Genomic DNA, 72,089 nt, shown 5'->3' on the forward strand with positions numbered 1-72,089 from the left:
TTCTCTAGCTGTTTACTCTGCATGATTCTTAGCCCCTGTGGACCTTGGTAACCCAGTTACCCATTGTGGATCCCTGTCCACTTTTACCATTAATCTAGGGGCTCAGTATAGGCGGAACCGCACCTTCGGTTCATATATAGCACTCCTCTTGCGCTGGGCATTTTTGAGGGTCTCTTACCCTTCATTCCCTTACTTAATTTAATGCCCATAATGACTGGCCAGTCTTCTCTCTTCTCTACGTGTGCCTATACCCTCTTGCCTCTAAACTACTTTATCTAGCAGATGTACTACATATACCTGTGAACAGCACTATTCTTCCCTTTCTTATCTATAACACTCCGATGGACAGTAGACAGTGACAACATAACATATAACCACCAATCAATACAGTTCGATTGAGGGGAGTAAAATAGGTACCATTTGTCCCGAAAATGCCTTACCGATCAAGGAAGTCTGATAACTCAAATGTAAGTAAAAGGCTTACCTCAGCCGGCTGATTATCAGAAATTCCCGGATCGTCTCAAGCTCCTCGTTTCGGATACTCAGGGTCACCTGGAATCCCCTCCTAAGGCAAAGCTCGCCATGCTGACTTGGTTAAATTGATGATAGGCAACTCCTATCCTCATATTGATTAGTGGTTCCAAATGAATAATAACTACTGCAGTAGGGAACAGACACAAAAGATATGCTCAGCATCTTTCCAAATAACTGTTCTGCTTTATTATGACGCAATTGAAGGTTTTTATGCACATGATTACGTAGGTATCACATTAATATTACAATTGTACGTTTATGGTAACAAGGGGCGTTACATAGGCAGGCTAATTCTAATCAGGACTCGAAAGAATGTAAACATTTACCGAAAACATTATTAGTGCTGTGTGCACAGTGAGGGCAGTGTGCAATACATACAAAATACAATACAATTATATACAGAACTTACAAATTTCCATTACAATATCATGCTGCCACAAACACAATATATACCTTAGATGGACAAAAAAATACTATGTGCAAAAATATGCAAATCAAATGTCTCAATACAATCCAAAATATACAGAAAAATTTAAACACACACAAAAAATATATATATATATATTTGTCTTGCAAAGTGTCTTGTGCTTAAAGTGCTCCAAAATATGACTTCATAAGGTGCTCCAATAGAAAGTGCTTCTGTGCTGCTATTCCTGCTTCACAGTGCTGCATGCATTGCTCTGTGCCCAGTGCCACTCACCAGATCCTTTTGACTTTGTGCTTCTCAGCAACAAAGTCTCTCAGGCTTGGGTCTTTACAAGCTGATACACAGCACCTCTCCTTCACCACTCCACAGCAATCTCCTCCAGTCCCTTGGCCTCAACTCCTCATGCCACATCCACAATGTATAGGAACAGAAGGGGGGGCTTGCTTAATGTAATAACTTTTTTTAATAAAATTAAAGCATCTAATACTTCGCACTCACTTGTTTAAATATAAAAGGTCTAGGGGTTCCGTTGAGTTTACTGGACGACACACGCACCAACACTGGAGTACGCTTTCAATGCTTTATTGAACAGTCAAACTTTAGGAAGTAGCAGGAAAGAGACGGAAAAGGAAATTCTCAGGAGAAACTCAAATATCTTCTTGCAAAAATCTTAGTGACAAATGTCCCGGTAGGATTCAGATAATTATGTGGAATGCATTCCCCTCATGGGACACACTCTTTGCTCGTCTGGATAGGCCTCTCTCACTGGTCTAGCAGCCAGTACTCAGCACGAATCTAAAGTCTCTGCCACAGACTTATTTGGGGGGGTAAGTCTGCACAATCCTCTGCCACAGGATGTATCAGATCTTCTGCAGTGAACAGTCAGTCACAGTGCCTGAACCTTTAAGCCAAACCGGCGACGCTATGCTGTATGGTCACTTCTTTTGGATACGTCCTCCAGCTGAGTCACCAGGCCCCTCTATAGACCAGCATGCTGCGTGATCTCTCCAAGACGGGTCCTCCCCTGGGATCTCCTCGGCTGTCCAGCTTCGTCACACAGGACCGACAGCTCAGGACCATTCCTTGGCCGCGGTGGTAGGCCCCAGACAAGCCTCTGGACCCACCCCTGCACCGTAGCATCATGGGCCTCCCAATCAGAGGACCACGAGGTAGCTCCTTAACGCATACCTGTCGGCCAGGAGGGCCAGCAGGTGGCTGCAAAAAAACCTTAGAACATGGCGTCTGTCCCATAAATACCCTCGCCCAGAATGCAACTCGGAGGACCACCTCCACCGAGCTTGCCTCCGAGACAGAGGAGCATCTATACACTTCGACACGTTGCCCTTCCAACACTGACTAATGGTAACAGCGATACCCACCGGTCAGCATGGAAGCACACACAACGTCAGCCAAGCTGGAACAGAGGCAAACTTTTAACCTTCCTAACACACAATTTACTAAATTTACCTAATCTGCGGTAGATTGTAAATCTACCAGCGCTACACTTATAATTATAATATTCCGCCAATGTAGACATTATTGTTTAACTTTAACTATTTTTATGTTTAATAATTAGGATTGTATTATTTATTATAATCGTCATATATCATATAATTTAAATGTAATTACATTCTTGGGGGTACAGAATATGTACACATAATCTGTATGTCTATATGCATTCAACATATACAAAGTACCTGTCAATCTACATATTTACCAACATTGTACATTTGCTCTGTTTTAGGCAATGGACATGAAGATGAGAGCTTCCATGAGAGCAACATGTAAGTAGCCATTTCTGATCTCTTTCTGAAACAGGCCTGGACCTAGGGAGTGCTGAGGTAAGCTTTGCCCCCCAGGTCTCTAAAAGTATGTCCACTGATCCATAAGGCACTCTGACGGGGACACCTGATGTAAAGAGGGTCTTTGATAGGGACACTTGATATACTGTAAGGAGGCACAGATTCTGATTAATCATCCTAATCTAATGACAGCCTAATACATAATAGCATTCCCTGTTCACTCCTATACCATCTCTGCACTACCTTTCAGGCATTATTTTCGAGTTGTGACTCGTGGTACCGAAGCCCACTAAGTGAATGAGGAATACTGGTTACCTGTATCTCTGTTACACTGCTGACATTATGACCCCTAACTTTTTATACTGCACCCCCAGACTGTTAAAGTGAGTAGTCAGAACAGGACAAGAGGGGACATTTCCTAAAAAGACACTAAAAGTGTTACTGAGGGCAATTTTATTTTAAACTATAATAATAATAAAACATGTTATACTCAGCTGCTCTGTGCGATGGTATTACACAGAGTGGCCCCTAACCTCCTCTTCTAGGGTCCCCGTCAGTGATCTTGGATTGCCTTCTTCTCTGTGTGCCCCCACATCAAGCTGCTTGCTATGGGGGCACACAAATGTGTTCCCCCCGACCTGTTTGTGTTTATGGACCTGTGCTTTATAGACGCACACAGTATTGTTTGGCCCCATCCCCTGCTTCCTCTTTACAGCATTTTATTAACGGCAGCAGGAGCCAGTGGCTCATGCTGCTGCCAAAGTTCCTGTGTGAAGAGGAAGAGATGAGAGAAGAGATACAGCCATGCACAGCGCTGGATCGATTGAGGACTCAGGTAAGTATTTAGGGAGGTGGAGCAGGACAGCAGGCTGTAAAGCATTTTTTACCTTAAAGCGGAGTTCCAATAAAAAAAAAAAAAAATTAAAAGTCAGCAGCTACAAATACTACAGCTGCTGACTTTTAATAATCGGACACTTACCTGTCCCAGGGTCCAGCGATGTGGGGGAAATAAGACCGCTCGTCTCCCCCTCCTCTCTGTGGCGCCGTCATTGCCACTGTGGGCGCCCGGCTGCGGATTCACAGCCAGGCACGCGCTGGGCACTGTGACTGGCCAGGCAATCATCTGGGACCTGTGACGTGTCCCAGATGATTGCCGAGAGGGAGGAGGAAGAGGTGATCTTCCTTCCGGTGCTGCGGTGCCCTGGGAGGAGGTGGGAGCTGGGACCCTCTACAAAGATGGTTCCCCCCCTCAAAAAATAATATGTCAAATGTGGCATGTCAGGGGGTCACCTTCCCTTAAAGCGGAAGTTCCATTTTTGGTTGGAACTCTGCTTTAACGCAGGGAATGCATCAAGGTAAAAAAAAAAAAAAACAGTTTGGCTTTAGAACCACTTAAAGACTGATATACACAGACCAAAAATTGGTCAGCAGGAATAGGCTGAATTTTTCTGTGTATAGTACTGTTTGTTCAACAGAAGCATGTCTAAAAAGGTTGACTTCTGTTGAACAGTCAAGCTGGAAAACCATCATTCGATCAGCACTAGCAGCTGCAGCACTGATCAGTGTATTGTGAAGGAGGGCAGAAGTGATTGCTGTTGGTATACAATAGCGCAGCGGGGGGAGATCTTTGCATCCACATAGCTTGTGTGGATGCAGGCATTGTGAAGTTTTTTTTATCGTTCAACCCATGGGTTGATAGAGGAAAAAAAAAACTGTGTATACCCTGCTTAATTGTGGTGATTAACAGGGATTTCCTGCACTTTGGAGTGATTTCCTCTGACTTCCTGTTTTGGCTATTAAAAAAAGGTAGTGAGAAGAAACCTCCCCAAAGGGAAACAGATAAAAAAATACCTGACAGGGGTTAAAACCCTAACTCACCAAAATCAACAAAGTTTTGATTTCAGTTTTACAATAAGTCACTAAGTGTATTTTTAAAATCAAAAAGTGCAAGTACTTGAGTAGATATTGGCCTCTTCCAATCCCTGTAAATCAAAGCTCAGGCTAGTAGATATGAAGCAGCACAAGGAGCAGCTAGGTTGCAGTTCTCATGGGCTTACACAGAACACGTTCACAGAAAGAAGAGTGATAAAAGGATGAGTTTTTCAGTTTCCTGCTTCTTTTTTACTGTCCAATTACAAGCTGGGGGCAGAGACAAGAACTTAACTACAGTAGAGGAAAGCCAGGCTTCAATGCTGGCTGTGCTGTCCGGTAGGGCTGCTTAAATCTCGAGGTGAGTATACAATAGTATAAATCCTTTGGCAGATGTAACAGCATCCTTATACCTATTTCATAGAATTCCATTTTAATAAATTGATTGTATCTTAGATACACCCTACTTTTAAATAATACAAATGGCACACACTGTACTGTAAAAGCTTAGCAGTAAATGTTCTCTTTTTGTTTATTATATTTTCCTGCTAAAATTTGCACGGTTTGTTCCTTGAAGTGGTGAAATTCAGCCCAGCTTCTTTTATGAATGAGATGGTGACGGAAGGGCTAATCACACAGAGAGCTCATTCTCTAGGGGATTATGTTTAATTGGTAACCAAGCATCGGAAAGGATTTTTGTTCCAAGACAATGGCAGATTAGTACTGCTGCATCCTCCTGGGCCTGTTAACCATTCTCTCTCAAATACTAGTGGGTTGTATGGGGATACAATCAATGAGCTTAGATCAGCTGTACTTAGGGGAATTTGCCTGGAGAGTAGATGGCGGCTGCCTGCCAGCTGGGCCGAGTACCAAACCTGATGACTCCAGCAGCCTTTGCAGATCAAGCTATGTAACCATGTAACCTGTTTCCTTGCTGCAAAGCATCTATGAATTGGATCCTTTGTTTCTGTTATGCAAAAGTAATGTAAAGTGAAATTTTCCTGGGAAACCTCAAATTTAAATAAAAGTGATACCCTTAATAGCTAAATAAATAGCTTATCCTTGCGAACCAGTTAGAAAACAAGATTATAAAGCTTTATAGTTATATTGCAGAATTGTCCTCTAGCCTATAGTACTTCACTTCACTTGAATATAATTTCCATCACTCAGACATCGGCTCTAGAGACAATGCTCAGAAGGCAGCGAATGAATAAATGAATTGCATAGACAAACAGGGACGGTATCACATTCTAGGCAGATGCTAAAGATGAGAAGAGAAACACAGGCGCCTCTAGGTTAGAACAGTGAACATTTTAATGAGATACAGGTGTATTATCCACTTACATGGAGGAAGTAAGCCTAGAGTCCATCCACACTGGCATGGCGTTCACTGCAGAGCGGCGTTCTGAACAGCTGATTTTTCTGCCTGTGGTGGAGAAATCCTAGCCAGCAGGATCTCTGGGACTATGGCGATGAAACCGAGGCTTGGATCAGGCCGATGGTGAGGGCTGGAGCGCGGTGTCGGGCATGATGAGGTCACTGGTGGGTTGCAACAGCGTTTCGGAGCATGCGCACTGGCAGATGGGACTCAGGGTGCACTCCTTTGTCAGGCTACTAGTAACTTGACAAAGCCCTATAATTTATAGGCAGAGGGCAGGTGAGTCTGGAGGGAGCCCAGCCCTCCTAAAAGGTGCCCTAAAACACTAGCTTGGGCAGAGTGCCCCCCTTTGGCGAAAGGCTGCCCGATCCCACAGATAGCAAGGAAAAGGCTCCCAGCACTTACCCAAGGCAAGCTAAGCCCAGGCAATGCAGAGGGAGGTGAGGTTGCACTTCATCTCCCTCTGCAGTCTTCTTGCCAGTATTTTCTTTAGAAGCCATAGACAAGTGCTACGGTATCAAGTGGCCAAGGGGGTGCTTTGTCTGACATCATAGCTAGTGTTTTACAGCACCTAGGAAAATGGAACAAAATACTAAATGTATTATATACCATTAGGAACTAAATCATATAAAAAGAAATGAGTGATAATTTATCTTTTTTAAAAAGACCATGTCACCAGACCATTTATTTCAACAATAATCTTCCCATAAGTTCATACAGTATGTGCATTAAACATATTTTAGGTATGTTATTTACCTGTAAATAAACTCCCTTGTGTAGACATTCAAAAGCCCTGAGATTCCTGCTGGGTTCCGCTATCTTGGATAGTCATCAGCCCCAGCAGACTCAGAGCCATCAGCCCCAGCAGGCTCAGAGCAGTCACTCAAGTCACACTCCACAACAGCCTTTCCCAACCTTTTTACCTTGGAGAAACCCTCTGGCAAAAAGTTTGAGGTCTCAGGGAACCCCTGAAATAGTTTTTACATTTGAAGCTTAAGGAACGTTAGTGTTGTGATGCATTAATAGTCAATGGCAGTGCTAATTTCAATATCTCTCCCCATTGGTGGTCAGTGGAAGTGTTAATTAACCCCTTTGTACTGCATTAGTAGCCAGTGGCAGTGTTTATTAATGCCTTCATAATGCATCATGAGGAGGTTAAATAACATTGTCACTGGTCAATAATGAATTACGACAAGGTCAATTAACACTGCCACTGGTCACTATTGCATAATTGTGGGTTTAACTAATACTGCCACTGGTACACTTGCTCCACAGTGTAGAATTCTCCCCTGCAGGGGTGACAGGTTCTCTATATACAGTACAAAATATTTTACAGCGCACACATACAAGAATGACATTTCCTGCAGGGCTAGTTAAAAACACCTGAACATATTCAAAAAATACGGGGGTTTGGTCACACTATATGGTCATATAGTGCTAAGCCCACTTACTGCGACAAAGTACCCCGAATTAGTGGGTCCTACACTAGTAATAGAATGGAAGATCCTCTGTCTCAACCATGGGAGCTGAACTCCTCTATGTGGGAGAACTGAAAGGGATACATCCTAATCACTGGTGGCCACTAAATAGGAGGTAATGAGGAGGGGGAGGGGTGCTCCAGCCCAAAAACCTGGTCAGGGCCTATTACAACATACAAGAACATATTTGGGGGGCACACCATACAATGCATTTAAATTCAAGATGGTGCTGCTGTAAGACCTATAAACAGTACAAAATATTTTACAGCGCACACATACAAGAATGACATTTCCTGCAGGGCTAGTTAAAAACATATTCAAAAAATACGGGGGTTTGGTCACACTATATGGTCATATAGTGCTAAGCCCACTTACTGCGACAAAGTACCCCGAATTAGTAATATTTTGTACTGTTTATAGGTCTTACAGCAGCACCATCTTGAATTTAAATGCATTGTATGGTGTGCCCCCCAAATATGTTCTTGTAGGTTCTCTATATAGCACTGAACGTCCATTGCTGTTAGGTTTAACTTCCCCAGCTCTAACATTTCAGTACATTAAAGCCCCAATGGCCAGCAGCCCCTTTTTGTCCTCACCTTTATTCACAAAAATCCTTGCATTGCTTTCACAGGATGCAACAGGTTCTGTGAATGGAGGAAAGGATCCTGTCATTCATCCACCCTCCACACAGAATGTGTAGCTGCCTGATGCCTGAATAAAACCCAGCCAAATGGAGTAAAAAAACAGATTTCCAGGTATAATGTATGTACACATCATGTGCATTTAAATACCTCTGTTTTAAAAGAAATAAGGAAATTGTTAGCATTTCAGATATAGCTTGTTTTATAAGAAGAAGCATTCGTGTTGCTGACATTTTTTTGCAAACAGGGAAATTGGTTGGAAGGTATAACCATAGGCGTGCGCAAGGGGTGTGTCAGGTGTGCCTGGGCACAGCCTAATCCTGGAGTTGGCAACCCATCAATTGTGGGCAGGTGACATGTAAGCCGCAATCCTTACTTGCCGACCCCCAGAACCTGGACAGGATAGGCGGCTGGAGTGGAAATGAAGGGACCGATCTGTATTTTCTTCTGCAGCAGCTGAAAGTAGGCTTCTCCTCCTCTTCCTCTCAGATGCCATGGGAGGAAAATACAGGGGATTGGTACCAATGTATGCCACCCCTCTTGTCCCAGTTCCTTTTCTTTCTGCTGCCCAGGTCCCCCTGTGTGCTCACCTGCTCCCCCACCCCATTGTTTTAGGATGACGAGTGGGAAAGAGGCCGGTTAATATGTCACAAAGGCATATGTGTTGGAGCTTTGAGGTGCACACCCTAATACAATAGGCTGCGCACACCTATGGGTGTAACTTGCAGGCACCTAGAGTTGTCTGCAAATACCTGCATCAGCTTTGATTGCTTCCTGCATGCTCTATGGCTGGGATGTTCTGAAGCAGCAAAGCTCTAGCACTCCCATCTTTATCCAAGGCTGATCACTCACTGGTGATTGCTACATAAGCGATTATTAGTGAGCAGGCACAATGAGCTGTGGATGCTGGCAGCCTTCCATTGCTTTCACAGCTAATCGCCAGGAACTCTCACTAAAGCAGTGGTTCTCAACTCCTATACTCAGGACCCACTAACAGGCAAGATTTTAAGTATTATGTGATGTGAAAAAACAAGTTGCGCTGACCCTAAAAAAGTGAATGAAAAATAAATAGCTGCTAGCACACAAACAAACCAAGTTTCATAGAGTGTAAACAAAATAAGTGCAGCGCTAGAAAGTAGATAGATCAAATAAATGATCTTATCATTTATTTGATCTATCTACTTTCTAGCGCTGCACTTATTTTGTTTACAAGATTTTAAGTATTACCTTGGGGAGATGCAGACTAGAATACTGCAATCACTGAGCAGCAAATGATATCACCTGTGATGCATTTCAGTTCTCTTGCAAACCTGGCCTGTTAGTGAGTCCTGAGGACAGGAGTTGAGAACCACTGCACTAAAGGTTCCCACATGTAATTGGTGTCAGGCCTATTTGCAAGTGTGAATGTGGCCTAGGGACGAGCATGGGTTTAGGCCAAACCCAGCAGGAAGCTATCACTCTTACCCACTGCTGCCCAATAAACTATGGCCAGGACATTCCCCACCTCACACCTGCACTTACACAAAGGGGCAGGATGCTTGTGACATTATTGGCATAAAATGGCCATATCCCAGCCCTTTTGTGTCCTTGCAGATCAATGTGAGGAATTCCCTGGCTGCAGTTGATTGGGCGGCAGGGGGTGGGAGTGATAGCTTCTTTCCTTGATTGGTTCGAGCCCAAATTCTGACCATCCCTAGTTCAGAATGGCCTGGTATTTGGACTGCTGCAGGTGCACTTTATACCTGCTGAAAACACTATTTATTAATTTATCTACTGATAGCTCCACTTTCAGATCATCATTTTATAACCTGATTGTAGAATATAACATATATTATTATTATTATTATTACTATTATTATACAGGATTTATATAGCGCCAACAGTTTACGCAGCGCTTTATAAACATCATGAACAGCTGTATAGTTACAACCAATGCCAATATTCATGAATTGATTAAATCTTCTCATTCCAATACACTGAGAAGTCTGTACCCAAACATTGATAGATTGAACCATCCAGCTGTAATATGTATGGCAGATATAATACGTCATGCTTACGGTTGTGGATCATTAAGTGGCCTGTGCTTATTTTCACTTCTGTCCATAATTCATGAATCCAAGTCCTCCATTCTCTACTGTCCATTCAATATTAAAACATCTACCCTTTCATTGAAAACAGGCTTGTCATACTGCTGGTAATTACTCACTATCCAAAGAAGAACCTATCACAAATATATCACCGCCTGAGCCATTACCCGCACACTGCACAAATGATCGCTTTAATGGAAAAATTATAAATGTTGAAAAATGCCTTGTCTACAAAAAAAAAAAAAAAAAATACTAAAAGACCTCTTGAGCTGCTCATTAAAAATATCAGAGATTATAATAACATATGGCACAGACTATAATTAAAGAGTTTAATTTAGAGGTCCTACTTCTTTCGTGAAATTACTTGTATCTAAAGTCATTGGATTACAGTGAACTAGCATCGCAGGCATCCTTTGTATAAATGTCTTTATCTGGATCCAAGTCAGCACACCTTAAAAAGGCAGGTGTAGATACGCGTGTTTATCAAACACACTGCACGATCAGATTACTCACTTCATTGATTGCCTTTCCAATAGCTTCTGCACCTGAGCACACACACATACCTTCTTATTGCTAGGCTACCCCTCCTGGCTGCAGACTCAAGCTTTCTAGTATAAAGGGAAACTAATCTGCCAGGTGCAGCACTTATTTATCTGCCATCAGCAAATCCACATTGCTGGTGATTTGAATAGGTAACCAAAGAATGCTAAACATGACCCAGACAATGATTATGTTTCACAGCCTAAGCAAAAGTGGAGATATTCTTTTTTTCTTTCTCTTATAGTAATCTTAATTATGGTGCATGGTAGTAATACAATTTATCTACTACTTTGATAATATTACATTTAATGAATAAATGCAATAACAGTTGTGAAATTAAATTAGAGAGGAAAGAAGTTCCTATTTTATATGTAAAATACAATTACCTAAAGTTAAAGTGGGAGTGAATTCCCTTGGTTGATTTTTACCTATAGGCACAGTAAATATATACTTGAGAAGCCGCCGGCTACCTCTCAACATTTTGAGATGGGAATGAGGGACACCTACTAGCAAATGTATGTAGGCATGGGACACGCCCCCTTAAAAGGGAAATAACTAAATAAAAGGTTAATTAAATCCACAATTGCTTTTTTTTTTTACCACTATTATTCCTTTATTTTGGCTTTTATAATTGAAAAATGCAGCAATTTAGAATTTGGATGAAAGGTTTAGCACTGGGAAACACTTTTTTTAAGATAAAAAGTGCATCTAATGTATATACAACTATATAGATCAGACCAAAATAAGGGACAAATGAGGAGGAAAGAGGGACATTGCTCCAAATCAGGGACAGTCCCTCGAAATTAGGGACAGTTGGGAGCTTTGCACCGGTGACATCACCGACGCATGAGCTCTGAAGGAACGGCATACCCGTGCTGTTCCTTCTGAGTCATGTGCCATGAACAGGGGAGTGACGTTATCGCGGCTCGTTCAATCAAAGGACCGGAGTCTGCCAACCCGGAAGGAATACCGGATGAAAATGGAAACCCTGTCAGCGATGACAGCGCACCACTTGAGGGCTTTGTTTTAAGGTAAGTGTCACATAATGTGCTAGTTCGCGATGCATACTAGCACATTACACATTTGACTTGCAGGTTTTATAAAAAAAAAAAAAGCCGGCTGTTTACTGCCGCATTAAACTCTAGGCAAACAGCTAAATACACAGTAGAAATTCATCTGAACTGTCTTACCTGCAAAAAAATTTATAATTCTTTTGTGAATCATGCATCCTTGGATAGACAGTAGGGATGAGCTCAGGTATGCTCGGATCCTAGTCTGAAGCCACGTGACTGAGCCCGCTAGGAAGCAGTCACCAGTACAGAGACAATCATAAACGGCCAAAGCATGCCCTGCCTCACAGTGACACTATCCAGATCAGGAAATACACAGGCCTGGCACTTCCGAAAGTATCCTTCATGGAAGAACATTGAAATGCATACAGGCTCATTGCCTACACATGGACACATGCATTCAATTCCGGAACTGGTGCCAAATACCTTATTTAACTTTATCCCATCTGGCCACTGTAGATAAATGGCCCGGGTGGGACAAGCATCATTCTGGGAGAACGTACGGGTACAGGCTCCCACGTGTGCCCCCTGGGGACACATACTGGTGCGATCTATAATTTCTGCATCCGCCAGACCCAGCAGATCACTGATCAAGATACAGGGTCGCTGTGATTGACACTGTACTATATGATCGCTGTGACCAATCACAGTAGTAAACAAAGACTATATGAATGACTGCCTTTGAACAAACTGTGTTATGGAATTGTTTGCTTACAGCTTTCATCCTAACAGTTGTAAGCAATTACAGTGTAAAAAAAAAAAAAAATCTTGTTAACCTCTCAAGTTCTTTTTTTTTTTAAAGTGTCACTATGGTGGCATTGTACTACTGTGGTGGTGATTCATGTACAATGACTGGCTGCTCTGATATCACTGTATGCCAGTGCTGCCTAATCACCGCTGCACCGGTCATAGTTTCCCTACTTACCATAGCACCAGTAACAGTGTCCCTGATCACTGCTGCATTAGTCAAAGTGTCCCTGATCCCCACCACACTAGTTCCAGTGCCCCCAATCACCATCACATCAGTCATAATATCACCAAAATGACTTGTTCACATGATGCTCTCTGGAGAGCGATCTATGTTCAGCTCACATTTCAGAGAGTATTTAACAGGCGATGAGGAGGAGTGTATCATCCCCTCATCGCCTGCTTTAACCCATTTGAACCCGCACATGCACCCCCATTTACTTGGGTTAAAATGGGAGGGGGTACAGGAGGTATAATTCCAGCCACAGCTGTGGAGCTGTGAATTAACACACAACTGCATTAAATGTTTTTTCTTCTATCTGCTGGGCCTTTCTAAAGCCTGGTACACACAATGAGATTATTGGACAAATAATCGTCCGTTTCTTTTTGCATGCTAGTCTCATATTGTAAATGAAGAGGTTTCTCAACTTATAAAAATTCTTGCAAGACAGAATACAACTTTGGAAGTGATATAATGTGTTGAATTGTTTTGTAATGTATTATTTTGTTTCCGTGCATGCATTTTCTAGCCTGCACCTTCAGGTTTTGTCATCCAAAAAGTAAGAATCAGATGTCAAAAGCACTATACTAACAATCAGATAATCAGACGACTGTTCGCCGTACGAAATTTTTCTTACGATCTTCTGATTGGGTGTACGAGCCTTTAGGTTGGGTTCACACTAGCTCGCAGCAGGGGGTCTGGTGCGTCCCTGTTCTTTGTTTCAGGTGCAAATCAGGTCCAAATTTTTGTCTGAATTCAGACCTGAAACAGAGCCAAAGACACACAGGAGCCTTTTCCAGTGCAGACCGCGGCCCCTCCGGAGCTGTGTGAACTGGCTCCATTGAGAGTTGGTCACAGTCTCCTGTCATGTGAATTGGATGGGGGAAACCCCCATCCAATTTGCATAAGTGTGAACCAAGCCTTAGGGTGCCCAAAGATTTTGGATTTCTAATTTCAGCCTAATCGAGAAAAGATTCACAGGACTAATGAGGCCAGAACGATTACTTCTGACACCCTGTTCAAGGAAAACAGTGATAAGCCAAACAATGTTTTGCCTTTGCTGTTAGGCCAATGCCAAAGTACTTTTTTTAATGCTCCCTCTTCCTGTTATGCACCCTCCATCTCCACCAGACCCGGACTGGCCATAAGGCACACCGGGCTGCATGTCTGGGTGTGACATGCAGGGCCAGCCGCTGATGTTTTGCATATGCTGGGTGGTGGTGGGAGGAGTCTCCTCATTCCCCGCTTACCAAGCCTATCCATGGCAACCCAGGCCGCCGCTGAACAGGAAGTCCCGCCACCGATGGTCACCTCCAGTGTGGCTGACTTTTCCTAGATCTCTTACTGATCCCCTCATGAGTCACACCGGGATATGTGACTCTGGCTCCGTGTATTCAAGGAACATTCCGAGCAGAGGAGGCCGGGATTACAGGGATCAGGATGATTCTGTTCTGAGTCACCTCAGAGGTGAAGGTATGTGACTTCTCTAATAATAGATCCTTCTACTACACAGGTAACTTCCACTTTCCAGGATAGATAGAAAGATAGATAGATAGATAGATAGATAGATAGATAGATAGATAGATAGATAGATAGATAGATAGATAGATAGATAGATAGATAGATAAAGCTATTCCATATCCGTCATCAACCGCCATCTTCCCCGAACACTGCCCCCCCCACCCCCCCACCCCCCAGGCTGCTCAGTCTAAAATGCCCGTGCTTATTTTTTGTCCCAGTCCAGGCCTGATCTCCACCATCCACCAAGCACACATTTGAGTGATCTAAGACATGCATATTTAAATAAGAATTTATTATAATAAATAGGCTTCCTGTGGTTGAATCCTGCCAGCATTTCCATCTATCCACTTGCGGTTCTTCATCTTCTGGGCATAGTTCAATTTTCACTAGCAATGCAAGCAATGAACACAGAATGTAAGGTGTTCATAAATAATTTGTAAATCTCTGTCAACCAACAGTCATTTTTCCACACGTACACAGAAACAATTATTTCACCACACATGAGCTGAATGCAAAGTTGTGGACGTTATGATAGACTGTCAGGGCAGAATGTAGATGAGTGTAATCATTTCAGTTATGGGCAGATTTGATAATCACTCATAAAATAAATTGGTCAGTGACCAACCTAAAGTTATGCATATACATTAAATGAAAGCTGAAAGACACTAATGATCTTTTGACTGTTGCCTAAAGTATGCCATGAGCACAATCATAAATAGAGAAATTCACAAATATTTGTCTGCGGGAAAGTCAATTGCCATGGTATTTGCTTGCTTTTCTTTTTCATACAAGTCAATGTCATTGCAAAAGCAACACAAATCATTTTCAAAATTGCTCAGACACAATGTAGAAACATAAAAGCAATGCAGAAGAAGCTTAAAAGCATCTGAATTGTACATAAAACATTTCCAAAGGGGGGCGTGGCCTGACCGGGAAGCAAGATGGCTGCATGAAACAGGAGCTCCTGCACACCAAGGACATAAAACGCCTTCTCTGGGGATCCTGAAGCCTCTATCGACCATAGGTAAACCTAATAGGAGTGCCTCAGCACCCTACACCTCAAAAGAGATTGGAATACAGCTCAGAAAAAACATTCTGGAGCTGTTCCGGACTCAGCGCTCTGGAAAGCATGCTGCTTCACAGGCCTCAACCTCTGGCTCGCCTAGTAGCGGATCACATGTGGACGGAGACGCCCCTCCATACCACCACCCGGATCAACCTCCGAGCCTTCTGGACCTGCAAAAAGTGGCGTTGGATATCAAAAACACCCTTACAGCGGCAGTATCGGATCTTAAATCAGATATACAGGCTGTGGCTTACCGACTTACAGACGTGGAGCAGACTTCCCAAACTCATGCGGAAGCAATTAGACAAGTCCAAAGAACATATTACACCCAGTTACCACATATCTTTGATGTACACCGACAGGTAGAAGATCTAGATAACAGGGGATGTAGGCATAACATTAGAGCACGGGGAGTACCCGAGGGAATGGAAGCTGTTGTGCTGTCACAGGCAATCTGCTCCATCTTTAACAATCTGATTAATTGCCCGGCAGATTCCCCTAATGAGATGGAATGAATACACCGTACTCTAAGATCCCCTCCCCGGAACTCTGAACCACCAAGCAATGTTGTGTGCTGTATTGTTAATCTCCCTTTCAAGGAGGAAATACTTTGTAAAGCCAGAGAAAAAGGCTGCATACTGTTTAATGGTACAGAAATTAAACTGTTCCAAGACCTCTCACAAATAACACTGCAGAATAGACGCACATTACGCCCCCTGCTGGATACTCTACGCTCTCGCAACATCCAATACAGATGGAAGTTTCATTTTGTCTATCTGCATCACCAGAGGTCGCACTCCTCCACACACCAGAAGACCTTCATTAATTCTGCGACCAACTCGACTTGCCACAAATTGAACTTCCTGAATGGTACTCCTTCTATTTCCCGACTGAACCCTGGAAACCAGTCTTTCTCACCCCTTCGCCGAAGGCTCAAAGCCAGCACTCCAGATGGCGCAGACTGGATCCTACTTCGCCCAATGACCGGCTTTCATGTCAAGAGCCATCCCAATGCAGTCCCGGGCCATCCGCGACTCCACGTTGGGACCGCCAAGAGGTTTAAACTTACCCACATCATTCTGCCTGTAAGTGCTACTTTAGATTGTTCCTGGTTTTGACTTGCTCTTTTGTTTTTTGTTTTTGTATTTTTTTTCTTCTTTTTCTTTTTGCTCTTACGTTAACTTTATTGAGGCCCTCATACATACCGGAATTCCTACTTAACGTGGAGAACTGTACCACACGTGACGCCAAATGAGCCCCTGGAACTGCAGGTAATACTTGCCCACATCTCCATATTAAGCTCCGGACTGTTAGCATCTACAATGATGCCATGAGATGTTTCTGATATCACTTCGCCTTTCAGAGACAATTTTCCCTCAAACCTACCAATACCACTTTTGCACATAAAACCCAGCTGAATATGGCTGCTATGTAAATGGAGATAGTGATCCTACCACATATGACTCAAGGCTCATGTGAGCTGTGGCAACTTTACGACCCATATGGAACTCTTTTTTTTCGCTACAACAAGATATGCTGATTTCACTGCACTTATGCTTTCTATAGCAGATGAGTGGGTGGGAGGAAAGAGATTTGGGCCCTAACTGGAAGGAGTTTCATTCTGAGCACCAAGATACTTTCCATAACCCAGAAATTTGTAATCACCTGTACACATAGCCAGATGAGAAATGACAGTGGAATCGAAGGGGCTTTAAAACCCCGACCACATTTAAATAATAGTACCTTACCCCTTTACATTGATATGGTGCCTGGATCTCTTCTAACAAGGGCTGAAGTTGCTTCTACCTCCCTGACCCTTGTTAAATAACTCTACCCCAGAGAGCCCTATCTCTGTGTTACATATGGGCTAGTGTATTATATCCTATTGTGATAACGTTGGGAAAGTTAACACCTCCTTAAAGACAGTGGGGTGTACCTTATATTTCATTTCATTCCACTGCCTCTTGACACTACCAGGTTGACTTACACTTGCAAGGCTAAGATGCCAATCTCTCCTTTATGATTCCAAACCCAAACATCCAGTCCACGGATGTTGAAGTATACGCCTTCTATCTCTTGAATTATTCACATTCAGAACCTAACTAATAGGCATGTAACCAAAGTGCCGGACATATCCTATAACCTGGAAACTGGATCGGCGCGCAGTGGAATGTTATATTTTACAGATTATATACACCATACACTACTTAAAGGGCAAGTACTACTCATAGCAATTTATGACACTGTAGTAAGTCATCATAATGGTTACATGCACTTTGCATACCCGTGCAAGAAGTTATTTATATGCGATTAATATACAATGGTAGCCCTGGTAAATTCCTTTTTTTGATCTTTTCACAAGGGGCAGAGTTTGGGGACTCAGGAGACAGACCTTTTTGGACACTCCATACTTATGTATTGTCAATACTGGTCTAGAACCCTGACCCCTAAGCTACAACCTTTGCTGATAACTTACTTATCTCACTGGGCTGCACACTTATTTACTTACTTACTTCTGACTAATTACAACTAATTACCACGGCTTCCTGTCTAAGTCTATTGAAAAATTATTTGGTTATTTCTGTTATTTTTATCATGAAATGTTTACCCTATGGAGCACGTGCTGAGCAGTCAGTGTACTGAAGGATGAGTAATCCACCAATATCCATGTTGTTGATGGTTTACCATGGACAAAATTCTTTCAAATTCCCTTTTTTTTTGTTTTATCTGTGTATCCCTATTGTCCTCAGTGGTGCAATAGCACATGATTCCCTTGCACACCACTGTCCCCTGACAGCAGTCCCTAAGGACTCTAGCTGACATTCCAGATTTACCCCAATATGTGGAATAGAGTCTCTATAACCACCTCTGGTATCTTTCCTTATACTTAGACTGTACATTCCACTAACTTACTACCCCCTTCTCTGCTTCTTTGGCCCTCTCCTATTCTATCACCTGTAACTTATGTTTCTCCCTTTACTTCCCCCTACCCTCTCCCCCTTTCTTTCTTCCACCACCCCAGCCCTCCTCCCTTCCTCTTCCCCTCTAATTACCATTAAACACCTTTAATCACTACAAAGGCAGCTATACCAAACCCCCCATCTAGCTGTAGTTGAAGCGGTACAATAATTTAATTTCACCATTCAGAAAGAGCTGACAATCAAAGCCCCGCTGTCAATGAAATGTATTTCACTTAATGTAAAGGGCCTGAACCTACCAGAAAAAAGGACGCAAGTCCTATCTGCACTCACTAAACACAAAGCCCATTTTATCCTCCTTCAGGAGACTCATTTTCGCTCCGACGCGATCCCTAAACTTACTAATCATATATATCAAACAACACTACATGCTACTAGCCCAGGCTCCAAGACTAAAGGGGTATCCATCATAATATCCAAACGCGCTGACTTTCACTTATTTGACTCTCTCATAGACCCAGAAGGTAGATACATTTTTATCAAAGGTGGGTTTGGGTCTGTCCCAATGAACATCAAGTTTCCTTCTTCAAAAAAACCTGCGACCTTCTGTCCTCATTCCAAAAGGGACTGGTTCTGTTAGGAGGAGACTTTAATGTACCACTGAAGCCTGCTATTGACACCTCTTCAGGTACAACCGCACTATCATACCGCCTCTCATCAAAAATACTTTAGAATAGACTAATTTTTTCTAACCCAAGCGGACCTAACATTTCTTAAACAGGCCACAATAGAACTGATGTTCTTGTCTGACCACCACCCCATTACGGTTACCCTTTCTTTCCCTGAAAAGGCACACATAACCAAAACTTGGAGATTAAACCCCTTCTTACTCAAAGAACCAGAAATTGTCACACAAATACAATCCTGCATTAACCTATTCAAATCAGTGGAAACCTTGTGAGCTGCTAAAATTAATATATGCAATGAGAACTAAAATGAAAATTACAATACAAATAAAATAAAAATAAAGTAAACAGCTGCCAGCACTCCCCACACTTTCCTAAATGTGACAGTACAAAATTACATAGCAAAATGTGCGGCACTAAGACCAAACAGTGAATAACTAGATGAAATAAACTATAAAAAAAAAATATATATATATATTGCACAAATAAATTAATATATTAAATTAATATATCCTATAAAACAAATCTAAAAACCGTGCAAATAACATTCAATAACTTAAAGTGTCCAAAATAATGTGCAAATGCTCCATGTGCTGCACAATATCCTTAATTATATATGCTGAATCAAATTCTTTAACAGTCCATCATAAAACCATAGATAAAAGTTATGCTGGTGCTGTCATGCAGTGTGCACACAATCCTTGTGTACCCCTCCGCCAGATGTACCCTCGCCTTAGGGCTTTGTATAAAAGCCTGTAGTAAATGTTAACAGCTTTAAAAGATCCTCCTGTGATTCCTCCTTCCTGTGATAACTATTTGGCTTAAATGCAGATCAAGAGCAACTCCTTCCTCCTGGTTACCAGCATCCTCCTCTCATATATGTCACATGTAGAAACAATAGAGGCTTGCAATAGTGTAATATAGTTTTAAAAGGTTTATTACAACTTAAAATCCACAAGAATTACACTCACATTTCATGATAAAAAAATGTAATGATAAAAAAACACGCCTTAGTAAACTCATGTATGGTGGGGTGATAGTGTCACCTGAAGCCGGATCTGCAGCCCCGGTCAGTGGCGTTCACCCCGTCCTAAGCCTGTGCTCCAGAGCACTTCCTGATTCCTTTCACGTCAGCCGATTAAGCTCCTCCTACTGGTTTTGTCATAATCTCGTGACTTCCTCTGGGATTTGTGATGGAACATCCACAAGCTTGGGAAGGTGTGGGTGACCTTAGAAAACTTCTTCACATGTACTCCAACGCATGTGTTCCCCTGGCTATCACAATGCCACTGGCCTTGGGCTTTACCGACACATCCCTTCATATACCCCACATTGGTAGCCTTTACAGGGGCAATGAAAACAGCAAAGCTCTCCTCAACCCCAGGTCCTTTGACTTCGCTGAGAGGAAACCCTAACTTTTCCCCGGGGAATCAAACTCATTCTTACGACAAGAATGACCACATGAGGAAGTGCTCGCACACCAGTTCATCTCAAATGGACGTTCACACATGTATGAACATTTGGTGTCTACGTCGTGTTCTAATTCATTTATGTTCTAGACATAGACAATTGAGGCACTTTTTCTCAACACATGACCCTACCATGACCTGGAATAGACAACACCATTCGAATCCCTTTGCACATGCAAATCACCACAAAGACACTTAATCTCCTATATCTACATCCTTCTCCAAGAAGACCCTTCCCCAAAATTGGATGCATTGCAAACTTCATGGGAAAAAGACCTACAACTGACTCTTATTGATGAAGACTGGAATAACATATATGACTATGCACACAAGGGGTTGATGACTGTAGCGATTCAGGAAAATTGTTATAAAATTGCAACTAAATGGTATAGGACTCCAGCGCGTCTTCACAAGTTCTTTCCCACTATCCCTAACGTGTGTTAATAATGCAAGAGGGCAGAAGGCACTATGCTTTATCTGGTGGGACTGCGACATGCTCCAACCGTTCTGGAGGGAAGTACATGAATTGATCACACAAATTACCACATATACACAGGACTACAATCCCGCACAATTTCTCCTACATCACACGACCCTACCCAAAAAAGTATATTTTAAATCACTTGCTATGCATATGGTGAATGTGGCTAGACTTTGTGTCCCTGTACACTGGCGATCCACGGATATACCATCAATTAGAGAATGGCTAACCAGGTTCACTAAAATTGAAGAGATGGGGGAATTGATCCATACTGCCCATGAACTAATACAAACATTCACAAACACCTGGGCTTGCTGGGCTCACTTCAAGACCACTGAGCACTTTGGCTCTTATTTTCCCTAATCTGGACAGTTACCCATTTTCTCTGACCGAGGATACTGCATACTTTCTCCGGAGGGGGTACCAAGATGGGGAGTGGCCCCTACCTTCCCCTACCTCTCCCCCTTCCCCCCTCTTTTCTTTACGCTCTCATCCCCCTCTTCTTTCTGGGTCATGCTATGTTTAAAACCCCTTATTAGCTTCAGTTTTTGGTAATGTTTTGTTCGTTCTCACTTTTACACCCGATGACTTATTTACAACTTATGCTTTGTATTGTACAATTAGGTCATGGTTCACATACCAATCAATGTAATCGCTGTACTTTTGATTCTTCTTTAATGCTTCCAATAAAAAATCTTTTGTGGAAAAAAAAACATTTCCAAAGAGGTATGTATGCTGCCATTCTTGGTCTCTCTATTTGAAAATGTTAGTTTCTTTTGTATGGATCCAGTATATTTAGTACATTCAGGTTGATCAAAACAAGTGAAGACCAGGGCCTCTGACCAAGCTTTGACTTCACTAGCTGTATTCTTGTTCAGGGTTACCATACTCAGTAAATATTGAGGCTAGAGTTAGCCAGATAAATAGTTTTTCCAAGAGGAGGTCAATTAGGAAGGTGCTCCTAATGACAACTCATTATGTGTATAAAAGACACCTGTCCACAGAATTTGTTTCTTCCATTTAAACCTCAACATCATGGGCAAGACCAAAGAGCTATCAAAGGATGTCAGGGAGAAGATTGTAGACTTGTACATGGCTGGAATGGGCTACATGACCACCAGCAAGAAGCTTGCTGAGAAGGAGACAACTGTTGGAGCGATTATTTGCAAATGGAAGAAATACAAAATAACTATCAAAACCCTCAGTCTGGAGCTCCATGCAAGATTTCACGTCATGGGGTAAGGATGATCATGATAAAAGTAAAAGATTAGCTCAGAACTACACAGGAGGAGCTTGTGAATGATCTCAAGGAAGTTGGGACCACAGTCACCAAAAAAAACATTGGTAACACAATACGCCAGCATATATTGAAATCCTGTAGCGCCCACAATGTCCCCCTCCTCAACAAGGCACATGTACAGTTTGCCAGTGAACAGCTAAATGATTTAGAGAAGGATTAGGAGAAAGTTCTGTGGTCAGATGAAACCAAAATTGAGCTCTTTGGCATTAACTCGACTCGCCGTGTTTGGAAGAAGAAAGATGCTGACTATGACCTTAAGAACACTATCCATACAGTCAAGCACAGAGGTGGAAAAATTCTGTTTTGGGGCTGTTTTTCTGCTAAAGGTACAGGCTGACTTTGCCGCATTGAGGGGCCATTGGACAGGGCCATGTATTGTAAAATCTGGGATGAGAACCTTCTTCCCTCAGCCAGAACACTGAAGATGGGTCATGGATGGGTCTTCCAGCATGACAAGGACCCAAAACATACCAAGGCAACAAAGGAGTGGCTCAAGAAGAAGCACATTAAGGTCATGGATTGGCCTAACCAGTCTCCAGACCTTAACCCTATAGAAAACTTATGAAGGGAGCTGAAACTTCGAGTTGCCAAGCAACAGCCAAGAAACCTTAAGGATTTAGAGAAGTTCTGTAAAGAAGACTGGACCAAAATCTCTCCTGAGATGTGTGCAAACCTGGTAACCAACCTAACAAACGTCTTACGTCTGTGCTTGCCAACAAGGGTTTCTACACCAATTACTAAGTCATGTTTTGCTTGGGGATCAAATACTAATTTTACTCACTAAACTGCAAATCAATTTATAACATTTGTATAATTTTTTTTTCTGGATTTTTGGTTCATAGTCTGTCTCTATCATTTAAAATACACCTATGATAAAAAGTATAGACCCTTCACCTCTTTGTAAATGGGCAAACTTACAAAATCTGCAGGAGATCAAATAATTATTTTCCCCACTGTATGGACATTAAACTATTTGCATTTTCTTATAACACAGTAAAAAATTTTAAAGCAAGCCATCCTTAGCGGATTTTAGGCATTTGCAGGTATTCTGTGAATGAATGAATGAATGAATAAATGAGGGGAGAGGAGGGGTGGATGATTTAAAGGATATTTTCTCATCCATTCACAGAACACTTTGCATTTGCATTCTGTGAAAAGTGAAATGAATGAGGGTAGAGGAAAGAGAGGGTGAACAACAGGATTCTTCACTGTCGTAACTACTGCCGCTCATCCTCGCAGCACTGGAGGATCACCAATGTGTATTGTCCCCAGCTTCGCTGAATGGAGGGGATTTGTTCAGTAACCAGCAGCCAGCATAGAGATAGTATACTCTTCATTAGGAGCATATTATATATTATTATATTATAATAATTATATATTATATTATTTTAGTAGGGTCGTATCCCATAAAAAAAAAGTTTTCTTCTGGAGTTCAGCTTTATTTTCTTTACAAGGCTTATAGATATAGAAAAAGGTGAGGGCCTATTTTAAAGTGCTATTATTGCTAGTTTGAAATATTTAAATACTTTAGTGGCATGATCTGGGCACAGGTTCACTTTAAATAATTCACATAACTGCTCAAATTAACATTTCTTAACAAAGACTTTAAATAATGTATTTTAATATAATACACTATCCCACTGGTAACTGCTGACAAAAAAATATAGCACATGCAGTCCTAATTATTGGCTTAAGTTAATATGCTTTACACAGTTGAGGAAGGAATAGAAATGTTAGAGGAACAATTTACGTACAGACGGAATGTGAATTGAGGTGGGTACGGCAACCATAGTATTCTAAATAAAAAAAAATTAAAACAACTGCATTATCAGTACTCCAACAGCATTTTCTATAAAAGGAGCCCATTTAAAAGGCTTTTCTAAGTGAGCACAGATTAAATAAGTCATTTATGTCTGTGCTGTGACTTCTTTGTTTAAAAAGTGCACCTGTGGAACTTTCTAATTCCAGAGATTATCTTTATTAGAAGTCCAATCTCCATGGGACTGTTGACAGAAGTCTCTGAAACTTGGAAACAGAAAAAAACAACATTTGTCAGGAAGGCAGCATGAGGAAAATGAACAGTGGACAGATCAAACATGACAGAAAATGTCCCATCTGTAGTGTTATTTCATCAAGTGAACTTTATGGAGGTAATACCAAGATCCTATTGTTCAAATAATGGACCACTCTTCAATGCAATTATATGAAGACCTTTTACTATGGGTATTATTAAAAAACATATTTTTTTTTTGTTGTAAAACTGATTGGCTGTGTGCCTTTGAATGTCTTAGAATATCTCTCCCGCCTTCTGAATGGGTGTTCACAGTTTCAAAGAGAAGGTCTTCTGGCACCCAACACAAAGATGTCAAAGTGAATCCTCCCTCCTCAAACTGAGATTAATTCTGCCTCTACATATGAATGTACAGTAGCTGGCCGTGCACAGTATTGACAGCTGGTGTCCACCAGTTGTAGGGTTGAAACCTTTTGAGTCATGGAAAATCAAATGGGATAGGCGTATTGCAGGTTAGTTGAACCAGTGCGATGTAGTATTACAAGCATGGTGAAATTGTTTTTTCTTAACATTGGGATAATCAAAATGTGTTTTATTTATCTTGGAACTGAGCATATACAGTGCCTTGCAAAAGTATTCACCCCCTTGGCTTTTTACCTATTTTGTTACATTACAGCCTTTATTTCAATATTTTTTAATCTGAATTATATTTGATGGATCAGAACACAATAGTCTAAGTTGGTGAAGTAAAATTAGAAAAATAAGTACATAAAACAATTTTTCAGAAATAAAAAAATGATAATTGGCATGTGTGTATGTATTCACCTCTTTGTTAAGAAGCCCATAAAAAACTCTGGTGCAACCAATTACCTTCAGAAGTCACATAATTAGTGAAATGATGTCCACCTGTGTACAATCTAAGTGTCACTTGATCTTTCATTACATATACACACTTTTTTGATAGGCCCCAGAGGCTGCAACACTTAAGCAAGAGGCACCACTAACCAAACACTGCCATGAAGACCAAGGAACTCTCCAAACAAGTAAGGGACAATGTTGTCCCTTACAGGGTTAGGTTATAAAAAAATATCCAAATCTTTGATGATCCCTAGGAGCACCATCAAATTTATCATAACCAAATGAAATGAACATGGCACAACAGCAAACCTGCCAAGAGACACCAAAACTCACGGACCGGGCATGGAGGGCATTAATCAGAGAGGCAGCACAGAGACCTAAGGTAACCCTGGAGGAGCTGCAGAGTTCCACAGCAGAGACTGGAGTATCTGTACATAGGACGACAATAAGCCGTACGCTCCATAGAGTTGGGTTTTATGGCAGAGTGGCCAGAAGAAAGCCATTACTTTCAGCAAAAAACAAAATGGCATGTTTTGAGTTTGTGAAAAAGCATGTGGGAGACTCCCAAAACATATGGAGGAAGGTGCTCTTGGTCTGCTGAGACTAAAATTTAACTTTTTGGCCATCAAAGAAAACGCTATGTCTGGAGCAAACCCAACACGTTACATCACCCAAAGAACACCATCCCCACATTGAAACATGGTGGTTGCAGCATCATGCTTTGGGGATGTTTTTCAGCAGTCAGGACTGGGAAACTGGTTAGAGTTGAGGGAAAGATGGTTGGTGCTAAATACAGGGATATTCTTGAGCAAAACTTGTACCACTCTGTGTGTGATTTGAGGCTAGGATGGAGGTCCGCCTTCTAGCAGGACAATGACCCCAAACACACTGCTAAAGCAACACTTGAGTGGTTTAAGGGGAAACATGTAAATGTGTTGGAATGGCCTAGTCAAAGCCCAGGCCTCAATCCAATAGAAAATCTGTGGTCAGACTTAACCACTTAAGGACCGCCTAACGCCGATTTACGTCGGCAAGGCGGCACGGGCAGGCAAAATCACGTACATGTACGTGATTTGCCTCTCGCGGGTGGGGGGTCCGATCGGACCCCCCCCCCGGTGCCCGAAGCGGTCCCGTTCTGTTCCCCGGCGATCCGAGATGAGGGGGAGGCCATCCGTTCGTGGCCCCCCCCCTCGCGATCGCCGCCGGCCAATGGGAACACTCCTTTGCTGCTGTATGCTAAACAGCAGCAAAGGAAATGATGTCATCTCCCCTCGGCTCGGTAGTTTCCGTTCCAGCGCCGAGGGGAGAAGACATCAATGTGAGTGCACAACACACACACACACAGTAGAACATGCCAGGCATACAAAACACCCCGATCCCCCCCCCGATCGCCCCCCGATCCCCCCCCAATCACCCCCCCCCTGTCACAAACTGACACCAGCAGGTTTTTTTTTTTTTTTTTTTTTTTTTTTTCTGATTACTGCATAGTGTCAGTTTGTGACAGTTACAGTGTTGGGACAGTGAGTATTACCCCCCTTTAGGTCTAGGGTACCCCCCTAACCCCCCCTAATAAAGTTTTAACCCCTTGATCACCCCCTGTCACCAGTGTCGCTAAGCGATCATTTTTCTGATCGCTGTATTAGTGTCGCTGGTGACGCTAGTTAGTGAGGTAAATATTTAGGTTCGCCGTCAGCGTTTTATAGTGACAGGGACCCCCATATACTACCTAATAAATGTTTTAACCCCTTGATTGCCCCCTAGTTAACCCTTTCACCACTGATCACCGTATAACCGTTACGGGTGACGCAGGTTAGTTCGTTTATTTTTTATAGTGTCAGGGCACCCGCCGTTTATTACCTAATAAAGGTTTAGCCCCCTGATCGCCCGGCGGTGATATGCGTCGCCCCAGGCAGCGTCAGATTAGTGCCAGTACCGCTAACACCCACGCACGCAGCATGCGCCTCCCTTAGTGGTATAGTATCTGATCGGATCAATATCTGATCTGATCAGATCTATACTAGCGTCCCCAGCAGTTTAGGGTTCCCAAAAACACAGTGTTAGCGGGATCAGCCCAGATACCCGCTAGCACCTGCGTTTTGCCCCTCCGCCCAGCCCACCCAAGTGCAGTATCGATCGATCACTGTCACTTACAAAACACTAAACGCATAACTGCAGCGTTCGCAGAGTCAGGCCTGATCCCTGCGATCGCTAACAGTTTTTTTGGTAGCATTTTGGTGAACTGGCAAGCAAGCACCAGGCAGCGTCAGGTTAGCGCCAGTACCGCTAACACCCACGCACGCACCGTACACCTCCCTTAGTGGTATAGTATCTGATCGGATCAATATCTGATCCGATCAGATCTATACTAGCGTCCCCAGCAGTTTAGGGTTCCCAAAAACGCAGTGTTAGCGGGATCAGCCCAGATACCTGCTAGCACCTGCGTTGTGCCCCTCCGCCCGGCCCAGCCCAGCCCACCCAAGTGCAGTATCGATCGATCACTGACACTTACAAGGCACTAAACGCATAACTGCAGCGTTCGCAGAGTCAGGCCTGATCCCTGCGATCGCTAACAGTTTTTTTGGTAGCATTTTGGTGAACTAGCAAGCACCGGCCCCAGGCAGCGTCAGGTTAGCGCCAGTACCACTAACACCCACGCACGCAGCATACGCCTCCTTTAGTGGTATAGTATCTGAACGGATCAATATCTGATCCGATCAGATCAGATCTATACTAGCGTCCCCAGCAGTTTAGGGTTCCCAAAAACGCAGTGTTAGCGGGATCAACCCAGATACCTGCTAGCACCTGCGTTTTGCCCCTCCGCCCGGCCCAGTCCAGCCCACCCAAGTGCAGTATCGATCGATCACTGTCACTTACAAAACACTAAACGCATAACTGCAGCGTTCGCAGAGTCAGGCCTGATCCCTGCGATCGCTAACAGTTTTTTTGGAAGCTTTTTATTGAACTGGCAAGCACCAGCGGCCTAGTACACCCCGGTCGTAGTCAAACCAGCACTGCAGTAACACTTGGTGACGTGGCGAGTCCCATAAGTGCAGTTCAAGCTGGTGAGGTGGCAAGCACAAGTAGTGTCCCACTGCCACCAAAAAGACAAACACAGGCCCGTCGTGCCCATAGTGCCCTTCCTGCTGCATTCGCCAATCCTAATTGGGAACCCACCACTTCTGCAGCGCCCGTACTTCCCCCATTCACATCCCCCAACGAAATGCAGTCGGCTGCATGAGAGGCATTTTTATGTGCTCCCGAGTACCCCTACCCAACGAACCCCCCCCAAAAAGATGTTGTGTCTGCAGCAAACGCGGATATAGGCGTGACACCCGCTATTATTGTCCCTCCTGTCCTGACAATCCTGGTCTTTGCATTGGTGAATGTTTTGAACGCTACCATACACTAGTTGAGTATTAGCGTAGGGTACAGCATTGCACAGACTAGGCACACTTTCACAGGGTCTCCCAAGATGCCATCGCATTTTGAGAGACCCGAACCTGGAACCGGTTACAGTTATAAAAGTTAGTTACAAAAAAAGTGTAAAAAAAAAAAAAATATATATAAAATAAAAAAAAATAGTTGTCGTTTTATTGTTCTCTCTCTCTATTCTCTCTCTCTATTGTTCTGCTCTTTTTTTACTGTATTCTATTCTGCAGTGTTTTATTGTTATTGTTATTGTTATTATGTTTTATCATGTTTGTTTTTCAGGTATGTAATTATTTATACTTTATTGTTTACTGTGCTTTATTGTTAACCATTTTTTTGTCTTCAGGTACGCCATTCACAACTTTGAGTGGTTATACCAGAATGATGCCTGCAGGTTTAGGTATCATCTTGGTATCATTCTTTTCAGCCAGCGGTCGGCTTTCATGTAAAAGCAATCCTAGCGGCTAATTAGCCTCTAGACTGCCTTTACAAGCCGTGGGAGGGAATGCCCCCCCCCCCCCCCACCGTCTTCCGTGTTTTTCTCTGGCTCTCCTGTCTCAACAGGGAACCTGAGAATGCAGCCGGTGATTCAGCCAGCTGACCATAGAGCTGATCAGAGACAAGAGTGGCTCCAAACATCTCTATGGCCTAAGAAACCGGAAGCTACGAGCATTTTATGACTTAGATTTCGCCGGATGTAAATAGCGCCATTGGGAAATTGGGGAAGCATTTTATCACACCGATCTTGGTGTGGTCAGATGCTTTGAGGGCAGAGGAGAGATCTAGGGTCTAATAGACCCCAATTTTTTCAAAAAAGAGTACCTGTCACTACCTATTGCTATCATAGGGGATATTTACATTCCCCGAGATAACAATAAAAATGATTTAAAAAAAAAAAAATGAAAGGAACAGTTTAAAAATAAGATAAAAAAGCAAAAAAATAATAAAGAAAAAAAAAAAAAAAAAAAAAGCACCCCTGTCGCCCCCTGCTCTTGCGCTAAGGCGAACGCAAGCGGCGGTCTGTCGTCAAACGTAAACAGCAATTGCACCATGCATGTGAGGTATCGCCGCGAAGGTCAGATCGAGGGCAGTAATTTTTGCAGTAGACCTCCTCTGTAGATCTAAAGTGGTAACCTGTAAAGGCTTTTAAAGGCTTTTAAAAATGTATTTATTTTGTTGCCACTGCACGTTTGTGCGCAATTGTAAAGCATGTCATGTTTGGTATCCATGTACTCGGTCTAAGATCATCTTTTTTATTTCATCAAACATTTGGGCAATATAGTGTGTTTTAGTGCATTAAAATTTAAAAAAGTGTGTTTTTTCCCCAAAAAATGCGTTTGAAAAATCGCTGCGCAAATACTGTGTGAAAAAAAAAAATGAAACACCCACCATTTTAATCTGTAGGGCATTTGCTTTAAAAAAATATATAATGTTTGGGGGTTCAAAGTAATTTTCTTGCAAAAAAAAAAAAACTTTTTCATGTAAAAAATAAGTGTCAGAAAGGGCTTTGTCTTCAAGTGGTTAGAAGAGTGGGTGATGTGTGACATAAGCTTCTAAATGTTGTGCATAAAATGCCAGGACAGTTCAAAACCCCCCCAAATGACCCCATTTTGGAAAGTAGACACCCAGAGCTATTTGCTGAGAGGCATGTCGAGTCCATGGAATATTTTATATTGCGACACAAGTTGCGGGAAAGAGACAAATTTTTTTTTTTTTTTTTGCTTTTTTTTTGATATATTGCTCAAACATGCCATGGGAATATGTGAAATTACACCCCAAAATACATTCTGCTGCTTCTCCTGAGTACGGGGATACCATATGTGTGAGACTTTTTGGGAGCCTAGCCGTGTACGGGACCCCGAAAACCAAGCACCGCCTTCAGGCTTTCTAAGGGGCGTGAATTTTTGATTTCACTCTTCACTGCCTATCACAGTTTCGGAGGCCATGGAATGCCCAGGTGGCACAAACCCCCCCCAAATGACCCCATTTTGGAAAGTAGACACCCCAAGCTATTTGCTGAGAGGTATAGTGAGTATTTTGCAGACCTCACTTTTTGTCACAAAGTTTTGAAATTTGAAAAAAGAAAAAAAAAAAAAGTTTTTTCTTGTCTTTCTTCATTTTCAAAAACAAATGAGAGCTGCAAAATACTCACCATGCCTTTCAGCAAATAGCTTGGGGTGTCTACTTTCCAAAATGGGGTCATTTGGGGGGGTTTTGTGCCACCTGGGCATTCCATGGCCTCCGAAACGGTGTTAGGCAGTGAAGAGTAAAATCAAAAATTCACGCCCTTAAAAACGCTGAAGGCGGTGATTGGTTTTCGGGGCCCCGTACGCGGCTAGGCTCCCAAAAAGTCCCACACATGTGGTATCCCTATACTCAGGAGAAGCAGCTAAATGTATTTTGGGGTGCAATTCCACATAGGCCCATGGCCTGTGTGAGCAATATATCATTTAGTGACAACTTTGTGCAAAAAAAAAAAAAAAAAAAAGTGTCACTTTCCCGCAACTTGTGTCAAAATATAAAATATTCCATGGACTCAATATGCCTCTCAGCAAATAGCTTGGGGTGTCTACTTTCCAAAATGGGGTCATTTGGGGGGGGGTTGTGCCACCTGGGCATTCCATGGCCTCCGAAACTGTGATAGGCAGTGAAGAGTGAAATCAAAAAGTTACACCCTTAGAAATCCTGAAGGCGGTGATTGGTTTTCGGGGTTCTTATACGCGGCTAGGCTCCCAAAAAGTCCCACACATGTGGTATCCCCGTACTCAGGAGAAGTAGCTGAATATATTTTGGGGTGCAATTCCACATAGGCCCATGGCCTGTGTGAGCAATATATCATTTAGTGACAACTTTTTGTAAATATTTTTTTTTTTTTTTTTTTTTGTCATTATTCAATCACTTGGGACAAAAAAAATAAATATTCAATGGGTTCAACATGCCTATCAGCAATTTCCTTGGGGTGTCTACTTTCCAAAATGGGGTCATTTGGGAGGGTTTTGTACTGCCCTGCCATTTTAGCACCTCAAGAAATGACATAGGCAGTCATAAACTAAAAGCTGTGTAAATTCCAGAAAATGTACCCTAGTTTGTAGACGCTATAACTTTTGCGCAAACCAATAAATATACGCTTATTGACATTTTTTTTACCAAAGACATGTGGCCGAATACATTTTGGCCTAAATGTATGACTAAAATTGAGTTTATTGGATTTTTTTTATAACAAAAAGTAGAAAATATCATTTTTTTTCAAAATTTTCGGTCTTTTTCCGTTTATAGCGCAAAAAATAAAAACTGCAGAAGTGATCAAATACCATCAAAAGAAAGCTCTATTTGTGGGAAGAAAAGGACGCAAATTTCGTTTGGGTACAGCATTGCATAACCGCGCAATTAGCAGTTAAAGCGACGCAGTGCCAAATTGGAAAAAGACCTCTGGTCCTTAGGCAGCATAATGGTCCGGGGCTCAAGTGGTTAAAGATTGCTGTTCACAAGTGCAAACCATCCAACTTGAAGGAGACAGAGCAGTTTTGCAAGGAGGAATGGGCAACAATCCCAGTGGTAAGATGTGGCAAGCTCATAGAGACTTTTATATATATATATAGATATATCTATATATATAGATATATAGATATATCTATATATATATCTATATATCTATATATATAGATATATCTATATATCTATATATATAGATATAGATATATAGATATATCTATATATATAGATATATAGATATATCTATATAGATATATCTATAGATATATCTATAGATATATCTATAGATATATCTATATATCTGTTTACCTTATCAGAGATTTAATAAAATATAAAAGGTGAAATAAAGGAAAATAGAGAAAAGCAACAGCCAATAAAGCATGAGGGTAACAGTTACACAGCTACCGAAGTTGTTGTTGACACACACAAACTGTTGGGTCCATGCACTATAAATACCTAATAATATGTAGCCCACCCCTCTGCAATTCACAGTAATGTAGTACAATACAGAACTGTGAACACAATAATATGTAGCCCACCACACTGCAGTTCACAGTACTATAGCCCAATACAGCACTGTGTATGGCATCATAGATCACTTTATATAGCACCGTATAGCACAACTATCTCTCCCTTAACACTCACTGTCAGCTCTACCGATCTACTCCAACGCACTGACAAATGCCTGCTGAAAACACTGCCTTTTATAATAAGGGGCTTTGCACATAACAAAGCCCACCTTACTGGCCATTCTAAGCCACCCAGCCACAGTTCTATGAAGTAAATCATTGCTAGTTGTTTGCTAGACAATTGTCCACAAACTCAATCTTGGCCCAAGTTTATCCCTATTGATGATTTATAAATATGATATTAGTAATTCAGATGGTAGGATAGTGATAATTTATAATGATGATATTAGTAATCCCCAGGGTAGAATACCGATGAATAATAATGGTAACGTTAGTAGTGCCTAAGCGAGAATACTAATGATTTATAATAATGATATTATTAATTCCTGTTGTAAAGTACTGATAATTTATAATAAGAAAATAAGTGATTCCAGGGACAAAATACTGATGGATTATAATAGCAATATTAGTAATCCTAAAGTAGAATACAGTAATGTTGATATAATGATGATATTAGTAACCTCTAGGGTTAAACAGTGATCATTTCTGATGACAATATTATCAATCTCTAAGGTTAAAAAGTGATAATTTATAATAAGGATTTTAGTATTTTTTAGATAGATTAGTAACAATTTATAATGGCAATACTGGTGATATTTTAGGTTAAATCATAAATTATTATTATTATTATTATTACTATTATTATTATTATTATTATTATTATAATACAGGATTTATATAGCGCCAACAGTTTACGCATCACTTTACAATATAAAAGGGAGACAATAAAGTTATAATATAATTTATAATCAGAAGAGCTTACAATCTAATAAATCATATACTATAATGGTAATATTAGTAATCTCTGAGGCAGAATAGGAATCCTGTATATCAAGTAATCTCTGAGGTGGCAAAACATATTATTTATAATAGTGATATCAATAATATTTTACTAGAATACTCATTCTTTATAATGGCTTTTGGCTAATCAGCTGTATTGAAGAAAAATATTGAATTTATCATCAAGAATACTTTGTTATACATTTTGATATACACAGCTTTACGATAGCTGGACTTATTATTAATTGACTACATTAAATCTGACAGAGAAAAGCGAAGGGTTCTGGAAGCCGCACACCGGTCTGATGATAAGTGCCTTTATTAGTAAAAAAGTTGGATCATGGAGGTATACAAAAACACCACAGCAGAAGTGTACAGGGATCAGCTGACGCGTTTCGCACTCACAGTGAGTGCTTACTCATGACTCACATCAGCCAGCACCTGGGACTCTCCTCTTGAAGGATGTTGCTAGCCTTTCTTTTCCACTGATTGGAGCCTACCTGAGCAGTGGAACCTTCTCTGCCTAGCTTGCATTACTGGATATATACATTAAATCTGAATAAAAATGTTCTTCAATGTTGCATGAAAAATGGCATACTGCATCAGCCAGTCCTGGGGGGCTTGAGGGGTCCTACAAATCATTTTTGCACAGGGACTCTATTTGTGTCAGTCACTGGTAAACACTTCATAGAATCTCACAAGTAATACCAGTCTGAAGCTAGCGATAACCTGGGTGGTCATATTTGTGACTTTACTTTTACATAAAAAAAATACTGCAAAAATGTTTATTATAACTCACATGTAGTAAATGTAGCTGATAATCTTTGAAGACTGAACAATCGATCAATCAATAAATCCATACACCACAGTATACAGTCTGGGTGATTGCACTGACCACTAATGGATATATACTTTGGGCTGTGTATTTCAGTATATGATGTACGGACCACTACACTGACAGCACAGGGCATCATGGCCACTACAGTGGGTATATAAAAGAATCAGCCCCCTTTAAAATAATCACATTTTGTTGCTTTGCAGCCTGAAATGAAGACAGACACATTTTTTGTTTTATCCAGCTGCAATTTAAAACATCCCAATGAAAAATAACACCAACATGTCAGAAAAAAAAATAATCAAAAACAGAATCACTCAGTTGGAAAAAGGATCACCCCCTTATGTCAGTATTTGTTGGACCACCTTTTGCTTTAATTACAATCTTTAATCTGTTGGGATATGTCGCTACTAACTTTGCAATATTTTGCCACTCTTCTTTGCAGAACTGGTCAAGTTCAGTTAAATTGACTGTTTGTGGACTGCAGTCTTCAAGTCATTCCACAGATTTTCAATGAAGTTTAAGTCTGGGCTCTGTCTAGGCCAGGGATAGGCAACCTTAAAGAGGTGAAGATCTACCTGAACAACATGGGATAAGTCAAAGATCACCGGGCATAGTGTCACCCAGTGTTGCCGCCTCACATCTGATTTAAACCTCTAATTGCCATACTACCGTGTCACAATCACATGCATTGCATGGCATTCATGGGTTTTAATCAGGTGGTGAGGAGGCAACACACCACCTGTCAAACACACGCAAATTGCTGTTCAGGGGAGCAGCAGTGCCTGTTGCACTCGTGAATGAGCCCTTAGTTGCATTCGGTAGCAACACGCTTAGTGCTTTCTCACATGTAAAGTTGGGGGGTGGTAAAACCCTGTGGTTGGGTCATGGTTTTACCGCCCCCAATCCAAGCCCACTTTAGCTACTGTGACAACAGCTAAAGGTGTACACATGCCGCAGCAGGAATTAAGCCCCCTGTTGCTTTTGGTGGGTTCTACCACCTGCCAGTCATGACCTGTTCAAGTAAATGGGGGCACAACTACATGCTTCTGCAGGGTCCAAAGGTGGAGGTGGTGATTAAGCAACAAAATGCTGCCTGTTTAACCTCTTGTTTACTGTACTCACAAGGTTGCAGGGCACTTGCAGAGTGGCCTCATTCACTTGAATGGGCCATGCATGGCAGGTGCTACACCCACCAACCATGAAAGGGCGTATAACTCTTGCTGCAGCTGTGACCAAGAAGGACAAGAAATTGGAAGTCATGTTCCCCCAGCTGCAGCATACTGCCAAGTTTTCTCCGGTGAGGAGGAGGGAGGGGATGATGAGGTCACTGGCTGTACTTGGGTGCCTGAAAGAGAGGAGGAGGAGGAGGCACAACTACAACGAGGTAGGATGTCCTCTAGGGGGCATCTTAAGGGCAGCCACCCTATTGTATCACACCGCAGAGCTCTGCAGGTGCAGGGTGCTGCTAACTCCCTGCTGACTTTTAAAAGTTCCTTGGTGTAGGCCTTTTTTGACACGTGTGCAGCAGATCTCACCATTGCTGTTTGCCATGCAGTCTGTTGGCAACAGCACTTGAAAGACCCACATCAAAGAAAAAGTCAGGCTTCTCCTTACTCCTCATCTGGGATCTCCAACCCTACTATAACTCCAGTCCTCTCAAAAACCTTGACTGAGAGGAATAAAGGTATAGCAATAGGTGTCCCAAGTACTTGCAGCCAATCTGCTAGCAGTACACCACCATCTGATTTTGTCAGGCAAATTTCCCTACACCAGTTGCTGAACTATAAAAAGAAATTTGGTCCCAGCCATCCGTGTAAATGCTAGCTTGGCCAAATTTCTAGCACTGCAACTGCTGCCTTTTCAGCTAGTAGACTCTGCCCCCTTTCGTGAATTTGTGTAATGTGCTGTACCTCAGTGGCAGGTTCCAAAATGCCATTTATTTTCCCGGAAGGCCATTCCAGCTCTGTACCAGCATGTGGAAGGCAATGTTTTGGCCTCGTTGGACAGGGCAGTCAGCAGTAAGGTTCATATTACTGCTGACTCATGGTCCAGCAGGCATTGGCAGGGACATTACCTTTCCTTCACGGTGCACTGGGTAACTCTGTTGGCAGCTGGGAAGGATGCAGGACAGGGTTCAGCGTTGTTGGAATTTGTTCTGCCACCACGCCTCCAAAATGCTAGCGGTGATTCTGCCACAGCTCTCTCCTGCACCCCCTCCTCTTCTTCTTCCTCTATGGCCTCTTCTGCAGATTTGTCCTCTGAACCAGCAGTGCTTCGTAAGCATTCAAGGGGCTACGCAAGCAGCCAGGCTAAAAGATGTCATGCGGTGCTTGAATTGGTATGCCTAGTGGACAGGAGCCACACTGGGCCAAAGATTCTGTCAGCTCTGCAGGGGCAGGCTCAGAGGTGGTTGACGCCACATCAGCTTCAGCCAGGAATGGTTGCATGCGACAATGGCACTAACCTTCTGTCCACCCTCTGACAGGAACACTTGACCCATGTTCCATGTTTGGCACACATCCTGAATTTGGTGGTGCAGCAGTTCTTGAGCAGGTACCCAGGCTTACAGGATCTCCTGAGGCAGGCTAGAAAAGTCTGTGGTAATTTCTGCTGGCCATATAATGCCAGTGCTCAGCTGGCTGACATTCAAAAGGGAATGCAACATGCCCACCAACTACCTCATTTGTGACATGCCCACCAGGTGGAACTCAACGTTGGCAATGCTGCAGCGGCTGCACACGCAGCAAAGGGACATCAATGAGTACCTGTGCAAGTATGGCACCAGGACAGGTTCAGGGGAGCTGACTACTACGCCAGCGACTACTCATCAAGGATGCATGCACTGTCTTGTCACCATTTGAGGAGGCCACAAGGATGGTGAGCAGCAACAATCCATACATCTGTGACACTGTCCCTCTAGTCTTCCTGTTCAAGCACATACTTCATGGAATAATAGACAGAGCACTTGAGGCAGAACAGCGGGAGGAAGAGGAGGACTTCCTTACCTCTCAAGGCCCCCTTTATCCAGATAGCATTCCTGCGGGCCCGCCAAACACACAGGAAGAAGAGGAGGAGGATTGTGTCAGCATGGATGTAGAGAATAACACTCAGCAGCAGTCTTCAAGGGATGGTTTTCAGTCCCCTGAAACCCAAGGAGTTGTACATGGCTGGTAGGAGGTAGTTACGGATCATGTAAACCTTAGTGACCCAGAGGACTCAAAATCGAATGCCTCTGCAGACTTACGCTGCATGGCCTCCCTGATTCTGCAAAGCCTGCAAAAGGACCCTAGTATTTGTGGTATCAAGCAGAGTAATCATTACTGGCTGGCAACCCTTCTTGATCCACGTTACAAGGGTAAGGTTGCAGAACTCATCCTGCCTTCGCAGAGGGAGCAGAGGATGAAACATCTTCAAGAGGCCTTGAAGAAAGGTTTGTGCAATGCATTTCCAGACCCTGGGAGGTTACCATTTCCTGGTGCTGGATAACGTGTTGCTGAGGCTTTGTTCAGTCAGAGGAAGAGTGGTGGAGAAGGCTGACCAATGCCTTTAACCACTTGCTTACTGGGCACTTAAACCCCCTCCTGCCCAGACCAATTTTCAGCTTTCAGCTCTGATGCACTTTGAATGACAATTGCGCGGTCATGCAACACTGTACCCAAATTCAATTTTTATCTTTTTTTCCCACAAATAGAACTTTCTTTTGGTGGTATTTAATCACAGCTGGGATTTTTATTTTTTGCTAAACAAACAAAAAAAGATGGAAAATTTTGAAAAAAAAATCATGTTTAATAGTTTGTTATAAAATTTTGCAAACAGGTAATTTTTCTCTTTCATTGATATGCGCTGATGAGGCGACACTGGTGGGCACTGATAGACTGCACCGGTGGGTACTGATAGGCTGCACTGATGGGCACTGATAGGCACAGTTAAGGCGGCACTGATAGGCATAGATAAGGTGGCACTGATGGGGACAGATAAGGCGGTATTAATGGGCACAGATAGGGCGGCACTGATGGCCACTGATAAGATGGTACTGATGGACCCTGATGGGTGGCACTGATGGGTGGCCCTGATGGGCACTGATAGGTACCACTGATAGTTGGCACTGATAGGTGTCACTGATGGGCACTGATGGGTGGCACTGGGCACTGCTGGGCACTGGTAGGTGACACTGATGGGCACTGATAGATGGCACTGATGTGCAGCACTGTTGTTGAGGCACTGGTTGTGGGCACTGATAGGTGTCACTGTGGGCACTGACAGGTGGCACTGTGGGCATTGATTGGTAGCACTGTGGGCACTGGTAGGCGACACTGTTGCCTATTGCTAGGTGGCACTGGCAGGGGGCACAGGTGGGCACTGAGGATCTGGCGGCAGCTCGCCGTGATTGGGACTGATGTCCCTCTCACAGCCGCTGGTGACAGGCTTTTTTTACTCCTCGCGGAAAGGAAGAAATAGCTGATTACCGGCTCTGTTGACATCACATGATCAGCTGTCATTGGCTGACAGCTGATCACGTGGTGAGGGGTCGGGATCGGGATCTTATAGACTCGCTGATCACAGAGCGCGCCACGTGCACCCTGCAGGGGGTGCCCAGGCTGCTTGGGCACGGGAGGACATCAATAGATTTACTCCCAGCAAAGCAGGTCCGCGCTGTAGCCGTCATTCGGCTATAGCGCGGATCTGAAGTAGTTAAACAATTTTTCAGTCCTCAGTGCCAAGGTCTGATCAGTTCAAGCAACCATCGCCAACGTCTGAATTACATGGTGCAGGAATATCTAGGGGCAAGAGCAGACTTGGAGACCTTTCCAACAGAGCATCCACTGGGTTACTGGGTCTTGAGGATGGCCCAGTGGGCAGAACTTGCTCAATATGAAATTGAGCTACTGGCCTGTCCTGCATCCAGCGTGCTTTCTGAATGCACATTCAGTGCTGCTGGAGGATTTGTAATGGATCAAAGAGTACACCTGTCCACAGACTCTGTTGATAGGCTCACATTCATAAAAATGAATCAGTCTTGGATCAGCAGCTATCAAGCACCTGATGCTGATGTAACTGAATTTGCTATGGATGTGGGATCCCTTGAAGGCTGCCTATACTGACTATCCTATTCCTCCTCAATCTTGATGATGCTAGCTTCCAACAGTATTTTTGGTTTAGGGCACCACTACCACCGCCCAAGGCCCAATTTTTCTGCCCCTGTTTAACAGGGGCATGTAATTACAATTTTTGATCTAATATTTTACAACAGGGCCCGTTCCTGCGCCCAACAAGAGTAACTGTGAGGGCTTACAGTGTTGTGGCACTACCACCACCACCCAAGGCCCAATTTTTCTGCCCCTGTTTAACCACTTCAGCCCAGGAAGGCTTTACCCCCTTCCTGACCAGAGCACTTTTTACAATTTGGCACTGCGACGCTTCAACTGGTAATTGCACGGGCATGCAATGCTGTACCCAAACAAAATTTGAGTCTCTTTTTTCCCACAAATAGAGATTTATTTTGGTGCTATTTGATCACCTCTGCGGTTTTTATTTTTTGTGCTAAAGACAAAAAAAGAGCGACAATTTTGAAAAATAAACAATATTTTTTATTTTTTGCTATAATAAATATCCCCAAAAATGTTTTTAAAAAACAAATTTCTTCATCAGTTTAGGTCAATATATATTCTTAGAAATATTTTTGGTAAAAATACATCGCATTAAGCCTATATTGATTGGTTTGCGCAAAAGTTATATCGTCTACAAATTATGGAAAAGATTTATGGCATTTTTATTATTTATTTTTTTACTAGTAATGGCGGTGATCTACTTTTTTTTTTTTGAGACATTGTGACGGACAGATCAGACACTTTTGACACGTTTTTGGGACCATTGACATTTATACAGCGATCAATGCTATAAAAATGCACTGATTACTGTGTAAATGACACTGGTAGGAAAGGGGTTAACACTAGGGGCGATCAGGTGGTTAAACGTGTGTTCCCTCAGTGTGTTCTAACTGTATGGGGATAGGACTGAGTGGGAGAGGACATATTGCTGTACAGTGTTGTGGCACCACCACCACCATCCAAGGCCAAATTTTTCTTCCCCTGTTTAACAGGGGCATGTAATTACAATCTTTGGGGCATGTAATTACAATTGTAATTACAATCTTTGTTATAATATTTCACAGCAGGTGAAATATTCCTACGCCCAACAAGAGTAATGCCGCGTACACACGGCTGGACTTGCCAACGGGCTAAACTCCATCAGCATTTCCAACGGAAATATTTAGAACACGTTCTATATCTGAGTCCTTTGGAAATGCAGACAGAAAAAGTCCGATGGGGCATACACACGGTCGGAATGTCTGACCGAAAGCTCCCATCGGACTTTTCCTGTCGGGAAGTCCGGCCGTGTGTACGCAGCATTAGAGTGTTCTGGTACCACCAATACCTAAAGCCCAATTTTCTGGAGAGTATATAGGGCAGGCCATATAGTATATATACTGCTGTTCGGAGTATATAGTGCCTGGGGGCCCCCCACACCATTTTTTTTAAATATCGGTGCGGGGTTCCCCTTAATATCCATACAAGACCTGAAGGGCCTGGTATAGATTTAGGGGGTGACATCCATGCCGTTTTTTTTTTTTTTTTATGTTTTTGGTATTTTTATCTGCAGGGGTTCCCCAGACGACGCCATTTGTGGTGAAACATACGTCGGGAGGTTGACGCTCTGACGTCATCGCCATTGCAGTGTGGACGGGTGCTCGCTATGCCAAGCGGCTGTTTGCTGTATTTTAAACTACTTGTGTAAGTTTTCTACCTTTTTTTATTAAGCCTTTTTGCCAGTATTACACTATGGCCAGTTTCTTTTTATTCACATGCCTGTGAGACGAGATTGTGGGGTCCTGCCATATCCTCCTAGCAATGCTGTATGCAGTCTAAGTACACCAGCTGGATTTCTCATACCAGGACGAAATACAGGCTGTTTTTGCTTGCCTTGCGGTAAGCGCAATATTTGTGTGGTGGCGGATCACTGAGTGTGGTGTCTCTTTTATCTTCTTCGCTGAGTTTGGTTGCATCTACTCAAGGGTTTCCCTCTTGCTGTAATTTAATTTACTTATGCAAGTTTTCTACCTTCTTTTACTAAACCATATTGTCAGTATTACACTATGGCCAGTTTCTTTTTATTTACATGCCTGTGAGACGGAAGTCTGGGGTCCTTGCTATATCCTCCTAGCCATGCTGTATGCAGTCTAAGTACGCCAGCTGGATTTCTCATACCAAGGACGGAATACGGGCTGTTTTCTGCTTGCCTTGTGGTAAGCGCAATATTTGTGTGGTGATAGATCACTGAGTGTGGTGTCTCTCTCATCTTTACCACCGAGTCTGGTTATGTCTATTTAAAGGTTCCTTCTTTGGACTGATTTTGCTTAATCAATTTATATAAGGATTCCCATTTACTACACATGGACATCACTTTTCGATTTACGGATATATGTATGGACTTATGTGTATTTCCATGATCATTGCAATGTTCTACACACATTACTTCACATGTCTCACTAATATTTAGCGCGGTTATTTCTTTTTTCTGTTTGGTATTTTGGTGCACATCTCACTGTTTAACTGCTGCTTTTTGGGGGGTTTATTATTTAGTGGTAGCGCAGTATTTTTTTTGTATTTTTAGGGATTCGACAATACTTTACAGCCACGGTATGGATTTTGGGGGTGACATTCACGCCATTTTTTTAAGATATATTTTTGGTATTTTTATCTGCAGGGATTCGACAATACATTACAGCCACGAGGAGTAGGGATGAGCTTCGAGTTCGAGTCGAACTCATGTTCGACTCGAACATTGGCTGTTCGCAAGTTCGCCGAACAGCGAACAATTTGGGGTGTTCGCGGCAAATTCGAATGCCGCGGAACACCCTTTAAAAGTCTATGGGAGAAATCAAAAGTGCTAATTTTAAAGGCTAATATGCAAGTTATTGTCATAAAAAGTGTTTGGGGACCTGGGTCCTGCCCCAGGGGACATGGATCAATGCAAAAAAAAGTTTTAAAAATGGCCGTTTTTTCAGGAGCAGTGATTTTAATAATGCTTAAAGTCAAACAATAAAAGTGTAATATCCCTTTAAATTTCGTACCTGGGGGGTGTCTATAGTATGCCTGTAAAGGGGCGCATGTTTCCTGTGTTTAGAACAGTCTGACAGCAAAATGACATTTTGAAGGAAAAAACTCATTTAAAACTACCCGCGGCTATTGCATTGCCGACAATACACATAGAAGTTCATTGATAAAAACGGCATGGGAATTCCCCAAAGGGGAACCCCGAACCAAAATTAAAAAAAAAAAATGATGTGGGAGTCCCCCTAAATTCCATACCAGGCCCTTCAGGTCTGATATGGATATTAAGGGGAACCCCGGCCAAAATTAAAAAAAAAAAATGACGTGGGGTTCCCCCTAAATTCCATACCAGACCCTTCAGGTCTGGTATAGATTTTAAGGGGAACCCCGCGCCAAAAAAAAAAAAACGGCGTGGGGTCCCCCCAAAAATCCATACCAGACCCTTCAGGTCTGGTATGGATTTTAAGGGGAACCCCGCGCCAAAAAAAAAAAAAAAAACGGCGTGGGGTCCCCCCAAAAATCCATACCAGACCCTTCAGGTCTGGTATGGATTTTAAGGGGAACCCCGCGCCAAAAAAAAAAAAAAACGGCGTGGGGTCCCCCCAAAAATCCATACCAGACCCTTATCCAAGCACGCAACCTGGCAGGCCGCAGGAAAAGAGGGGGGGACGAGAGTGCGCCCCCCCCTCCTGAACCGTACCAGGCCACATGCCCTCAACATTGGGAGGGTGCTTTGGGGTAGCCCCCCAAAACACCTTGTCCCCATGTTGATGAGGACAAGGGCCTCATCCCCACAACCCTGGCTGGTGGTTGTGGGGGTCTGCGGGCGGGGGGCTTATCGGAATCTGGAAGCCCCCTTTAACAAGGGGACCCCCAGATCCCGGCCCCCCCCCTGTGTGAAATGGTAAGGGGGTACAAAAGTACCCCTACCATTTCACTAAAAAACTGTCAAAAATGTTAAAAATGACAAGAGACAGTTTTTGACAATTCCTTTATTTAAATACTTCTTCTTTCTTCTATCTTCCTTCATCTTCTGGTTCTTCTGGTTCTTCTGGTTCTTCTGGCTCTTCTGGTTCTTCCTCCGGCATTCTCATCCAGCATCTCCTCCGCAGCGTCTTCTATCTTCTTCTCCTCGGGCATGGGGGGAGGCTCCCGCTCTTCTTCTTCATCTTCTTCTCTTCTTCTCTTCTTCTTTTCTTCTCTTCTTCATTTTCTTCTCCGGGCCGCTCCGCACCCATGCTGGCATGGAGGGAGGCTCCTGCTGTGTGACGGCGCTCCTCGTCTGACAGTTCTTAAATAACGGGGGGCGGGGCCACCCTGTGACCCCGCCCCCCTCTGACGCACGGTGACTTGACGGGACTTGACGGGGAAGTCCCGTCATGTCCCGTGCGTCAGAGGGGGGCGGGGTCACTGGGTGGCCCCGCCCCCCGTTATTTAAGAACTGTCAGACGAGGAGCGCCGTCACACAGCGGGAGCCTCCCTCCATGCCAGCATGGGTGCGGAGCGGCCCGGAGAAGAAAATGAAGAAGAGAAGAAGAGAAGAAGAGAAGAAAAGAAGAAAAGAAGAAGAGAAGAAGATGAAGAAGATGAAGAGAAGAGCGGGAGCCTCCCCCCCATGCCATGGGTGCGGAGCGGCCCGAGGAGAAGAAGATAGAAGATGCCGCGGAGGAGATGCTGAACGAGAACGCCGGAGGAAGAACCAGAAGAGCCAGAAGAACCAGAAGAACCAGAAGATGAAGGAAGATAGAAGAAGTCTCTTGTCATTTTTAACATTTTTGACAGTTTTTTAGTGAAATGGTAGGGGTACTTTTGTACCCCCTTACTATTTCACACGGGGGGGGCCGGGATCTGGGGGTCCCCTTGTTAAAGGGGGCTTCCAGATTCCGATAAGCCCCCCGCCCGCAGACCCCCACAACCACCGGCCAGGGTTGTGGGGATGAGGCCCTTGTCCTCATCAACATGGGGACAAGGTGTTTTGGGGGGCTACCCCAAAGCACCCTGCCAATGTTGAGGGCATGTGGCCTGGTACGGTTCAGGAGGGGGGGCGCACTCTCGTCCCCCCTCTTTTCCTGCAGCCTGCCAGGTTGCGTGCTCAGATAAGGGTCTGGTATGGATTTTTGGGGGGACCCCACGCCGTTTTTTTTTTTTTTTTTTTGGCGCGGGGTTCCCCTTAAAATCCATACCAGACCTGAAGGGTCTGGTATGGAATTTAGGGGGAACCCCACGTCATTTTTTTTTTTAATTTTGGCCGGGGTTCCCCTTAATATCCATACCAGACCTGAAGGGCCTGGTATGGAATTTAGGGGGACTCCCACGTCATTTTTTTTTTTTTAATTTTGGTTCGGGTTTCCCCTTTGGGGAATTCCCATGCCGTTTTTATCAATGAACTGCTATGTGTATTGTCGGCAATGCAATAGCCGCGGGTAGTTTTAAATGAGTTTTTTCCTTCAAAATGTCATTTTGCTGTCAGACTGTTCTAAACACAGGAAACATGCGCCCCTTTACAGGCATACTATAGACACCCCCCAGGTACGAAATTTAAAGGGATATTACACTTTTATTGTTTGACTTTAAGCATTATTAAAATCACTGCTCCTGAAAAAACGGCCGTTTTTAAAACTTTTTTTTGCATTGATCCATGTCCCCTGGGGCAGGACCCAGGTCCCCAAACACTTTTTATGAAAATAACTTGCATATTAGCCTTTAAAATTAGCACTTTTGATTATTCATGTTCGTGTCCCATAGACTTTAACGGTGTTCGCGTGTTCGAACAAACTTTTTTCCTGTTCGCATGTTCCGGCTCATCCCTAGCGAGGAGTTTTAAATTACATTTTTTCCTTTAGAAATGTCATTTTGCTGTGGCACTGTTATAAACATGGCAAAGATGCGCTAATTTACAGGCATACTAAGGACACCCCCAAGCACGATATTTAAAGGAATATTTCATTTTTATTGTTTCACTTTATAAGCATTATGAAAATCACTGTTCCCAAAAAAACGTAAGTTTTTAAAATGGCCATAAAGAATTCATGAATGTATGCACATATCAGTAGTTGTTAGCTCTATGCGTTTCGGGGGCCTTATAGCCACTCATCAGGAGCAAAACCATGGTGATCATCTATAAGTAAGAACAATCATATTTAACCACTTCCCGCCCGCCCTATAGCGGATTGACGTCTGGGAAGTGGTTCTGTTATCCTGACTGGGCATCATATGACGTCCAGCAGGATAACATGCCGCCGCGCTCCCCTGGGGGCGCGCATTGCGGCGATCAGTGGAGCGGTGTGTCAGCCTGACACACCGCTCCACCGATCTTGATAAAGAGCCTCCGGCGGAGGCTCTTTACCACATGATCAGCCGTGTCCAATCACGGCTGATCACGCTGTCAATGGAAAGAGCCGTTGATCGGCTCTTCCTTACTCGCGTCTGACAGACGCGAGTAGAGGAAAGCCGATCGGCGGCTCTCCTGGCAGGGGGGGTCTGCGCTGATTGTTTATCAGCGCAGCCCCCCCTCAGATCACCACACTGGACCACCAGGGATCGCCACTAGGACCACCAGGGAAGGGGCAACATGTGGATGGCCAGGTATGTACCCCATGGCCATCCACATGTGACCAATCTGTGCCAATCAGTGCCCACAAATGGGCACTGATTGGCACCATTATGTCCCAGATCTGCCCAGCAATGCCCCCAATGTTTTATCAGTGCCACCTGTCATTGCTCATCGGTGCCACCTGTCATTGTCCATCAGTGCCACCTGTCAGTGCCCATCTGTGCCCATCAGTACCCATCTGTGCCCATCAGTGCCAAGCAGTGCCACACATCAGTGCCACCCATAAGTACCCATCAGTGCTACTCATATGTACCAATCAATGCCACCTACGAGTGCCCATCAGTGCCGCCTACAAGTGCCCATCAGTGCCGCCTATGAGTGCCCATCGGTGCCACCTATGAGTGCCCATCAGTGCCGCATACCAGTGCCACCTATCAGTGCCCATCAGTGCCCATCAGTGCCGCCTATCAGTGCCCATCATCAGTGCCCGTCAGTGCCACCTCATCAGTGCCACCTCATTGGTGCCACCTCATCGGTGCCCATCAGCGCCGCTGTATCAGTGCCCGTCAGTGCAGCCATATCAGTGCCCATCATTGGGAGGAGAGAAAACGTACTTATTTACAAAAAATTTTAACAGAAACAAAGAAAAACTTGTTTTTTTTTCGAAATTTTCGGTCTTTTTTTATTTGTTGCGCAAAAAATAAAAACCGCAGAGGTGATCAAATACCACCAAAAGAAAGCTCTATTTGTGGGAACAAAATGATAAAAAATTTGTTTGGGTACAGAGATGGATGACCGCGCAATTGTCATTCAAATTGCGACAGCACTGAAAGCTGAAAATTGGCCTGGGCGGGAAGGTGTCTAAGTGCCTGGTATTGAAGTGGTTAATGGTCTAAAGAAATCATGAGGATAAATACAAAAACATCCAATTGCTCCCTTTTTGTTCTCTGTTTCTTTTTTCCTTTACTTCTCACACTTCCTTCTTTCACTTCTCTTTATCCTTTCTGACACATATTTGCACTACCTTCATTTCACTTTATCATTCATCACATTTTTTTACACAGATTCCCAAAAATGGGGTCACCCCATTCAGTCCACACCTGTGTCACTTCAAACTTACCAGCCCACTCAGGGCACTGTTTGTGTGGGTTGTTGTCACCCTATTGCACCCCTCAGCTCCTGAGGGTGGCGTTTATGGCAGGTCTGGGATTTTCATGGCTGCATCACCATTGTGCAGATGTACATGTAAGTGTGAGGTCAAACAAATTTATGGGGGGGTCTCTCTCATGTTTTTGTATTTACCCTCATGATTTCTTTAGACCATTAAATATGATTGTTCTTACTTATAGATGATCACCACGGTTTTGCTCCTGATGAGTGGCTATAAGGCCCAGAAACGCTGACAACTAACAACTACCGATATGTGTATACATTCATGAATTCTTTATGGCCGTTCCTTTCAACCCAGTTCGCCCTTCCTGTATCTTTTTTAGCGACGCTTTAATGCGCCAGTTATCTGTATAAGTATCATTTACAATGTATATAATCATGCATCAATTTGTTCCATGTATGTCTAATACTGTAAAAACTCCATGTTGGAGTATCTATCCATGTGCAATATTTGGTTCTAATAAATTATAAATATATTGATATATAGCATAATGCAAGAAATTAAATATAAAAAATGATGTACTGAACCAATTAAAAGCTGATTTTTATCAAATTCATTTTGTTGCTTCCGTGTGCTTCATGCAAAGTCCCGCCTTTTGCTCTCTTTTTAAATATATTGAACCGGGATGGAGGAGGGGACTTGAACGGCCCCTGCTACCTCATTTAAAGTCCCAAAAACCCTCTTTTCTTTCCTTGTAAGTTTTTAAAACTTTTTTTGCATTGATACATGTTCCCTGGGGCAGGACCCAGATCCCCAAACACTTTTTATGGCAATAACTTGCATATAAGCCTTTAAAATGAGCACTTTTGATTTTTCATGTTCGTGTCCCATAGACTTTAACGGTGTTCGCGTGTTCGAACAAATTTTTTGCCTGTTCGCATATTCTGCTGCGAACCGAATCGGGGGGGTGTTCGGCTCATCCCTACTGACAAGTTCTCCAGTCCCTGCTGCAGAGAAACACCCCTATAACGGATATTTCCACCTCCATGCTATACTGTGGGAATGGTAATATTTGGATGGTGAGCTGTTTTGGATTGTCGCCAGACACATCGTTTGGTGTTGAGGCCAAATAATGCCATTTTAGTCTCATCTGACCTTAACACCTTTTTCCATGTTGCCTCAAAATTTTTAAGGTGTGTTTCAGGTGGTCAGATGAGACTAAAGTACTAAAAAAGTACTGCAGGAGTAATCTCTGGGTTAAAGGTGAATACTGCAGCAAAAAGCTGGTTTTATTATTTTATCTTTTAATAAGCTATTTATTTTTTAATATCTATATTTTATAATTCTGCTTTAAAATCAGGACTTGATGGACAAAAGCACAAATCCTTTTACAAAAACAACAGCTCTCACATATTTAGGGTTTTTTTTTTTTTTTTTTTTGTGTGTGATGATTGATCGAGTTTAAAGGATAAGTTCATCTTCTGGAACACGTTACATGTTCCACCTGGTTTTAAATAAATCTGTGTCCATGCTGGTAAAATGTTAATTTTAACGCACCTCTCTATTGACATATATACCTACTTTCCTTTCACTGTCCCACTATTCCATTCAACTGCTGGGAGTGAAAGCAGCCTCACCACTATTATTGTCATTATAAATTATTACTAATTTAACTTAAAAATTGCTTATTATATTATTATTGCTTATTGTACTTATTATTATAAATGATAACTATGTTACCTCAGAGGTTACTGATATTTTCATCATAAATGATCAATGTTTAATCCAAGATTACAACTGTTTAACCTATATTACATTTTCCAGCCTAGCAAATGAATATAAACAGGGGGGGGGGGGGGGGGGGGTCCCGGGGTCCCTGGTGACATAATTTACCAAATATTATCAAATATGTTGTTTTTTTTTTTTTAACTTATTTATTTTTGACAAAAAGTAACTAGGGTATTTTTTCTTCCTAATTATGTCACTTTTGTTTTAGTATATCCTACAGGTTAGCCACTATACAATCAGGTTTAGGGCATCCCCCAAGCATGTTATATAAACAAATTGTGTACTTTTATTGTTTCACTTTGGTTTCATTAAAAAAGATGCTCCTTGCCAAATGGTAATTTTTTTGTATTTTTTGTTTTGCATTGATACATGTTCCCCCTGGCCTTGCCAACCTCCCAAATGCCATTTGTTTAACAATCTCTTGCATCTTTAATATTGATTGGACCCTGGGCAAACATTTTCTTGGGCCCTCCTTCATGCAATTTTGTTCTCCATCCGCTCTCAGACATACAAAAAATAGCAGTTTACTGAATCAGATCAGGCAGCAAATGAGATTGAGATTGGGCGCAATGACCGCCGGGCACCCGCGATTGCTTGTTACAGAACGAGAATGGGGATGTGTGTGTAAACACACAAATCCCGGTTCTTTCAGGGGAGTAGAGACAGATCGTGTGTTCATACTAAAACACCTAGGGAACACATAAAAAATAATAATAATAAAAATGCCATAAATCTATCCCCTATTTTGTAGACAATATCACTTGCAAACCAATCAATATATGCTTATTGAGATTATTTTTACCAAAAATATGTAGAAGAGTACATATTGGCCTAAACTGAGGAAAAATATATATATATTTTTTTAAATTGGGGATATTTATTATAGCAAAAAGTAAAAGATAGTGTTTTTTTTCAAAATTGACGCTCTACTTTTGTTTATAGCGCAAAAAATAAAAACCGCAAAGGTGATCAAATACCACCAAAAGAAAGCTTTATTTGTGGGAAAAAAAGGACAGTAATTTGCTTTGGGTACAGCGTGGCACGACTGCGCAATTGTCAGTTAAAGTGACGTAGTGCCATATCGCAAAAAATGGCCTGGTCATTGAGCAGCCAAATCTTCTGGGGCTGAAGTGGTTAAAGGAATAGCGCACTTTTTATAAAATGTATATATAACTAACAGGCAAGCTTTGCAGAAAAAAAATTTGTTATAGACAGGACAACAATGAAAAGTGACAATGAAAAACCAAAAAGCCTTCAATAATAAGAACAATAGGCCAAAATAGGGGTTAATTGCCCAAAGTATTAATAATCGGAATTGAAGTACAGTTTACTAACTGACCCAAATCTCTCCCTATGCAGTTCGCATACCTCCCAGCTTTTGAACTTGAGAATGAGGGACACTTGAGGAAGGGAGAGATTAGCGACCCACTTAGCGCGGCGTAGTAAAATGTGGGTTTGGCCAACCTAACAGTGGGTGGGGCTTAAGGTGTGTGGGTAAACAAAACCCAGACATCAGTGTTCCCCACCATTAGTGCCCCCTTCTCTGTCCTCTGCCTGCAGTGTCCCCCTCATCTGTCCCCTGCCATCAGTGTCCCCCGCCATTTTTTTCCCCCTCCCCTGTCCCCCACCATCAGTCTCCCGCCATCAGTGTCCCCCTCATCTGTCCCCGCCATCAGTGTCCCACATCATCAGTGTCCCCCGCCATCAGTCTCCCTCTCATCTGTCCCCCCGCCATCAGTCTTCCACTCATCTGTCCCACGCCATCTGTCTCCCCCTCATTTGACCCCCGCCATCAGTCTGCCCCTCATCTGTCCCCCATCAGTGTCACCCCTCATCTGTCCCCCACCATCAGTTTCCCCCTCATCTGTCCCACACCATCTGTGTCCCCTCATCTGTCCCCCACCATCAGTCTCCACCTCATCTGTGCCCCACCATCAGTGTCTCCCTCATCTGTCCCCCACCATCAGTTCCCCCTCATCTGTCCCCCACCATCAGTGTCATCCTCATCGGTCCCCCACCATCAGTATCCCCCTCATCTGTCCCCCACCATCAGTGTCCCCCACCATCAGTGTCCCCCTTCTCTGACCCCTGCCATCAGTGTCCCTGCCATCAGTGTCCCCCTCATCTGTCCCCCACCATCAGTGTCCCCCTCATCTGCCCCCCCGCCATTAGTGTCCCCCACCATCAGTGTCCCTGCCATCAGTGTTCCCCTCAATCAGTGTCCCCCACCATCAGTGTCCCTGCCATCAATGTCCCCCTCATCTGTCCCCCACCATCAGTGTCCCCCTAATCACATACTGCTTCTCTGTTCCCTTCCAGCATTACAAACCTACCCAAGAGGCAGCCGGCACCCAGCATGACAAGGAGAAGGCGGGCTGTCAGAGCGTCGCTCTGCATTTCCTCCTTTGGGGTCTTTCAGGGTATCAGAGTGGCCGGGAGCCAATTGCCACCCAGTTCGCCCCTGCCATGACTCCTCCTCGCCTCCCCCTTCTGTCCGTGTGCAGGAAAGCATCACAGCTGAGGAGGAGGCGGATTCAGCCGCAAGCCGCTGTGTATGTGAGGCAGCCAGCATCTCGCAGCGCCAGCTGCCTGTCACATTTACACAGCTATGCTTGTGATGTGCAGGATACCAGACACCCCATGGGAGCCACAGGGCGGGTGTTACTGGTGCCTGGAGCCAAGTGTCGGGACTTGTTCTAGCACTTGGCTCTACTTGCATCAAGTCCCGGGACAGTCCCGGCAAATCCGGGACAGTTGGGAGGTATGAGTTTGTCAACTTTCCTTACAACCGTTTCCAGTTCACTGACAATATTGCTATGGGACAAGGAATCTCAAGCCTGCAGGATTCACCTTGAAACCCATAGTAGCAGCAAAGCCAAACCTCATCCCTAATATGCAGCTGTAGCTGAATTCATCAACAGTACATCAGTTAACATGTTCTTCAACAGCTTTAAACATTCTGAAAGCTGCCATTTACATGTTTATGTAGCTTATACTATAATTGTATTCAGCTTTCCCATTTTTATTTATTTTTTATATTTTGCTGGCACAAGAGATCCATTTTTTCTTGTTAATATTTTGTCCTCACTCCTTTGTAGCCCTGGCTAAGCTAACTTACCCTTTTTGTGACCTTACAGTAATTAACCTCCTTCAAATACCTTGATAAATGTGATTGTCTATGCCTATTCCTGCTGTATAACATACTGAAGTTCTAAGCAATATACACAGTGATCATTCAGGGATTGCTCACAAAGTCTTTTTGTAAACGCTCCATAACCATTTGTGTCATACTCTTCCTGAAAAAAACATTACATCTTTGAAACAAATATCTTGTTGCCCATTAAAAATATCATAAAACATGACACATCTACCCTTCCCTGGGCTCTTCGGACTGTCACTAGGCCTTTCTTTTCATTCCACCAGACCTTGCTGGTGAAAGCTATAACACTGTTATAGACAATGAAGACAAATGAAGATGGATATATTTGTCTCACTGTCACTTTCTTACAATGTTGAATCTGAGAGTTGTGGCTGCATCAACAATGAAACAGGTTTACCTCTTGATGGCTGCATACACTGATTTTTTTATTACCTCTGATGTTTTCCTGAGAAAAACTTATTTTGTAATTATCAAACAGTGTATAATTATTTAATAGAGCATTTAGACTTATATAACAAGGCACATGTGTGAAATGTCTCACAGAGAAGCCAACTCACTCGTTGCCATGATTATGTTGTATACAGTATGATCTTGAAAGTGCAATATACATATGTACTGTGTGTATATATATATATATATATATATATATATATATATATATATATATATATATTACAGTATATACAGTATATGTAGCGCTACCTCAGCAGAAGCTGCTTGGTAGACTGGGTTCTCTGTTCTTCTGCCTCGACTCTGAGAACAACTTCCAGGTTAGGTACCTTTCACAGGCAGTGGGCTCTATTGCAGTCTGCCTGCTCAGCCGGGAATCTGTCTGCTAATCCTTGCTAACCAGGCAGATGGCTGATCTGTGCCTGCTCCACTTATTCAGAGCAGACACAAACACAGCCTGCTCTCCTCTATGGGTGGTTGGATGTAAATGGACCGCTTGTCCATTTACACATGACAGGACAGATCCCCATCTGTCTGTTTTTAGCAGACAGGATTGGATTAAATGTTGGCGGATGCCAAAAGTAGAGTTGGATGAACGGTTTGGCCAGAGCATGAGTTCGGGCCAAAGAGCTGAATTATCAGCCGTTAACCATTTGTTTGGCCCGCCGAATGACCACAATGCACTGCACCGCCTCACAGTGCAATGGAAACCCTGATAGGCCGAAACAATGAAAGCCATGCCCAATTGGGGCACAGAGCATGCAGAGGACATGGTGGACTGGCTTACTAAACCATCCTCATCCTCCTTATCCTCCGTCTCCTAAGCAGAGACTAGTGTGCAGTCCATTGCAGCTGCAAGAGTGGCTTATTCTGCCCCCTTGTTCACAACTACTCAGGTCATAGCCCAAGCATCAGGCTTGGAGGAGTCAGCTGAGGTATTTGAACACAGAGTGCCAGCCACTTGTGCCTTGACGATGCACAGCCATTAGTTGATTCAGATCTGGGTTCTGAGGTTGTGGAAGGTAGGAATAGGAGCTTACAGAGAGGGGAGAACACTGGTAAACAAAAAATTGGCAGTCATGTTCCCAGCCACAGTGTATTACCAAGTTGTCTCCGCTGATAATGAGGATGGAGGGGATGATGATGAGGTCACTGACGCAACTTACGTGCCAGATAGAGCAGAGGAGGAAAGTGAGGGTGAGGCCCAACCCCAAAGAGGTAGCCATCATGGAAGAGCAGAGAGCAGCCATGTATGTGCACTGGGTGACGGCACCCTATTCCACCAGATTGTGGAGCTGTTATCTCCCAGCCCATTTCCCACAACTCAGCTGTTTGGGCCTTTTTTAGCACATGTGCAGCCGATCGCACTGTTGCAATTTGCAAACTTTGCCTCAAGCACATCAAGCATGGCAAAAACACCAGCCATTTGAGTATCTTATGCTTGACAAGACATTTAACATCCCACCACTTAGCCCGTTAGTAAGAGAACCTGAAAGCCACACAAAAGGGACACAATTCTGCTCCTTCTTACTCCTCATGTTTATGGTTTACCCCCTGCTATACCTCATGACCTCTCAGCAGCCTCCACTAACATGGATGATGCTATAGTGCAGGGTGTCCCAGGTCTTTGCAGAGCGTCTGCAGTAGCACACCCCCAGCTGCTCCCTTCCGTGATTTTGCAGAATATGCTGTACCACAATGGCAGGTTTCCAGTGGCTATTCCTTTTCACGTAAGGCCATTCCAGCTCTCTACCATCACTTGGAAGGCATAGTTGTGGCATTGTTGGGCAAGGCACATCCTTCTGTAAGTAGTGGGTTGTGAGGCATAGTGGGTGGAAGTTATTGGGTGCCAGACACTTCTTGAATGCAAAAGAAATGTTTTTTTTTCTTTTACAGTCTTTCTTTTGGAGGGAAAGAGGGCTAGGGCCAGGACACCCTTAAGCAGTTGCAATTTCAATTGGCAGACTCTGAGACTTTACTAGGAGGACAGCCGTACAGGGAAAGCCCCCAGCAAGGCACCACATCAGCACGTGCAGGATTACTGTCTCGTATGGTAACAGTCTTTAACAGTTCCAAACACAAATCATAACAGTCCTCTCACCTTCGCTACAACTTCTACTTGTAGTACTTCAGCCCTTTGAGTTCCTGGTTTCTCACTGGACCCTCTGATTCACTGACTCTGAATCCCTGGAGCTCCTCAAAGCTTTGCAGTGGTATCTCCCACAAGCGTCACCCATGCTTCCCTGCTAGGTTCTTAGCTTGGCACTCAAAATACTTCTCAAGCTTCACCCCTGCTAACCGGCTCAGTCCCTGGCTTGACACACAAGGCTGCTCTGCAAGCGTCACCTCCGCTGGTTGGGTCCCTGACTTGATCACTGCCTGAAGTTTCCCGATTATCCACTGTGCCCATTCGGTGAGAATGCTGCTCCGGTACTTGCTTCAGTTACTCACTGTGGTCCCTGGTAAAGGTGGTTGGTCCCTTAGTGGCAACAGCTTCCCTTCTTCCTCCGACCACGACAGGTTTTCCCACCTGCAGAACCGTCACTTCTGGTTGGGCTGCAAGCCGCAGTCCCAACTATGCACTGCCCTCTTACTTCTACCCAGTAAACAGACAGACATTGAAACTGGTAAAGGAACAGAAGTGATAGAGTTCAATAAATCCACCACTTTCACCCAAAAAATAGCTATATATGGACAAATCCAGAAAATGTGTGGAAAGTCCCCCTGATTCGCTCCACATCGCCAACACTCTGAAGAGCACACAGGATTTATCTTTTTGAGTCTTTGTGGCGTGATATATGCTCTATGTACCAATTTATATTGGATCATATGATCTCTCAAAGATATCAAAGATCGCAAAGGGAAATCCCACACACCCCTCCAATCCTCCATATCTAAAATTGGTATATCTCGCACCCACCTAGCTCTAAGAACCTTTACTGGCAGGATAGAAATTAATATAAGATGAGAATACAATCTTGAGGTGATCTTATCCAGACACTAAGACCTAAGTATTAGTTTTAAAGTGGATTGTCTAATCCTTAAGCTATCCTGTGGCAACAGTGCATGAAAAGTATGAAGATGCTGGATATATCTAAATAGTTGGGAACTTGGGACATTAAAAGTCGAAGTGTAGAAAAGGTAGATAATTTTTGATCAGTAATCACTTGAGAAAGTAATTTAATATTATATTTAGTCCATGCAATAGGCTCTGGTGCTTTAAAAAATTGAGGAAGAGTGGGATTAAACCATAAAGGGGCACTTGGAGAAAAGGCACCCTTAGGATAATGCTCACATCTAAGACCAGCCTCTCAGGCTCGAATAGTGATGAGTATTGAAGGAGTCAACTGATATGGTGCCCTACGGCCCCTAAATAAAAGAACCTTACGAGCATTCATAGAGCCTACTACTGCTGCTTCCAACCAAGTAGAGGAGTTATATATATCAAGATTCAGCCACCATGCGACCGTAACCAACTGAGTGGCTCAATGAAGCAGAAGAAGATGGATGTTTTGGGTGCTTATAGATTAAAAATATATGAGCATGACTCTTTGATTCCGGTAAGGCTCCTTCCTTCAGACAGTCAGAGTAAAGAGATGCCAGTACAGGTGCTAAAAGCTCTCCATTAGCCTTATAAAATTCAATAGGAAGGCCATCCGGCCCCAGTGACTTCCCTAAAGGAAAGGAACCGATGACTGAAAGGACCTCCTCCAATGTTATTGAGTGTACTAGCATCTCCCTCTCATAATCCGCCAACCAGGCCAGTGCAACTGAATCCAGCCAAGCCGCCAATTCTGTTGGCTGAAAATCAGAACACAACTGAGATGTATACAGTGTCTGATAAAATTGCCGAAAAGTCTCCAGAATTTTAGGCTGTGTAGAGACCATGTCTCCAGAAGTGGTGCATATTTCCAATATCGGAACACTCAGTTGTTCATGTTTAGCCATCGTGGCCAAAAAACTACCATTATGATCTCCCTGCTCAAAAAACTTCTGTTTATTTTGATATAAATCCAACCTTGTAACCTTCCGCCATATGCAAATGTAGCACCCGCTTGCTATGGAGTAAAGCATTAAAGGATCTACAGCATATTGGCCTGTTATTTCCTCCACTACAAATTTCAAAGCATTACTCCTTATTTGCCAAGCCTTATTAACTGCTTTAATAGCGGATATATACTGTCCCCTTGTGTAAGCCTTAAAAGCATCCCGTGTTATTGCTGAAGTAGACGACCCTGCATTAAACTCCCAATACTCTGTTAAAAGAGATGGAATTTTGTTAGCCACGTCTGGATGTGAAATCCAGTGAGTTTCCAATCTTCTTGTGCTGCATCTCGAAAATGATGCATGCGAAGTGTAAGCATAAGCGGAGCATGGTCAGATAACCCACTCGGCAAGTATGTAACATCTACCATATCCACTAATATCGCCAAATTAGCAAACGCTAGATCTATATGAGAGGCGGTCTTATAAAAAGATGAAAAACAGGAGTATGCTTTAGTTGATGGATTTTTCCATCGTCAAGCTTCTACCAGATTTACCATCTTGGTCCAATTAATAAGTTCTCCCGAAAAATATTTGGGAGGGGTTGGTCTATCCAAAGCAGGATTGAGTATAGCATTAAAGTCTCCCATTATCAATAACTTAGCTGGACTATATAAAGAGATGTTTTCAATGAGACTATATAAAAGTCCCCACAAAGGGGGGTGGTATATACACACTAACAATTATATATCTCTGACCCCACAGAGACAAAACCAACATGTATTTACCCTGGGGGTCAGAAAATATATCCTCCACCATACATGGCAATGATCTACTAATCAATATTGAAACCCCTCTAGAAAACGTGTAATATATAGCATGATATGCCTTCTGTACCCAAGGCTTCTTAAGGACCAAAAGCTTACTCCCCGTTAGATGAGTTTCTTGAAGTAGCACTATATGTGGAAGATAACCTTTCAAATATCTAAATAACAATGCTCTTTTAAACTTTGAGTTAGGACCACGAACATTCCATCACAGAATAGAAAAGACCTCTTGGTCACGTGACATCATCTAAAAGATAAAAAATATGATACACAAATAATGAATTACATTGCAAAATACATTGCAAAGTAATAAATCCTAGGAAGAGCAAGCATTTAGAAAAACAGATTTAAAAAAAAAAATAAAAAAGACACAATGTGTATGAATAACACATCCCGGGCGTTAATAGGCTAGGTGGTGTGGAGAAGGCCTTATCCCAAAAACAGGCAACTATATCTACTTGTCCTATATACAAAAAACTGAACTCATTTAAACAAAAAAAAACAACACAACACACCCCCGCAGAACAATTTACTGCTACCATCCCAAACCTATTCAAGGGCAAAAAAGGGGAGGGGGAAGCTATAGTTGGTATTAAGAGTGACTAGGAGAAGTCTGAGGAAGCACATGTTAGAGCTCCTAATACAGGATAATAGATCACTTAATGTCTGTCCAACCAAACGGAGGCAGCAGCAGGGGTATAAAAAAAATGTTTGAATGAGTCTGAGGCTGAGACATCTATCCCCAGCCCCAGGCTGCCCACTTGTATCTTCAACTGTAGGATATTTAATTCAATACTGTTCAAAAAATGTTCCAATAATTTTTCAATAGCTGATATTCAATGGCTGGTATATTGCAATACTTTAATAATAATCCAGACTATTATATAATAATATTTGTAGAGTTCATAGACATACCTCAAGATGTAAGATGTACCTCAAGATGTAACAGGATATTCTTTACTCGCACCCCTACTTACTTCAACGAGTCTGGAACTTCAACCAATCTGACCAATTGGCCACCTAAAAAAAAAAAGTTGCTCCACAGAAGTAAACAGTAGACAGTATCCAACAGCTGTGGTCTCTAATCTGTGACTCTATTGCAGCAAGCAAGCATGCTTAAAACAGTGCAGGGGGCCAACCATCCAGGAACCAAGAGCCAGGGACCAAGGACTAGGAACTGGAAGCCCAAAGCGAAGAGTCAGGAGCTGGAAGCCAAAAAAACAAGAGCTGGGGAGCCAGGAGCCAACAGCAGGATAACAGCAGGCGACAAAAACAGCAAAAAACATTAAGTTAGCGATAAGTTAGCTCTGTGAATGTTCTGTGAAAGGAATTGTCAAAAACTGTCTCTTGTCATTTTTAACATTTTTGAAGGTTTTTTAGTGAAATGGTAGGTACCCCCTCACCATTTCACATGGGGGGGCAGGATCTGGGGGTCCCCTTGTTAAAGGGGGCTTCCAGATTCCGATAAGCCCCGCACCCGCAGACCCCCACAACCACCGGCCAGGGTTGTGGGGATGAGGCCCTTGTCCTCATCAACATGGGGACAAGGTGTTTTGGGGGGCTACCCCAAAGCACCCTCCCAATGTTGAGGGCATGTGGCCTGATACGGTTCAGGAGGGGGGCGCTCTCTCGTCCCCCCCTCTTTTCCTGTGGCCTGCCAGGTTGCGTGCTCGTATAATGGTCTGGTATGGATTTTTGGGGGGACCCCACACCGTTTTTTTTTTTTAATTTTGGCGCGGGGTTCCCCTTAAAATCCATACCAGACCTGAAGGGTCTGGTATGGAATTTAGGGTGACCCCCACGTCATTTTTTTTTAAAATTTTGGTTATGGGTTCCCCTGTGGGGAATTCCGTTATCAATGAACTTCTATGTGTATTGTCGGACCGGCAGTGCAATAGCCGCGAGTAGTTTTAAATGACTTTTTTCCTTTGAAATGTCATTTTTCTGTCAGACTGTTCTAAACATGGGAAACATGCGCCCCTTTACAGGCATACTATAGACACCCCCCAGCTACGAAATTTAAAGGGATATTACACTTTTATTGTTTAATTTTAAGCATTATTAAAATCACTGCTCCTGAAAAAACGGCCGTTTTTAAAACTTTTTTTTGCATTGATCCATGTCCCCTGGGGCAGGACCCAGGTCCCCAAACACTTTTTATGACAATAATGTGCATATAAGCCTTTAAAATTAGCACTTTTGATTTCTCCCATAGACTATTAAAGGGCATTCGAATTTGCCGCAAACACCCCAAATTGTTCGCTGTTTGGCGAACTTGCGAACAGCCAATGTTCGAGTCGAACACGAGTTCGACTCAAACTCGAAGCTCATCCCTAATATATATATATATACATTGTATTCAGTTTAGCTAGATCCATTCCTGTTATCTTGCTACTGACAGGCAGGTTTGTGTTGTTACATTATTTACAGCTACCTGAAGAAAATTGCTGGTGTTCTTTTGATCCTATTAGTACCACATTCAGGCAGCTAGACTATTTACAGTTAGTGTAGTGCATCCTCCTCATAGTGTTCAGTTAAAGCTACAAGTTAGTTTAGTGAGACCTCTGCACAGTGTTCAGCTAAAGCTACAAGTTAGTGTAGTGCATCCTCTGAACAGTGTTCAGCTAAAGCTACAAGTTAGTGTAGTGCACAGTGTTAAGCTAAAGCTGCAAGTTAGGGTGGTGCGTCCTCCTCACAGTTTTCAGCTAAAGCTACAAGTTAGTGTAGTGCGTCCTCCTCACAGTGTTCAGCTAAAACTACAAGTTGGTGTAGTGCGTCCTCATCATAGTGTTCAGCTAAAACTACAAGTTAGTGCAGTGCGACCTCTGCACAGTGTTCAGCTAAAGCTACCTGTAGAAGGATGGTGGTGTTTTCCTGATCCTATCACTACCGCAGGCAGCTAAATAAGCTACAATTTTTTTTGCGAGCTCTGCACAGTGTTCAGCTAAAGCTACCTGTAGAAGGTTGGTGGTGTTTTCCTGTACCTATCACTACCGCAGGCAGCTAAATAAGCTACAAGTTAGTTTTTTGCGAGCTCTGCACAGTGTTCAGCTAAAGCTACCTGTAGAAGGTTGGTGGTGTTTTCCTGATCCTATCACTACTACAGGCAGCTAAATAAGCTACAAGTTAGTGTAGTGCGTCCTCCTCACAGTGTTCAGCTAAAACTACAAGTTAGTGTAGTGCGAACTCAGCACAGTGTTCAGCTAAAGCTACCTGTAGAAGGTTGGTGGTGTTTTCCTGATCCTATCACTACCGCAGGCAGCTAAATAAGCTACAAGTTAGTTTTTTGCGAGCTCTGCACAGTGTTCAGCTAAAGCTACCTGTAGAAGGTCGGTGGTGTTTTCCTGATCCTATCACTACGACAGGCAGCTAAATAAGCTACAAGTTAGTTTTCTGCGAACTCTGCACAGTGTTCAGCTAAAGCTACCTTTAGAAGGTTGGTGGTGTTTTCCTGATTTTATCACTACCGCAGGCAGCTAAATAGGCTACAAGTTAGTTTTTTGCGAGCTCTGCACAGTGTTCAGCTAAAGCTACCTGTAGAAGGTTGGTGGTGTTTTCCTGATCCTATCACTACTGCAGGCAGCGACATAAGCTACAAGTTAGTGTAGTGCGTCCTCCTCACAGTGTTCAGCTAAAACTACAAGTTAGTGTAGTGCGACCTCAGCACAGTGTTCAGCTAAAGCTACCTGTAGAAGGTTGGTGGTGTTTTCCTGATCCTATCACTACCGCAGGCAGCTAAATAAGCTACAAGTTAGTTTTTTGTGAGCTCTGCACAGTATTCAGCTATAGCTACCTGTAGAAGGTTGGTGGTGTTCTCATACTACAGGCAGGCAGTTGATTTTGCTAGCTGCAGTATCAGTATATATATATATATATATATATATATATATATATATATATCCCAGCTTAGTGTAGCTACAGGCCATTAGTATGTCTGGAAGGCCAACAGAGAGCAGACAGTCAAAAGCCAATAAAAGAGGGCAAGCAGGCTCTGTGTCTAGAGGCAACAGTGCTGGTCGTGGAGACGGTGCATCCTCATCAGCACGTGGCCGTGGGACACGCTTGGCCTTTTCTTCGGCAGCTGGCCGTGTTGAGCTGCAACATGCGAAAGACTTGGTCGAGTGGATGACCAAGCCGTCCTCATCCTCTCTCACTAATGCTGAGCATACTTTGTCTGGCAAAGCAGCTGCCAACGCGGCCTCTTCCCTCGGCTCAATGGCATCGGTTAGTCCTTCCTTTGCCCCACCATGTCCTCCTGAGGAGTCCCTCGAACTGTTTTACCACAGTGTTGTGTACATGCTCCAGGAGGATGCCCAGCGTTTAGAAGGCTCTGATGATGATACTGAGCTAGATGAAGGCAGTAACATGAGGATGGACAGAGGGGGTGCCAAAGAAGGACAGCAATCTGGCAGTCATGCTCCCCCTGCTGCAGCATACTGCCAGGTTTGCTCCAGTGATGAGGAGGGAGGGGATGATGAGGTCACTGACTCAACGTGGGTGCCTGATAGGAGAGAGGAGGAGGAGGGATGTTAGAATATTATTCCAAATTCATAATTCGGCACTTATAGGTGTTATATTATATTCATGGCAAGCTTGCAAAACATATTTGGTTTTATGATTAATCATGATAAATAGAGTATGTGTGAATGACCTTGATCAATAGATTTGACATGATTCTTCTTCTAAAGCTGAGCATTGCTGGATTTTTCTGGTGTAGCCAATTTGAGTATGACATTTAAGGTATCTTGGTGTAGAATGTCATGAGAAGACGAAAATAGACACGTGTCCACATAGCTAAAGGAATATACATTGTGGATTATATCCTGTTAAGTTAAGTTAGTTTGTAGTTCCAGTCATATTAATAAGTACTAGTATATAGTTACTTAATGTAAAGTTGATAATATGTGTTCATATTATATAGATGTTTGGTTATATGACATTACATGATCAGCATATTACTTCAAGTATGGAGTGTTTCATGTGGGCTTGTCAATCGTATGCCATATATGACTATGAGTGCATACTGAAGCTAGCAGAAATGAATATGTGCCATACAAGGTTCTAAGTTGGTGTGAGGTTATGACGTTCACACGTTCACATGTAACATATAAAGCCAATGCTTCCATATTGAAGGACACAGAGACACAGACAGACACACACACACAGACACACACACACAGCTACTAGGATAGATACTGACATGTTCACATGACACTTTGATAAGTTGGGACAGCTGAATTCTGCCAGAAGACTGAGAACGTCATTTCCTGTTTCTTTTTGGACGACTCACACAAGACAGCACAGCAGCCATGAAGCACACATGCTTTCATAAGCTTATTACAGCTTTATAACTTTTTATTCTATTTCATATATTTTTACCCACACTGAACTGAACTATTATACTTTTTACATTGTATTTATGATGCCAACTGTGTGACAATAAACTCACACTTTGTTTTAAGTCAGTTTGGCTATCAATGCTATTTCATCCGGAAGCGCCTCTGAGATACAAGAATATTAGATATTAATAATATTCTTCATTTTGGCGAGCCAGCAACTGCCGTCATTTCTCAATTTTTAACGGAAATCTCGATCCTTGCTGAGGGGGGAGAGATTAGCGCAGTTTTGCGAATATTCAAGTCTCGAGAAAAAAGACGGTTCAGAACCTATCAACCAAGAGGCGTTTGTGTTACGTCAGATGTGGACAACAGTCCAGCAACAGACGGTTGAAGACGAGAAATTCTTCTAAATAGGGTGAGTAAAAGTTATGGAATTTATTGATGAAATAGCGAGAGAAAGCAAACTAGAGTTTAAAGATGTGTCTTTATATCCAAATGACAGTCACTTGTGGAGATATATGTACAATGAATGCTTAAATGCCAATACACAGATTGATAAATCCAGGTTCACTGTACATAAATTACGTAAGAAAATAAATAATGTATTAAGCTTAGTGAGAATATTTAACAAAATGATTATTAATGTTGATTTACCTGCTAAAAATGTGTGTACATTACAGCAGACAGAATGTAACACTGTACAGAACACAGGGAAACATGAAAATGTGTCCCAAGATTCTCTAAGTTGTCCAAACTGTGAGATTTTTTGTAATTACATAGAGAATCTTGAAGAGCAATTAGAATCTAAAAAAATGATTTTGCCAGAGTTACAAAATAACAGACAGATTGCTGTAATAACTACAGATGACAAAAAGACTGATCCCAAATGTAAGCAACAATCCTCTTATATTCCGGAAAGTTCGGATATGGAGAATGTTGATGCTACTGATGAAAAAGAAATGAAACATAAAAACTTATTATGTAGAACTGCAAAACTAAAGTTGCAAATACATGACCAACTTATGAAAGTTTTAAAAGACTTTCCTATTTATGACACTGAGGCAACTGTATTTTCCAATTGGGATTTATTTGAAATGTTTGCGGATCGTTTTAATCTGTCAAATGATCAACGCAATTACATATTTCAGTTGTGGGTTCCTGTTAATTTTGCTAAACGAATTAACACACCTGTTATTGATGACGAAGGTCAAGAAAAACAAAATGACGCGACAGATAGACTGTGACAATTATTGCTATTTATGACCGGTGAGCAAATACCGACCATAGAAATGTTAGATCTTTTACACACTACTGCAGAAGAAAATCCAATTGACTTTAGAATTAAATTTTGCAAGGTTTATCAAATGATATTTGGAGTAGATGATGACAATGACCCAGGTTTAAAAATAGCTTTCATAAAAAAATTTAAATACCTTGACCCAACTTCAGTAGCCATAGCACAGGAACGTCAAAATTTAAATGATGTGGTAAGCTTCATTGATAAAATCAGGAGACAATTGAATCAAAGCAATCTCACACATGAGATAGCTATAATTCAATGTGACAAAAATAGTCAGGCTGCAGATATGTCAGAAACGACAGGTCTTAGCAGGAATGACAAGGACAGCTGCAGACGAGTGAGGCAAGGAGAGCCTATCACGTGTCTTTACTGTCATAGATCTGGCCATATGAGAAAACATTGCTGTAAATTTAAGAGAGACTCACAAATAAAAACTAAAGATATAGAGAATGAAAAATCAGCTTTTGTAAAACCTGTTTTTTCATGTCAAGATAAAATTTTGACTGAATTGCCTTATGCCACTGAAGTCAAACAGATCAGTAATTTGACTGTTAACAGCAGTTCAGACAACACTGTCACTGAAAGAGAGGGTTTATTGCCATTGCCAAAAATAGAATCACATCGGGATTCAATTTCTCTGCCATTACAATATGTAGCACCAATTATTTTGGATGAAAATGGTAGGCCATATATACAATGTTTGCTGAATGGTAAAAACATTAATTGTCTCATTGACAGTGGATCTGAGATTAGCCTTACCAAAGAAAACATACCTGTGAAACCAAATTCTCCTATGTGTAATATAGTGGGTTTTAATAATACAGGTAATTCCACTGCTAGACAGGTATCTAATGTAACATTTGAAGTACCTGGATTAGTAAAAACTAACATTAACATTTGGGTATGTCACAAAGCAGAGAATATACTTGGCATTGATGTAATCAATGAACAAAAATGGGTGATCGATTTGGCTAATAAAAGTATTTGGAAAGATCCATCTAGGCCCAAATCAGTGCTTATTGATCCCTCTGTATACAGTAAAGTTGGTTCCATTACCAATATGTCTACAGAACAAAAATGGCCTGATGTTGATGGTAATTGTGCTTTAAAGGAAGTGGTACAACGTTTTCCAAGTTTGTGGTCAAAGTTCAAAAATGACATTGGAACTTTGAAAAATACTGAATTGAATATTGAGGGAAAAGATCCAGAACCCCTTAATCAATATGAGTTACCACTAGAATCAATTGGTCCACTTTCTGCCATTATTCAAGAGTTTGTACAACTTGGAATTGTAAAGAAAGCTAAATCAGTAGTAAATAACTGTATTTGGCCTATCAAAAATACTGATAATTCATATTCTTTATCAGTTGACTTAAGGACATTGAATAAACATATCACAAATAACCCAGTTCTTCCTGATAAATCTAACTTAAAGTTAAATTTGAATGCTGAGGACAAAGTGTTCTCTGTATTAAAAATTATGAATAGCCATTTTTCCCTTTCTTTAGCGAATAGCAGCCAGTACAAACTCGCATTCACATTCAGAAAAGAGACTTATACGTTCACTCGATTAATACCTGGCCTAGGTATTGGTGATGGTATAGTTCATGAAACTATAGCAAAAATACTTTCAAAATTTTCCAGGCCAGACTGTATTTGTCAGCATGTGGATACGATTTTGCTGAGTACTCAGAATATCGATGAACATATTGCTCTTTTGTCTGAGTTGTTTATGATGTTACAGGCTGAAGGTTTAAAATTAAACACGACAAAAGTCCAGCTGATGAAAAGTCAAGTGAAATACCTTCATATGCAAATTAGTCAAGGAAAGAGACAATTGTTGCAAGAAACAGTTAGAGATATCACTGCAATCCCAACTCCAACAACTCATAAGGCATTGCGTCAATTTTTACATAAAATAAATCATTACAAAGAGTTTGTACACTGTTTCGCAGAAAAAGTTAATCCACTATACAATCTTTTGAGAAATAAAGTTAATATAGTTGACCAATGGGGTCCAAATGAGAAAAATGCTTTTGAAATGTTGAAAAAAGATTTGCAGAATGCTCCAACATTAAGTACAATAGAGGTTTGTTCTGAAGCATCTTTTGTTTTGAAAACTCATGTATCTGAGAATGCCATCTCAGTAACATTGTCTCAATTACAAGAAGGTAAGGAGAAAATAAATGCCTATTTCTCCAGAGTTTTATCATTTTTGGAAAAAACTTTTGAGTCAGGTGTAAAGCAACTGCTAAGTGTTTACTATGCAATTAAAGTTACAGAGAGCATAGTGAAATCAAACAAAATCATTGTACAGACACCTGACTGCTCACTAAAAGGTATTTTTGAGGAAGATAATTTTAAAGAATTTCGTAAAACATATCCTTTATGGTTCAGAGCTTTATCATCCAAACACATTCAGATAGATGTAAAAGGAAGACATCTTCAGGAATGTACACCAGCACATGTTTATACAGCTGTATCTGAAAAGTCTTTATCTCAGGTTGCCAGCATAAGAACAGAGAAGGACATAGAGCCAGTATTTGTTACTGCAGAACAGTCTAACACTAGAATAAGAGCTTCAACACAGAATACAGTTACGCACATTTCTAATCTTTTAGAGATGAGAACAAAGGCATAGTCCATTGTCATCTCTGGGTGGTACAAAACTTTTCTTTTGTTTGTGAAAACAGAGATTTGTATCATGACCAAAGGAGGTGTTGCGTCCTGTCATACCTAAACTTCACAGTACATATGATTTATAGTTTAGGCCATCTTAGACAGGATAAGGACAGTACATTGTCACACAGAAGTTCTCTTTGAAGGAAAAAATAAGATAGTGTTATTTTACATATAGTTTAACAAATTCACAAAGTTATTGTCTCATAATGTTTTAACATTTGTTGGAAAAAAGTTACAAGAATTTAATGAAAATATTTTATGCCTGATTAATGATACTGCATTTCTTTTACAGAAATGGCATCTAAAATCAAATAAATATGGAGGATATCAAGCTCATATGAAGAGCAAAGAGAATATCAGGAAAATTTAAAGTTAAAGAAGGAATCCTCTAGGAAAGAATGTTGGACAAAAGATTTATATTTCAGATTTATGACTGTTTTATCTTATTCAACAAGGTTTTTCTAATCTAACAGAACTTGAAGAAGAAACTTTAAAGACATTTCATGAAGAAAAAAATAATCAGAAGAAACTTTATCTACTATAGATAAATAATTTGGGACTCAAACTTTTGTCCACATATACATTTTTGATAATCCAATTATTCTGATATTAATGTTCATATTAAGTTAGGATTATCATTATTATTTTTATTTTTCCTTATTCATATACTGAATATTTTTAGGTAACAACTGCACACTCATTCTAGTTTATAGAACATCTTTTGTTCATAACTTAAGAAACATATCACTCTTAATAGAAATATGGAAAGTTATGACATGTTTTAGAGTGTAAAGTATATTTCCAAAGAGCTAAATATTATTTGAGCACAAATATGGAAATATATTATTGCATAATTTATTTTAATAATAATAATAATAATAATAATAATAATAATAATAATAATAATAACTATTGTTATTATTATTAATATTAGTAATTATAGATATGAGTCATCATTATGTTATACATTTTTAAATTCTATATCATTATTTTAAGATTTTGAATAGATAGATCTAAGAGGAGTTAAAGTAAAGAAAAGTGATTAGAAAGGAGAGTTATTTCTAGCTGCTTCAGTTCTGAGGAATATTGTGTTCGATCATTTGATACAAGGATGTGTAAATGTGACATGAATGATGTTTTGAATGTATTAGAATATTTTGATATGATTAATCATAATTCAGGGGGGATTGTTAGAATATTATTCCAAATTCATAATTCGGCACTTATAGGTGTTATATTATATTCATGGCAAGCTTGCAAAACATATTTGGTTTTATGATTAATCATGATAAATAGAGTATGTGTGAATGACCTTGATCAATAGATTTGACATGATTCTTCTTCTAAAGCTGAGCATTGCTGGATTTTTCTGGTGTAGCCAATTTGAGTATGACATTTAAGGTATCTTGGTGTAGAATGTCATGAGAAGACGAAAATAGACACGTGTCCACATAGCTAAAGGAATATACATTGTGGATTATATCCTGTTAAGTTAAGTTAGTTTGTAGTTCCAGTCATATTAATAAGTACTAGTATATAGTTACTTAATGTAAAGTTGATAATATGTGTTCATATTATATAGATGTTTGGTTATATGACATTACATGATCAGCATATTACTTCAAGTATGGAGTGTTACATGTGGGCTTGTCAATCGTATGCCATATATGACTATGAGTGCATACTGAAGCTAGCAGAAATGAATATGTGCCATACAAGGTTCTAAGTTGGTGTGAGGTTATGACGTTCACACGTTCACATGTAACATATAAAGCCAATGCTTCCATATTGAAGGACACAGAGACACAGACAGACACACACACACAGACACACACACACAGCTACTAGGATAGATACTGACATGTTCACATGACACTTTGATAAGTTGGGACAGCTGAATTCTGCCAGAAGACTGAGAACGTCATTTCCTGTTTCTTTTTGGATGACTCACACAAGACAGCACAGCAGCCATGAAGCACACATGCTTTCATAAGCTTATTACAGCTTTATAACTTTTTATTCTATTTCATATATTTTTACCCACACTGAACTGAACTATTATACTTTTTACATTGTATTTATGATGCCAACTGTGTGACAATAAACTCACACTTTGTTTTAAGTCAGTTTGGCTATCAATGCTATTTCATCCGGAAGCGCCTCTGAGATACAAGAATATTAGATATTAATAATATTCTTCAAGGCACATCACCAAGGAGGCAAGATGCCCTCCAGGGGCCAGCCTAAGGGCAGCACACTGACTGCATCACACCGCAAAGCTCCGCATGTGCAGGGCACTGCTGTCTCTGCGCGTTATTCTAAAAGTTCTTTGGTGTGGGCCTTTTTTGAGACGAGTGCATCAGATCGCACCGCTGCTATTTGCAACATATGTCTCAAGCGTATCTCGCATGGCCAAAACATCTCCCGCTTGGGTACCACATGCTTGACCAGACATATGTTGACCTGCCATGCAGTTCGTTGGCAAGCGTATCTAAAAGACCCACACCAAAGAACAAAGAGGACCTCTCCTTGCTCTTCATCAGCTGAGATCTCCAACCCCACTATACCTTCAGTCCTCTCTGAGACCTGCACTGAGAGGAATGAAGGTGTAGAATTAGGTGTGTCACAGCCAAGTACTTGTGGAATGTGCAGTTCCTCAGTGGCAGGTACCCAAACGCCACTTTTTCTCACGGAAGGCGATTTCGGCTCTCTACCGGCATGTGGAAGGCAATGTCTTGGCCTCGCTGGACAGGGCGGTCAGTGGTAAGGTGCATATTACCGCTGACTCATGGTCCAGTAGGCATGGACAGGGACGTTACCTAAGTTTCACGGCGCATTGGGTCACTCTGCTGGCAGCTGGGAAGGATGCAGGACAAGGTGCAGTAGTGTTGGAGGTTGTTCCACCACCCCGCCTCCAAAATGCCACTACTAATGATTGTGACACACCTCTCTCCTCCACCCCCTCCTCTTCTTCTTCCTCCATGACCTCTTCCTGTGCTTTGTCCTTGGAACCAGCGGTGCGCCATAGGCATTCAAGGGGCTACGCAAGTACGCAGGCCAAAAGATGCCATGCGGTGCTTGAGCTGGTGTGCTTGGGGGACAGGAGCCACACTGGGGCAGAGGTTCTGTCAGCTCTGCAGGGGCAGGTTCAGAGGTGGTTGACGCCACGCCAACTTAAGGCAGGAATGGTGGTTTGCGACAATGGCACCAATCTCCTCTCCGCCCTCCGACAGGGACAACTGATCCATGTGCCCTGTTTGGCTCATGTCCTTAACTTGGTGGTGCAGCGGTTCTTGGGCAGGTACTCGGGCTTACAGGATGTCCTGAGGCAGGCCAGGAAAGTCTGTGTGCATTTCCACCAGTCATATAATGCCAGTGCTCGGCTGGCAGACCTCCAAAAGGAGTTTAACCTGCCCAAGAACCGCCTAATCTGTGACATGCCCAACGTTGGCCATGCTGCAGTGGCTGCACACGCAGCAGAGGGTCATCAATGAGTACCTGTGCGACTATGGCACCAGGACAGGGTCAGGGGAACTTGTTTTTTTTCCCCACGCCAGTGGGCCATGAGCAGGGATGCAAGCACTGTCCTGTCACCATTTGTGGAGGCCATGAGGATGGTGAGCAGTGACAGTGCATGCATCAGTGACACTGTCCCCCTTGTCCACCTGTTGGAGCACACGCTGCGTGGAATAATGGATAGGGCACTTGAGGCAGAACAGAGGCAGGAAGAGGAGGACTTCCTTAGCTCTCAAGGCTCCCTTTATCCAGACAGTGTTCCTGCGTGCCCGCCCATCACACAGGAAGAGGAGGAGGAGGAGGAGGAAGAAGAGGAGGATTGTGTCAGTATGGAGGTGGAGCCTGGCACTCAGCATCAGCAGCAGTCTTTAAGGGATCAGTCCGAAGAAACACGTGGACTTGTACGTGGCTGGGAGGAGGTGGCTGCGGACCATGTCGTCCTTAGTGACCCAGAGGACTCCGGACTGAATGCCTCAGCAAACCTACGCTGCATGGCCTCCCTGATCCTGCAAAGCCTGCGTAAGGATCCTCGTATTCGTGGTGTCAAGGAAAAGGACCAATACTGGCTGGCAACCCTCCTTGATCCACGTTACAAGGGTAAGGTTGCAGACCTTATCTTGTCGTCGCAGAGGGAGCAGAGGATGAAACATCTTCAGGAGGCCTTGCAGAAAGGTCTGTGCAATGCATTCCCCGAGACTGGGAGGTTACAAACTCCTGTTTCTGGACAACGTGTTGCTGAGGCTTCGGTCAGTCAAAGAAGGAGTAGTGGAGAAGGTGGCCGTCTGACCGATGCGTTCAGACAATTTTTTAGTCCGCAGCCCCAAGGTATGATCGGTTCCAGCAACCATCGCCAGCATCTGTTTTACATGGTGCAGGAATACCTAGGGGCAAGATCTGACTTGGACACGTTTCCCATCGAAAATCCTCTGGGTTACTGGGTCTTGAGGATGGATCACTGGCCAGAGTTTGCACAGTATGCAATTGAGCTACTGGCCTGTCCTGCATCCAGCGTTCTTTTGGAACGCACATTCAGTGCTGCTGGAGGCTTTGTAACCGATCACAGGGTGCGTCTGTCCACCGACTCGGTCGATCGACTGACCTTCATAAAAATGAATCAGTCTTGGATCACCACCAGCTACCAAGCACCTGATGCTGATGTAACCGAATAATTTTTTTGAAATGTCAGATCCCTTCAAAGACTGCCTATGCTGATGCTGAGTGACTATCCTGTTATGCTTAGTAATTATCCTCTTCCTCCTCAATGATCATGTTGATAGCTTGTAAGAACATTTTTGGTTCTGGGCGCCACCACCAGTGCCTAAGGCCCAATTTTTAAGCCCCTGTTTAACAAGGGCATGTAATTACAATTTTTTATGCAATTCTTTGCAGAAGGGCTAGTTCCTGCGCTCCAACTAGAGTACCTGTGAGGGGTTGCAGTGTTGTGGCACCAGCACCAGTGACTAAGGCCCAATTTTTCAGCCCCTGTTTAACAGGGGCGTGTAATTACAATTTTTGATGCAATACTTTGCAGCAGGGCTCCTTCCTGCGTTCCAACTAGAGTATCTGTGAGGGGTTGCAGTGTTGTGGCACCAGCACCAGTGACTAAGGCCCAATTTTTCAGCCCCTGTTTAACAGGGGCGTGTAATTACAATTTTTGATGCAATACTTTGCAGCAGAGCTTGTTCCTGTGTTCCAACTAGAGTATCTGTGAGGGGTTGCAGTGTTGTGGCACCAGCACCAGTGCCTAAGGCCCAATTTTTCAGCCCCTCTTTAACAGGGGCATGTAATTACAATTTTTGATGCAATTCTTTTGCAGCAGGGCTCGTTCCTCCATTCCAACTAGAGTATCTGTGAGGGGTTGCAGTGTTGTGGCACCAGCACCAGTGCCTAAGGCCCAATTTTTCAGCCCCTGTTCAACAGGGACATGTAATTAGAAT

The sequence above is a fragment of the Aquarana catesbeiana genome, linkage group LG03 (genome assembly GCF_042186555.1).
Source record: "Aquarana catesbeiana isolate 2022-GZ linkage group LG03, ASM4218655v1, whole genome shotgun sequence".
In the NCBI taxonomy this organism is placed as follows: domain Eukaryota; kingdom Metazoa; phylum Chordata; class Amphibia; order Anura; family Ranidae; genus Aquarana; species Aquarana catesbeiana.